This window comes from Tympanuchus pallidicinctus, unplaced genomic scaffold (genome assembly GCF_026119805.1).
Source record: "Tympanuchus pallidicinctus isolate F22 unplaced genomic scaffold, pur_lepc_1.0 scaffold1, whole genome shotgun sequence".
NCBI lineage: Eukaryota > Metazoa > Chordata > Aves > Galliformes > Phasianidae > Tympanuchus > Tympanuchus pallidicinctus.
In genome coordinates, this window is record NW_026294618.1 from 70,013,884 (window position 1) to 70,085,726 (window position 71,843).

The 71,843-nt window shown below is 41.9% G+C and overlaps 2 protein-coding genes across 5 annotated transcripts; one reads left to right on the forward strand and one right to left on the reverse strand.

Annotated features, from left to right (window-relative positions):
• Window positions 1-1,488: 1,488 nt before the first annotated feature.
• Window positions 1,489-12,563, forward strand: CCSAP (centriole, cilia and spindle associated protein). The gene is made up of 3 exons (XM_052684582.1): window positions 1,489-1,847; window positions 6,730-7,037; window positions 9,979-12,563. Exons 1-3 carry the CDS (start codon window positions 1,568-1,570, stop codon window positions 10,150-10,152), a joined length of 762 nt encoding a protein of 253 aa, XP_052540542.1. The 5' UTR covers window positions 1,489-1,567; the 3' UTR covers window positions 10,153-12,563.
• RAB4A (RAB4A, member RAS oncogene family) lies at window positions 7,031-35,290 on the reverse strand. 4 transcript variants are annotated; one of them, XR_008207175.1, is made up of 10 exons: window positions 35,146-35,290; window positions 29,479-29,502; window positions 26,917-26,997; window positions 26,287-26,401; window positions 25,270-25,332; window positions 23,046-23,200; window positions 22,015-22,110; window positions 19,494-19,654; window positions 17,954-18,151; window positions 7,031-8,230 (listed from the first exon to the last, which is right to left on the reverse strand). XR_008207175.1 is itself a non-coding variant. In XM_052684596.1 (9 exons), exons 1-8 carry the CDS (start codon window positions 35,174-35,176, stop codon window positions 19,539-19,541), a joined length of 681 nt encoding a protein of 226 aa, XP_052540556.1. In that variant the 5' UTR covers window positions 35,177-35,290; the 3' UTR covers window positions 13,574-18,151; window positions 19,494-19,538. The 4 variants fall into 4 exon arrangements, 2 of the variants coding, with proteins under 2 accessions (XP_052540556.1, XP_052540574.1); XR_008207174.1 differs by lacking the exon at window positions 7,031-8,230 and adding an exon at window positions 13,574-16,002; XM_052684596.1 differs by lacking the exon at window positions 7,031-8,230 and having other exon boundaries at window positions 13,574-18,151.
• Between the last annotated feature and the right edge of the window lie 36,553 nt (window positions 35,291-71,843).

The window sequence follows — 71,843 nt, forward strand, 5'->3', positions numbered from 1 at the left end:
ACGCTGAGCACATCCAGAGCTGCTGTGCTGAGGAGCTGGAGCAATCCCTGCGTGTGTGCATGGAGCTGTGCTAAGAGGCTCTCACAGGAGTTGCCTTTAATCTCTGTCATCTAGCTCAATGTCCTCCCCCAGAGCCGCAAACAACACCTCAGGGCTGGGTAGGGGTGATGGCTGGCCTGAGGCATGTTGGACCCCGCTGACTGGCCTTAGGGGCCCTGTCCCATAACTCCTTAGGGAAGGCTGTGGAGGCCCATGAGGAACGTGCGTGGGTAAGGTGTGGCTGTTGGCATAGGATAGGCACAGCTGGGTGTCTCCACAGGCTTCTGTGGCAGGCCTTTTACACAAACTGTCCCTAGTTAGTTCTCAAGCGTGCCTGCTGCCAATCTGCCCATCACTGGGGGATGTATTGCAAGAGATCCAGGACAAACTGGAGTGTATGGACAGCTGGGCGCTCGCTTTCATGGCAGCGAGGGAAAATGGCCCTCAAAAAGGCTGGCACAAAGAAGGTGAGGGCTCATAACAGCAATCAGGTGCTGTTTGCAAAGTCCTGACGTCCTGTGGCCTGCCCTGAGTGAAAATGCTGAAGGTGGAGCTGGCAGCGAGCCGGCCTGCTGTTGTGGTTCTGGTGTCCCTATGTGAAGGCTGAAGCATGAGTTAATGGCTGTGAGATCTGTGGGCACTCGGGTGCCTGTGCTCCCTGTGTATGGCCACGTCTGCCTCCGCAGAGGGTTGTTTCCCTGAGGAGAGGCAGCGCACAGGAGGAGAGGGAGAGGAGCCGGTGCTCCAGGAGCCAGCTCACAATCCCAGCTGCCCAGCCAGTGCTTTGCAGGGTGGTTCAGAATGCCATTGAGCACACAATTACCGCTTCTGGACAGAAGGCAGATGCTGCGAACCCAGACCTGTCATATGCCATAAATGTCATCTGCCCATACATCCCTGGTTTACTGGGGAGCAAGCTGTGCTCCTCCCTGGCCCAGGCGGCCGCGTCAGCCCCGCAACTGGGCGAGGGCACAGCTGGGCGGCGGCTGTGGGTGGCAGCGACACAGCGGGCGGCCACCAGAGCCCGGGGGGTGACGGACACGTGTTAAACGGGAAGCCGTGTGGTTTGCCTGCGCCACGGCGGCACGGATGGATCGGCGAGAGGATTGTTTATCTCGGTGTCTCTGCCGGCTCCAGCGATCTCATTTACGCTGGTTCGGGTGAGCCGGCCTTCATCGTAGCAAGGCGAGAGAAGAACGACGTTTGCCCGCTGCCTAAAAGTAGGAGAGCCTCCCGCCGCGCTCCTGAAAGCCATCAGTGCCCCCCTGTGTCGGAGCAGGGCGCCGTTCAATCTCACTGCCCGGCCCGGCGCACACCCCGCCACTGGGTGGCGCTGTCGCCAGGAGACGCGAGGAGGCTCCGGGGGGTGTCGGCGGCGTCGCGCCGCGATTGGCGCGGCCGGAGGGGCGGGGCCGGGCGCCGCTGTTTGGATTTAAACGTTGCAGCGGGAGGGGCGGGCTCGGCCTGCGGCGCAGCGCTACGCGCCGTTCCGTGTCTGTTCCGCTCCCGTTCCCCTCCCGGCCCCGCCATGGTGGTGCCGGCGCGGCGCGTGAAGACGGAGTACATGAAGCGCTTCAAGGAGCCCAAGTGGGAGTCGTGCGGCGCCTGCTACCTGGAACTGCTGCGCTACCGCCTCAGCCGCCGCCTCCTGGAGCAGGCGCACCGGCCCTGGCTGTGGGACGGCTGGGAGCAGGACAGCGTCGGCGGCAGCGGCAGCAGCACCGCCGGGTCTCCCTCGCCGCCGGGAGCGGGCAGCCCTCCGCCCGCGCAGGAGGAGGAAGCGGCGGAGGCGGGACGGGCCGGCCCCGGTAGGAGCGAGGGGATGGCGGGGATGGCTGTGGCTGTGTGCCTCCTTGGGAAGGCGCGGCCGGGTCAGGTGCGTGGCCGTGGCTGGCGGGGGAGGCCCGGCCCTGGTGGTGCCGCAGTGTGGGCGAGCTGCTTGGGGTTCCGCGTGCAGCGAATAGGGCGAGAGTATTGCGCGTCCTGCTCTGTGTGCTGTAGAGAAATCTGGGCCGGGAGCTTCTCAGGGAGAAGCCTATCTGTGAGCTGCGGCTGTGGAACCTCAGGGACCCGCAACGCTGAGAAGCTGGGCGTCCCTTTAAAGAAGAGCGTTGTGGTAACTCATCCTGACTCACAGCCGCTTATGTAAACGGTTGCCATGGGAGCAGAGCATCCCTGCAATTATATAAGCGGGTTCTCTGGCGAAAGCGGCAGCACCAAGCTAGGCTGTGTGCCAGTGACTGGCACATAATGTTACTGCTTCCCTGGACCTGCGTGTGACATTCTTTTGTCTTTGCTGAACACTGGGTTCCTGCTGATACTCGAGCTCTGTGGTCTTGGTTTTGCAGTGAGTCAGTAACCCTGAGTGAGTGTAGAGATGCAGTCCTCACAGCAGCGTGGGCCTGTGTGCCACCCGGCTGTCATATGCCTGCTAAAATGCTGTTGAGCTGACACACAGCTCCTCAGTGTTGGGAGAAAATGCCAAGATGACAGGAGTGGTTAGGGATGCTCTTAAGAACAAGGTCTATTTGAGTTGAAGGAGCTGAGGTACACACAGATGCTGGCTGCCAGGGTAAAACACTCCATCCCTCCAGAGCCATGCAGTGATGGCAGCAGCTCACTGGGATGAGACCAGGCCGGAGTTCCTTGGTAGCTTGATTCCATTGAGGTCTGCTTTAGCTGCACGTAAGAAGTTGTTAGTTGCAGATATGCTCATATAAGCATATTCTGTAGTCAGTAATGGTGTGTGTGGACTGGTTCTGGCACGTGTGGATGTCTCTTCACCTTTGCTTATCCTAGCCAGCAGTACTGACCTGAGCAACGCGGAGGCTTTAGGCAGCAGTAGTAAGGTTCGTGGCTGCTGTAAGAGACTACCTGAGTCTTTCTGAGGTTCTTCCCATTTACTATGGGAGGGAAAAACCTGTATCTGATCTTCATGTCTTTGCAGAGTGACTTTCTGCAGGCATTTTAAAAGCTTTAGCAGAAGATCTAAAAGCAATTCAGCTTTAGCAGCTGGATTAAGTAGAAATTTATTGTATACTCATGGACAGCTTACTGTACAATCAGAAAGCAAGCGACTCGGTATTAAGCAATTATGAAGGTGCTATTTCCTTTTGTTCAGTGACTTCATAATTAAAAAGCACAAAGGATATAACATACAAACCACCACCCCATGAATCTTTCATTATTAGACTGCTTTTTTTCCTGAAAGGACTTAATTACACTGAAATGCTGTGGGAGCAGTGAGTGTGTTAATGTCAGTGATGTTTTTTGTCTTCTGAATCTGACACCCACCCACATGCTGCAGCATCCTGGTTGGGTTGTTACCTGGCTACTGATGCTTCTCTCTCTCCTGGAGGGAACCAGATTTCTGCTAAGAGTTTGTGGTGGAGTGTGCTTGGCCAGCAGTAATATTACTGAAATCACACATGCAGTGTTTTTCTTCAAGAAACAATTACCTGTTTGTTTGGTGTTTTTTTTTTTTTGGTTTTTTTTTTTTTGTTTTTTTCTGACCTGTGAAAGAGCACTGACAGCAGTTCTTGAAAGCTTCTGTTATCCATATACAAAGCTGGTTTTATTATTTTGCAGCTTAACTTCAAGGCTTAGTGATGTTGCTCTAAATTATTACCAGGGGTTTTAACCATTATTATGAACTCCTTAGATGGCAAATAGGATGATTGCCTTTCCTTGCTGTATCTGAAAGATATTAAGGTGCACACTGAATGGCAACTTTGGCTCAATTCCTTCTTGCTCTTCACACCTGGGGGGGGGATGGGATGGGACTGCTCTGTAGAATACATTTGGGCCTGGACATGATCCAGTAAAATCCTGACCGAAATCAACTGGTCTAGTTGACACATACTCAAAGCTGTCAACCCCATGGTCTGGTAAGTGAATGACAGGAGCTCTTGGCAGCAGTACTGCAAGCAAACCTGCTCCTTGTGAAATGATACTGTTGCACACACAACCAGGATTAGGTGATCTTTCCAGCCTTATTATGACTTTTGCCTTCATAGCACTTTATACAGAAGTTTTAAATGACAGCAGTGACAACTTTGTGTCAAAACAGTTGCCACACAATAGACTGGATTAGTGCATCTGGGTAGAAGACCCAGTCTCAAACTTGTTCCCTGATCTGTCATGATGCTGTAGGAATGCTTGCTGACCCAGCTGCCCAGGGGGTGGTGGCTGATGGTGGAGAAAAAGACTAACAGTGTCAGTTCAGGAATTTACAGTGATTCAAGGATACTTCAGTGTCTTTTGGGTTGAAACAAGTTTTGCTGTCACGTCAAGCTATGTACAACTTTCTTCAGCTGGTGAATCTAATCAACTCAACTGCTGTGTTGCTGGTCACTCAGATATTGTGCCAGTGCCTCACATGAGACTGATCTTGAAGCAATGCTGCTGCAGCCTGTTTCAGCTGTAGTAAATAGTAACTATTTTCTGCCCAGCTGTAGTCAGTTAGTGCCCCTCTTCAGGCCTTGAAGACCTGCGCAGTTGGGACCTGCTTAAGCTGTCATGGTGTGTAGGAGACTGCTTGTTTGGTACCTGTTCTTGGAGCTGGTGTGTTTGAACAGGGTAGCTCTCGAGATGACTGGGAGCAGTCAAGGTGACCCAGTGTTTCCTGCTTTGTTACAAAATGCTTCCAAACCTGAGGTAGTAAGGGGCAAACACTTCTATGTAAGGATAGTAGCGCTGACCTCTCAGACTTGTGTATCTGACCAGAAGGTTGGTACCTCCAGCAAGTCAGCAGAGCCTTTGCCTTGGAGGTCTCATCAGCCTGGTAGAGCATGCACAGCTTTAGAAGGGGGAGAAAGCACCATCAGCTCCTCTTCAGGCCACTGGAGAGGAGCTGTTATGTAAGTTGGGTGATGCAGGAGGACTCAAGTGACCTCTTCTGGGCAGGAGCTTTCTACTGCTGTGTTGGGTGGGCCTGGCAGCCTGGTTCTGCTGCTAAGCACTTAATCCCCTCCTGTCCAGTGTGCTCTGTTTAGCATCCATGATGCGGTTTTTAAATGTTCCTAGCTTTTTCCCTATGCTGGCTAATCCCTGTAATGCCCCAGCAAGTCAGTTGAGTTTCCTGTTCTATTCGCAGCATGCATTTAGCAGTGCCTGCCTGAGCTGGCACACTATGGGGGAAGGAGATAGATTTTGCTGACAGTTGGGCTTCCTGAGTAGCTGGGTTTGGTTCCTCCCTTGCTATAACTGCTGCTTTTCTCCTTGCTGCAAGGAGTGCCTAGCAAAATAGCTTGGATATAAATTGTAATTTAAAGCATCCACCTTGTACCTTCTGAGTTTTATATATGTGAACTGTGGGAGTGAGCTCATTAAAATACCTGCTGTAATAGCAGGTGCACGTAAGATGCCAAAGTATACTCTGGTATACAGCATTTACTGCAAGACTGTGCAAGATTCTGCATGCCACTTAGTCATATGCTTTTATAGCTATTTTGGGACAAGTTGGCTTCATCATTTCTGCACCAGCTGGGACTGTATCTGAGCGAGCTGTATCCAGGCTTGTCTGTTGCCTTGAAGTAATAACTTAAAGCTATGCTCCCAATGCAATCATGGAGATTCCCCTCTTTTCTTTAATTTGAAGGCTTTAAATGCCATCTCTGTTCTGCTGTAGACATGGAAGGTTTTTCCTTGAAGGCAAGATTTGACATACTAAAACAAAAGCACTCTTATCAGATTCAACAACAATATGCCTTCCTTCAGTGTCTTTCTGAAATATCACTGCAGTGCTCAAACCAGTGGTGTGATATGCAGAAGGAGGACCAAACCAGTCCCCTCTTAGGAGTGGCAGCATAGAGAAACTTGTGGGTAATAAGCTTTTGCAAGGGAATACCTCTGTGCTGCAAGGATCAAAAGCAATACTGGATTGGTAATCAGTGTGCTAGGTAGGTTATGTCTGTTCTGGCAAAGCTGGCTGGATGCTGTAATGAAACTAAAGCAGTGTCAGATTGCTCATGCATGAAGGCGATTTGCTAAATCAAAGCAATTAGCATGAATGATCCTTGTTGTGTCATACAGATGGGCAAGTCCTTCTGCTTTTAATGACAGTACTTAAGTAAAATTTGTTATTGTCTGTGGTCAACACTGCAATATGCAAGCAAGCCTTAAACTAGATTATTTCATTCAACACCAGTGTAGGAATCTTTCCATAACCAGTGGCATCATACTCCTCTTTCCTCTGCACGCAAACAATCGATGCCTGTATGAATAATCAGGGAGTTTGAAAAGGAATCACTTCTTTCAGTCAAAGCTTATAGTATGAAAGATTATTCTCTGGCTGGCAGCATCTACCTGCTACTTAGCAGTCCATCTGCTTGCTGTCTGAAAGATAGAAGGATGAAACAGTGAAGACAGGAGAGCACTGGAAACAATCTTACTGCATGTACAGCACTACTTGGAGCTATTAGGCATCTGTAGCCTCACTAGTGAAAGGTGTGTTTAAATGTGGCAGCTGATGTATTGAGGGACAGGCTTGAAAATACTGGTTGCTAAAGAGTGAAAGCATTTAAGCAAGGCATGCCTCTAATGCTAAGGAATTAATGACTTCTTAAAAAAAAAAAAAAAGCAGTTTTCTTGAGAGATCTTGAGATCTGCACTGAGAGGGGCGGTGCAGATTAAACAATATCATGTTGTCATTGAAACTTAAAGCAGAACTTAATTTTTTTTCAGAAAAAGAAAAAGAAAGACAAGATCAAGAAAAGCATCAGAAAGAAGAGCAAGACAAAACTGTAGAACATACTTCCACAAAGGAAGCAGATAAAACTTCCACGAAGGATGCAGATAAAACCAGCCGTACAGGACGACGTCCAAGCCAAAGTGCCTTGTCCAGTCGTAATGATCGAAGATCAACCAGAAGTCCTCAAAAGACAGATGGACCAAAGGAGAATAAACATCCATTTGCTCTCTATGGGTGGGGAGAAAGACAGACAGATACTGGAAGCCAGAAAACTCACAATGTCTGTGCTTCTGCTTCAGTGAATGAAGTAAGTAAAAGCTGCTTTTTAAGTGAGAGAACTGACTTAGTGCCTGGAAAAGACATTGCTAATATCTAGATAAAAACTTTTCAGAGGTTCTTTTATTTGTGATCGTGTGGGGAACTGTAAAGACTTTCAGCAGCCTCTGTTTTGCTGTAGTGATAGTGTCTTACAAATACTAGCTTGCACTTGTGCCAGAATGAAGTTAGGGGCTTATTCCACTCAGTTCCTTTGAACTGGTGTCATTGTTACAGGTTTAGTTGTGATTGAGACTGTACATGAATTCCTTCAGATAGCCCTTCTAGGCTGTGGTGTTTTCATGTGTGAAAAGGCCTTCAAAGTATCAAAACCCATGTCTGCATGCCTAGTTCGGGGTGCTGCAGAATCTTCCGAAGGGTTTCCCAGGGATGGGCAGTTTTCCATCATATCCAGTTGGGTCTGTAACAGAGCGTTTTCTTGGAAAAAACAGCAAATAAGATGTTTTGAAGAAACAGAAATGGCTTTCCTTTCTCCTCATCAAAATGAAATAGTAGTTGCCACATTAAAGGCCTGTAGGTACAAGAATACAATGGAGGACTGAATGCACAGAACTTCTAGGATGCATAGAACCCTTCTACCTCTAGGAAATGGAGGTTTCATCAGGCAGGAACACATCTGCCCACAGCTGTGATAAACAGTGCCATGAGAAAAGGACAGGTATGGGATGAAAGGTGATTGATGCCACTTCTAGGTTGAGTACTGGTTATGTGCTGTATAATCAATGAATATTAAGATGTTATAATTATGAAATAAACTAGAGAGTTTGGCAAAGCAGATAATGATAAGAGGATAGATAGAAAGCTTACCTGTATCCTGGGCTCACTTACAAAACACCAGTATTGGTGGTCTCCAGATGAGATCCTTCCCCACTGGTAGCCAGCTCTTAAATAGGTCAAGGAGGGGTGAAGCCTGGCTGCACCCCTTCCTGCAGCACAGGTGAATTGCCTTCAGCTGTGCTCCTCTGGCTGACCCATGGCTCGCCTCAGGTGATCAATCAGAGGTTCAGGCCGTGACTCAGCAGTTCCCATACATGTGCATTCATACTGGTCACAGCAGGTATCAGCATTTTCTAGTAGAGTGTGCTTCAGGGTTAGAGCTGTGATCTGTAGTCCTTGCTAATGCAGCTGTCATTGAAGTTAACATCTTTGTATGGCAGTCAAGAACTTGGGTTAGGTATGGAGGGAGAAGCAGAGGAAAGCAGAGAAGTATACTTCAGCTGTTGACAGGTCTGACAGTACAGTACTGTCATTAGGTTTACTGCTGTAACTTCATTTAATACTAAAGATGCTTGGCATGTCCAACCTGAGTAACTTTTAACTGTTTATTTGTCTTGAACTCTCTGCGTTTTACTAATACTTTAAAAATCTGATTAATGCTTGGCTATCTTGTTTCTGAGTATTTCAGTGCTACCAGCAAAACTGGCAGTTCAAAACGTATTTCTGCATTCTGAACAAGAGAAAAGCAGCAGGCAATTAGCACCAAGCATCCCAAAACAGGCAGGTAGATAAACATGGGTATAGCGCTGGGCTGTGAATAAGCAACTCTTCCTGCAGCAGTCTTCAGGAATAGGAGCCCCAGTGTTTCACTGCTCAGTTGTCCAGCAGGCTGTTTCAGCATGTTGCCAGTGGGGAGCTTTGGTAGCAGAGCAGGCTGTCAGTGTCTGATGGACTGCAGGGCTGATGTAAATATTAGCACAACAGCACATGTAAAATTCACGTGGCCATGGGCAACAAAAGAATTAGGTTCTAAAATGTCATTTCCTTATTTAACAAGAAATGATAAGTTTGGAGTGCTAAAACTGATCTTTTCAGTTCTAGAACTCTCCTGGTAAGATACACTGATTCACTCTTTCCAGCATCTTGTCCTTGTCATACTAGTAATGCAGAACCTGAATCTATGACCCAAGACATCTGAAGCCTGACTTCCAATGGGCTGTTCTGGAAGGGATTTCAAGTGTAGTCTTTTTTTCCTTTCTGGATGGCTCTCCTCTTAAGGAAATGAGAATGGGTCCTGTAGCTTTTGAAACAAGCTGCTCATCCTGGTAATGGGTGCTGTTACTGGATCAATAAGCTTAGGTCAGTGGTGGTAATGGCTGACTGATGCTTTGCTGAAGCCTAACATATGTTGATGTCCAACTTGAGCATTAACTGATGCTTTGAAAGACTTTTACTATTACTTGTACTAGAAAGAAGGGTACAGAACTCTAAAGATCAGGTCTCTGGATTGTAGTGAATGGAACGACTCCTCTGAAACACTTCCAGTTATCTCAGCCATGCAGGCAGCACTGCCACTAGTGATGCTTCTGTAACGAAGGTCTGCTTACTGCCTGGTTAGGTTACTTTTCCTGAATATTTTCAAGTTGTTACTCTTATCTGACATGGGAGATCTTAAAATCTTGTGATAGAAATCAGCAAGCATAGAGGTTGGCTCTTGAGACCATAGTTAAGGAAATTTATATAATTTCTTAACACAAAAACATGTATTTCTGTGGCATGTTCTGAAGATTAAGAAGCTCTTAAGTGCCTTATAGGGAGTCTATAACAACTGATCATAGTACTGAGCTTAGATTGTTAAGGGTTGCTTGGGTGTACTGAAGGATAATTAAGAATTCTAAACAGTAGCAAGATGAGAAAGCAGGTTATTGAATGTCAGAGTAAGATTAAGACAAACATTTTGAATGTTTACATACTTAGCAGCACAGAATCAGAAAAATGCAGAATAGAATTTGAGGCATTTATTTAATGGAAATGCACATGACTTTTGGATAGTGATGCAAATTCCAGAGGTAGGGGTTTTGGTAGCAAACTGTTTCTTCACACTGGGGGTAGGGATGAAGCGGAGGTGACCCTTGACTTTGCTGTGAGGTTCCTAGTCCATTTTCCTGCTTGTAATGCTAACTCTGATCTTCTAGATTCACGAATCTGCTCTACGAGCAAAGAACAGGAGACAAGTGGAGAAAAGGAAGCTTTCACAGCGGCGGGTACGATCAGCAGAGGCAGAGAAAGCTTGGCGGATAAAGCCTTCCCCACCAGATAACCCCTGGATGACAGAGTACATGAGATGCTACTCGGCCAGAGCTCGGTGAATTTGGATTCAACTTGGGCATCTTCACAAGAAGTTATGCATATCAGGACACTGGTGCAAGGAACCAAACCATTTATGCAAGGTTTTTATAGGGAGTTTCCAGCTGTTAAAATATTTGTTAAAGTATTTTTATCTTGGCTACCTACCTCACAGTGGGGTGTCTAGTTGGAGCCATAACATTTGAAGAGGCTTTTAAATATAGCTACCCAAATTTTTAAACAATTCCCCTTTTGGGAATCTTTCTAATGAGTTTCAATTGACTTGTTTTGAGGGGGGAGGGGGGCTTTGCATACTGGCAATGAGAACAAACTCTTATTTTATTGATATTGGTTGTGAATAATCTGCCCCTTACTTTTAAAAGATCTAAAGTCCTCCAAACCACAAGGAGGTGGTGCTGGGGGGAGGGAATAGGAGGAGGAGAGGGAAGGGAGGGGGAACTTGAAAGGTGTGATGGAGGTGCCTTTGCATTTATTTTATTAAGTCAATACTTGTACCAAAATAAATATATTAAAATGGGCAACAGAAAGGCAAGTGGGTGTGGTAAGCAGCACTATTGGGTGTGGATGCTTCAGACAGACAAATGCCAAGTATTGTCTGCATACAGAAGCTTCAAAAAAAATTAGTACATCTGCTGATTCTTAATTTTCATTGCTGCTTTCAAGGTTATCTGTAATAAAATACTAACTTTCAGAGCAAGAAACAGCTACAGAATTATTGTGCTGTTGCTGTACCTGTTGCACTGAATAACTGATAACGACAATCATCATCTGACAGCTGCTGCTCAAAAAGCAGCTGCTTGTTCTATGAGTATCAACTTGGCACCACTGTACTGAGCTTGTGGTCACACTTATTCTGTGCTTAATCATGTAAATGCTGGTTTATCAGAGCAGGCTGGCTTCTGTTTAGTGAAGTCTATTTTTTATTATGAATATCTATCTATGCTCAGTGGGGTTAGACTGCAATATGTATTCCATTTGGTGGTACTGTATGAGTGTGCTAAATTAGAGGCTTTTAACTTAAACCATTTTTGATAAAATTTAGATGAAGTAGAGGAGCCTTAGCCTTCTGCCTCAAGGTTGGTGCATAACTCCTCAATAAGGGGGGGTGAGAGCGAGGGGAGGAAGGAGATGGTATCCTGCAGTAGAGTACATAATGGAGTTTGGATGCTTTCACTTTGTAGGTCTTTCTTTTACATACACTGTCTGTCAAACCCACAGTGATCTTTTTTAAACTCCATCTGCTATGAATGATTTGTCTGAAAATTGAGCTTTAGGCAGGTGACTATGGTTATGAACTTCAAGTTTAGTTCAGATGTGCTGTGTTTGTTATATATGTTGTTTACCTTGCTTTAACAGTTTTGAAGCTTGCTTTTTACAGACAAGACCCTTTCTCACAGGAAGCACACTTAACACTGCTGCAGCAGAAGCCTGTGCTTCACTACCCAATCTCATTGAGTCAGCAGGACTAGAACCCCTGCTGCAACAGGGACAGTTAAAATGCTTAGTGAAGTCTGATTGTTGATCTTCAAGTAACTGTGGGAAGACAAAGTATTGTTGCCTTCTAATCTTATATCAGTCAGATGGAAATTAAGATTAAATAAACCTTTAATAAGAAGTTTTAGAGTCTGTGAAATTATAACCTGATTTTTCAAGCATATAACTTACTTTAAAAATCCCAACAGCTCACGTTCAGGATGCCTACCAGAGATCTTGCACTTTTAAATCTCAGAAAGTATGGTTGTCTGATCCATGAAGAATGACTATTCCAACTTCTCAGCAAAGCACAGTTTAGAACTTCCTAAAATTTCAAAACAGCATTCCAAACTGAGGTGAAATTATCCAACAGGATGTTCTTATTCCACATGAGATTTTTATTTCTTTGTATACAATTTTTCCTATTTAAAACATATTTACAGCAGCTATTTAAGCTGCTTTGATGCTGTTTCAGTTCAGAAATCCACTCTAGTTTTGAACAGTATCAAAGCACTCAGTAGTACCTAACAGCCTTGTTGTGTGGAACACCACATACATACACACCTTTGTCTCTGTGGACTCTGTGTAACTGGCAGATGAACTATGTGCCCTCTGCATTTTGTTGCATTAAGCAGGTTCCTTGGTGGGACTCGTCTTGCCCTACTTTCCATGCCAGTTTCTAGAGTTCCCACTGAGAATGGGGTGAGCCAATAATCCTGCCTTAAGTACTCATTCTTGGATAAGCTGCATTTCCTATTAGATTTCAGTTGCAAGGTTTTAACAGTTTTCTGCCTTGGATACTGGGTACCAAGCCTGAGAAGTCTCCAACTTGGTCATGATCTGCAGAACATTAGAAATATGTTCAACACCATCTGGACAGCTGTGTACTGAGGAAATACTCGTTTTTATCCTTGTCTAGATAAGAGCTGTTCCCCAGCAATAAATAAATAAATAAATAAAAAATTGTTAGACAGTAGTGGCAGTAATTGGGTTATGTGAGCCACGCTTTTTCAAATGGTCTATAGCTGAAAATAATCTTGATTGCTATGTTGCTACTATCTTAATTAAGAAACATAATGCCTGAAGTGAGGGGCAAATTATTCTGCTGAGTAGGTAGCTTTCTTACATTTGGTATTTGCCTTTTTTGAAAGAAAAAAACTAGGAGGCTTGCTTAGACTGCGTGAAACAGTATAGTCCTGATCACTCCAAGTTGTGTATGCAGAGTATTTGATATGCCAGGCCAGAGTCTGGAAAGTCACTTTTGTGTTTTGACATGAAATTTGATGGAGTCTTTTTTTAAAACACAGAAGCTGTAGCTGCATTTCATAGATTGATAGAATAGCCTGTTTTGCATTAAATTTAACTTGCTCAAAAGTGGAAAACTTAGTGAATGTTTACAATATCAATTAAGAAAGTTCTGACTTGTCTTGCAACAGACTGTTGAATTCAGTCAAGTGATGAAAACTTGTCCCACCTGTTGTACAAGTAAAACTTTGTAAGAACATGGCTAATACACAGTTGTCCAGTCTTCATGAAAGTTTACTCCTTTCAGTTTCTGAAAGCACTTAGCTAAATGAAATGAGACCTGCACAATGTGTAATGCTGCAATTTAACTGTAGTGTTGTAGAGATTAGTGTTTACAATGTGAAATGTTGCAATGAAAACTGCATATGAGTGTCCCTGTGAAGTACGGTAGCATGCTTGTTCACTCAATGCTGTCACACTCTTTGCAGCTATGAACTCCAGATTTCTTTACTGGAAGTCTGAAATAGTCAGGGTGATATTTAATTTAGATCCAAACTTAACTGTTAGGAACAGACCTGAATTTCTGGTAAATAATTCTATCAAAGATTAATGCATATTAATCAAGTTTCACTATGTGGGGAAACATATCTGCCCTTCTAACTTTTTAACATGCAACTGAATTACAAAGGTCTCTGACTCTCTCTCTTTTTCTTTAACCATGAGGACCAAAAGCTAGCAATCTGAGGAGCTGTCCAGTAAACCTGCATGTGCCAACTTACCTTCACTTTCTGCACTCAGCAGCAAAGCCATATGTAGAGCCTGACTTAACACCTTGACAATAGCACCTATAAAATTAGGGGTAGAAGAGAATGGGAAGCTGCCTCAGCTCCTGTTAGCACTGGATTCACTTTAAAAAAAATATAGGGGAAACAGCATCTAAGCTTGAAGTAATATGTGGTGTGTTTTTTTTTAAGGTTTTTAATAGTACTTGTTTTTAATGCTTCTGTATTGTCTATATTTAATAGTGTGGTGTCAATTTGTATATGTGAATAAAATGAGTGACCGTCTCCTGGCTGCTTATACTGTTATTTTTTGGCTCTCAGCTGTTAGAGGGTTCCCACAGACTGTGCACAAACTATGGTTTCTGGTTCTATGCCCTCCCTATGAGAAAAGTGACTAATGCAACTCTTTACCCAACACCATTCTTCACAAGTATGTCAGTCTGAGAGCTGAATTTGTGTTCTGCCTGTAGTACTCTCTCAAATTCTTAATACCTTTTCCTTACAGAGAGGTCAGCTGTGCTCTCAACCTGAGTTGCCTGTTAGTCTGGAAAAGTTCTAAGAGCAAATACAGGATTCAAGTTGTATAAACATCTTCTCATAGCTTTTAAAAAAGCATTTCTCACTTCTGAAATAAGGCATTCCAGGAGCTCTAGGGACATCACTGTTTAGTGATCTGAAGCAAGAAGACAGACAAGCGAAGTACAAGGCAACTGGATGCAGCTTCATAGCCCTGACCTCCTTCAGGATGTGCTACTGAAAACACACCTTGCAGTTGCTTCCTCTCTAACCCAGGGGGGAAGCAGCAGGGTGCCAGGGCAGGGGCCTGCCTGGGCAGTGGGAGGCCTGGGGGAATCTAGTGCCAGCAGGGACAGTGACTTCCTCGCTCTGTTGCTGTGAAATACACTCCAGCAGTACTCCAGTCTCATACCTGCTGGTACTTTCCCAAACACCAACTCCACTATAAATTCAGCCGAAATATTCTTTTCCTGACTATCTAACAGTTTGTCTTGGGGACTTCATTCATGTAGCTGTAGTACAAATAAATAGAATATGCTGTAGCACCCCTAGAAAAATTAAGAAAGACTCTTTATTTCTTGTTAGATACAAGCTTGAAATGGAATATAAGCCAGTAGCCTCACTGAAAGGCAAAACAGATTTTAATAGGACATTTAGATCTTCTGAGGGACTGGAAAAGTTGAAACTCTGTATTCAGTAAATCCTAGGATATGGCTGCCTGGAATTAGTTCACATAAAATTAAGCCATTTTGCTTTGGTAAATTAATTTTACACTAAAAGTCATATGCAGTTGAACATATATATCACTTAATATTTTCATGAGCTAGGTTTATTAAAGCTTGAAATTGATTCCACAGCTGTTATGGGCATAATGTTTATTTTTAGAAATAAATTCTCAGAGGAGAACTAGTGAACAACTAGTAAACTGTTGCTTATAGTATTGCTTCCCAAGTATTGCCCTCTGGAATTGCCATTTTAGAAGGTTTCTTTTCAAAATGTCAATGAGATGCAGCATGGGGTGCAAGACTACAAAACATTAACCTGGTTAAGTTGCACTAAGGTAGCAGGAACAGGTATTGAAAGAAATAGTAAAAACATGTCAACTGATTATAATGCAAGTATTTTTTCCTTCATCCTGGGAAGGAGACAGCATAAGACAAGTTGTTACCAAACAATGAAACTGCTTCCTGCTGCTTAACCATATGAACCAGTATAAAACAGAGAGCCAATTTGTACATAAAGGAAAAAGGAATAGAAAATGTATTTTTTTAAAAGTCAGGAAAAACCAACCACACTTTAAAGTCCACGTTTCTTTCGTTAGGGGACTATTCAGAAGCAACAGAACCACTTCCCTTATTCTTCAAACTGCTAGCATAATAATAAAAGTAAGTTTTAATCAAGTGCCAACTCCTGCCTTCAACCACTTTAAGTGACAGAGGGGGAGACCTTTAGCTCTGTGCTATGTCAGAACTGGTAAGTGCTCAGCCTTCACTTTATCAGTGTACCAAGAAATCTGATTAGATGAAGGGGAAATGGATTCCTCTATTATTTTTTCCAGCATTTCAGTAATGATTTGGTGTTTCAGAACTGACACATTCCCCTTCACTCTGCATTTTTGCTAGAGTTCAGGAGGATGGCAAAACATCACAGTTGAACAACAGGACGTTTGGACTGGTAGAGAAGCTAACTGCATCTAACCTCTACTTCAAGGGACTGCTTTTGGTACCTCCGTCTGGTTTTGGAGTAGTGGAAGCCAAATTAAGTTATTATGACTGACAGGTAAGGTCTATTCAGAGTTCTTTCTTTTATGTCCCTGTAAATGCAGAATTAAGACGCCTCACAAAGAAAAAAAACAACAAAACACTGAATTTTATCAAGAAGAGAATATGCCTTAGGAAGAATTATTATTAGTTATGCAACAAATCTAAATCCTAAATAACACAGGACACAGCAGAAAGCTCTAACAAGACTTCAGACTCTACAGTCTTTTAAAAACTTACTGTGTACTGGAAAAGTCTAGGGTTAATTATTTCATATTTTTATTTCAGAGATGGCCAAGGTATATCATTTTAAGACAAACATCCATTTGAAACAAAAATGTCAGGACAATTATTTTTTCCACACAATTCTAACTCCATGAAAGATGGAATACCGTCTTCTCTGTATCATCCTTGGTTCGCTTGTGTGCTTTAACTGCCCTCTAAGTCACAGCAGCAGTTCAGTTTTCTGATTTAGTTTTTAAATATGCACCTGACAAGTGTCCCTTAAAAATACTCAGATATAGAAAATAAAGCATGTTTTTCCTTGGAATTTTCATACTGTTTTCTGATGAGATAAACTATTTTCTGTGTTTGCTTGCATTCGCTTGCATTTCCAAAAAGACTTCCAATTTCTAATTACATAAGGAACTAAGTAAAATCATCACTAGCAATTTATATCCATACAACTGAACTATCATTTCCCTTGTGACAACAGTTTGAGCTCAGATAGCTCCAGAAACACTTTCCACAGCTCCTTATCTGACAACGTGAAAGCCGTATCTCTTACCTGATCATACATACTACTCATGGTTCTGTCCTCACGCTTAAGCCCTCTGCCAGTCTATTCTGTCTCCAGCTGAGCAATGACAACAGAACTCCTAGCCCTCACCCCGTATCTCCTTCTTGCCATATAAGAAGGCAGAAGGGAAGTATGAATTGCTTGAATGAGAAATGAAGTCAGCACTAAGGCTGATGTTTCCCCGATGAGTTTCACAGGAAAAATGAACTACATCACCAGCATCTTTTTCTTTCTTCCCTCATGTGAGTCTTCTGGAAGCAATGTTGACAGCGTTACGTACCATATTTTCCCCAGAAGTTCAAAAGGTTGGACTCCAGCAAGACAGACTCTTCAGTTCCTGATTTTGAAGTCTACCTTTACCATCCAAGTTCCTAATTATATTTTATAAATGTTTAAGATACCAGTATTCTAAATCATACATTCGGGATACTTTAGAAGAACCAACCTGGGTTCAGTTTGTACCTCACAAGGCATATTTCAGCAGAAATCAATTTTCCTACAGGTGATTGCTTAGTTAGCAATCACAGGTTAATAGAACTCCTACTGTGACAGGTTTCCGGAAGCCCGTGCCCAACACCAGATGTACAAAACACACAGAAGATGCTCAATTCTGTTCACACATACATACTATCTTCATGACACCAGTGCTATACAAAACGTCAGAACCAAGAAAAAAGTTTCAAAATCCACATCAGTTAACAGCCATTTGAGAGACTTACGTTCTCAACATAAGTATGTTTTCCTGAACTTTTACAGTTTGATAAAAGTGCTTCAAAAGATGATATACAAGAATTTTGTTAAAACAGGTGAACTTCAATAAAAACGACTTTTCCAACTTGATGCACTGCCCAAAGCAAGCAACCAAAACTAACCCCATATTGAGAACCAGTCACAGAAACAAATTGTCAGAACGTGGCAAAAGAAATGGGGGGGAAGTGTAGGGGGAGAAAAACAGCCATCCCTCACTGACACTGCCAGTGGTTTTATAATTCATGGCATAAATATAAACTATTATGCAACAAACATGACAAAGTCTACTTCAGTTAACTTTTAGTTTCTACAATAAAAAAATAAAATATTAAACTGTTGTAGTGCAATGTTCTATCATCATATATATATATATATATATATCATGCTTTGTAAATTTACTGTTACATTATTTACAGTATATAGTAACGCTTTCAACTAAAGGTGAAATAAAAATAGGTAATGGAAAACGTTTACATACAGGTATTACTTTAACACTTCCCACTGAGTCAGCAGGTTCCCTTTGCAGGCTTGTGCCACATGAACATTCCTGCTCCACACCACATGATGCACCTCTCTGTCAGCAGTGGTCTGCTCTGGCTGTACACAGCAGAAAGATGGTTTTCAAAACTGCACAGCTTTCAAGCTTTATTTCTTCAAACACCATTTGTATGGACAGCTGAAAAATACACAAGAACTCCACTGTTTATTTACATCTGATCAATCTTGGAAACTCAATTGCTGAAATAAAGATCAATAGACAGCTGTAGAGCCATATATAATTGGACTAAATGAATGCCCTTTTATAGCAGTTTTTCAGTTGAAGAAAGCTGCTGTATGAGGAGAAAAAAAGGCAGGAAAGCAGTTCAAGGATTCTTATGCATTATTTAAAATTCTGAGATCTAATTGGGAGCTAAGCTCTCAGAACAGAGAACAAAATATGAGAACATATAATTTAACGCTGCTTTATTTAACATTCTGCAAAGCTTCTGCTGGCAGTCTGAATAATGCTGGTGGACACTGTCCAAACTGATAAAAATGAAACAGGCAAAAAATATGTAGTAACTATACTTCCAGTAATAGTTTCATTTGATATTGCAGCCCTCAAGTTAGGAAACTAAGACTGAAAGTTGTTAAAATAACTTAATTACACAGCAATTTCTTAATTACCTTCTTTAGTGACTGAGGGGGGCAGGGCTGCCCTAACAGCCCTTAATAATATCCCTGAATATTGAAACATATCTAAGAACAACTCTTTATAAGAAAGGCTAACCATCAAACTCTTCTTGGGATCAGGCTTTACATCTTTCAGCCCTCTTCCTCTATTATGCTGAAGTGAGGAACAGATTATTCCTTTGCTCTGTTCAGCATCTCTAGGGCACTACACCTACACCACAGGCTGCAGTAGCCCAAGAGGAGATGCTGTTGATAACAACACTGCCTAAGCAGCAAATATTGCTGTTCCACAGTTGATATTTCCACTTGAGGTAGACAGGAATCAGAATCACTCTGGGCCAGTTTTAGGCCCAGATGTCAGTGGAAGTCTGAAATCCAGTATTATCTTTCATTTTCCAGTCTCAATATTTAGTGAGATTGCATTTAAAAAAAAAAAAAAAAAAAAGCTATATAAGAGTTTTGGATAAGATAATGCCCCATACATTTTATAAATTCTTGTTTCTAATAACATTTGTTCATTATACTATGGAAATTATCAATTTTTTCCTACAGTGCATTAGATAACTACTTGAACTTTAATGCATTTCAGAGATACTGAATTCCAAAGTGTTATCCACAGTATTACTCAGTAAAAATTCATCAATATTTCAGAAGGAGCACTGCTTGTGCTTTGGTGGACAGACAATAGAAGTACAGAAACAAACAACAAAGAAATTAATTCTACTGTGCATTATTTCACTAGATTCCACAGTGCTTTGCAGGCTGTGAAAAAGCCAAGCACTTGATACGGCATATTTCTCAAATATGGTAACTTATGAAACGCTCCAAGATTTCTGTCATCTTACCTTCTGTATCTGAAGTAAGTATTTTGGATTTTGTGTTTTGCTTCTTTAACACCCACATTCCTGAGCACTTTGTGCTTGTGCTCTTCGTGGTGACCTCAGCTGTCTCAAGGCAGCATCTCCATACTGTATACCTGAGCCCATTCTTTCTGGATCTAATTCTCCTGAAAAGAAACAACATGGTCACAGGAGATAGATTACTTGCAAATAATACATACCAATTTAAATGACAGTATCAGAAACAAATATGTAATGGCACTCTGCTCTGGTTATGGAGAGATCTAATGCAATTCTGTTTATTTTTAGGCAACTTCAAAACTATACCATTTTATCCTGTAATTTCAGCTGTGGGTCCTTAATGATAATGACAAAGCAGCTCATTGCTGAGCTAGGCTGCAACAGTAAGTGTTTTTCCACTAACTACTTCTTAAAAAGGAAATACCCAAAATGTGCTCTGCAAATACTGTTTCATGTTGAGACACATGCTTTCAGATTCTACTTTGTAAGGAAAGAAGCACTGCAAATGCACCAAGCCAAACAAAAATGGATCAATCTCAGAGTCCACAAAGCACTGCCCAAGAAGAAATGGCTTCAGCCTTCCCTGCTTCTGTTGTCCACTGTTGTAACTGGTTTGCTCCACACCCTATGCCTTCAGAAATTTCCCTACAGATCCAAGGAGAAGTGGCCAAAATTAGAAACAACTAGTTAAAATAAAAAGTACCCCTGAATAATTCAGATGAGTTCTTCAGGTTCACTGCATATATCTAGTCCCTCTGTGAGTTAGGAGATGACAACATGCTGCGCGTGACACCAGCTGAGGGTAGGGCTACTATTCAGAAAATACCATGGGTAAGCTAGAGGACAGCAGGAATCTTGTGAAATTCAACAACTACACACACAGAGCCTTTTATCTGTGACAGAACAAGGCCAAGCACAGGTACAGGCCTGGGACCTGTACTACTTCCAACCACTTAGGTAGCAACTCTGCAAAAAAAGAACCAGGGATCTTAACAGACAAAGTGACCACGAGATACAGCATGCACTTGTGACAAAGGGTAAATAATGCACAGGGCTGTTACAGCATGACTGTGGCCAGCAGGCTGATGGAAGTGATTATTTTGCTCTACCTGGCACGCTCAAATCCACACAGAATCATCCAGAACATCTAGAACCCTGTGTTCATTTTTGTATTCCCCAGTAACAAAGAACCAGAACTGGAGAGAGTCCAGGAAAAGACTGCTGTGGCAGCTGCAGGCTCAAGCTCAGTATGTTCAGAAAGAAGCTAAGGGAGCTGTGTTTGCTTAGCCTGGAAGAGAGAAGGCTAAGAGGGAATCTATATCTATGATTGCATGGTCTTATGGATGTGAAGACTAGAACCAGACTGCACACAGAAATAATAAAAGAAGGGGTAAGAAACACAGCCTGCACAAGGAGAATTTCTGAACACAAAGGAAATGAAAATGTCACTGTATACTTCAGTCAGCATTGAAACACATTGTCCAAAGGGGCCGTGGAACCTCCAGTCTCTGAGCATCTCACAGTGTGCTTCAATATGCTGTGGGCAACTTGCTTTCACTTTGAAGCTGAATCTAGAACAGGAGGCTGGACCAGAGAGCTCCAGTAGTTCTCTCCAGACTCAATTTTTTCATGATTCAGTGCATGACTGCTGATAGAAGAGACAGGACAAGCAGCTTACAGAAAGCTGAACTTATTTCTGTTATGGTAATGCCTCTTTATATCAGTTATGGGAATACTAACTAGCCAAATGCTGCTTTTTGTTGTTTTTGCTTTTCTTTTTTTATTTTGTTGGGGTTTTCCTATTGTTTGTTTAAAATGAAGGAGGCTGTTTGACATTGATTTTGATGCAGTAATGAGGAAATTTCTATGAAAATATTGTACTACTTTTTTTTTTGTTTGGCATTCAAAATGAGTAAGAAAAAATGAGAAAAAAATCAGAATAACAGATTAGCTCTAGTGACACAAACACATCAGAGCCCATTTCTGACAAAAGCTTGCCCACTTGCACTGAGAAATTTCTGGCATATTTCTAGATCTGCAGAAAGAAAAATGACTTCAGCTAAGGCCAGGAAGGTCACATCAGAGAAACACAGTTGCTAGGAAACATCCCTGGTATTTTGTGTTAAGTGTTCAAATTCTCTTGATCATGTTGCCTGCAGTAAATGAGAAGCAGAATTAAAAGTTATGCCCTTACATCATGTTCTTCTTCTGCTTTGTTAAAGCTGTCTAATGTCAGCCTTCACTGTTGTATGCACATAATCCACAGAACATGCAACCTACATGCTGAGCTCACTACTAAGGTAAATATTGTACATCCACAATCACCTCTTCCCCCTTTTAGGTACACAGATCTTACCTGAATGTTCATTCCTGTTAAAACATACAGCTATAAAACAAATGGGTTATATTACCACAACTAAATAACTTTAGATGTTGATACTTACACACATGCTTTAAGTTTCTAGGAAAAAAAAAAAAGGTTAAAGTAATTTTAATTTCTGTTTACCTGATTCAATTTTATTGAGTATTTTTCTTGCACACTGTACAAAGGCCTCCTCAACATTTTCCCCCGTCAGTGCGCTTGTTTCCAAAAACATCAGCTCTGCATTGGACACCAGAAAAACAATCTCAAAGCAAGCCTGGAACATCTGATACAGCAAATCAAGCATGAAAATTAATAGAAACGTTTTTTTCTTAGACTTGTTGAGAGCTATCCTCCAATAGCATGGTCCTGAAACAGTTACTTCATGAAAGCAAAACTTCTAGACACACAAAAACTTCCTCTAAAACTTCAGAAATATAAAAATTAAGACTCTAAACACAATTACCTGGGCTGCACATGCAAAAACAGCACATGAAAACAAAGTACTTCATATAGGCTCCTGTTAACAGAAAGCTATTTGCAAGAGAAAAGCCAGCAACAACAGTAAAATACATGGTAGAAAAGACCCGATAATCAATTTATAAAACTAAAGAGAGACTTTACTGATAGTAGGACTGCAGCACAAAGGTCAGACTGGCGTCAGCTGCTACAGAAACATGCCTCCACAGACTGAAAATTTTGGACACTACAGATCAGTTTTCTGGATCCACACCATGTACTGAACTTTGTTTACCACGAGTTGGTTACTTTCAACTGCAGCCAACCCCACTCCATCTTGACTATGATCTGGAAAGCCTGCAAGATGCTAAAAACCAGGAAACCTTACTCTGTATTTTCTCTCCAGCTCCTTGGTTGCAAGGTAACAAGAAAAATCATCTTACATACTCTAAGGAATATGACACCACATGAAGATATTCTTTAAGTAGCAGCTCTGAATGGAAGAATCATCAATAGCAGGACAAATAGTACATGCGGTTCTTATTACAGGCACTGTCCTCATGTCTCCCTCAGAAAAGAGAACAGATACAGCAGACCAAAGTATTCAATAGTAGCAAAAAAAAAAAAAAAAACCCCACACCCAAAAACAACAAAAAAACCCTGTTTTAAGTACTAACCATCTTTCAGCATTACATGAAGATTTTTTTACTACTTACCATTTTCTTGTGCAAACCGGGATGCTTCTAGAAAGGTTACTTCACGATCTGCATCAAGATCTTTTTTGTTTCCACACAGTATTATCACAATATTTTGACTTGCTAACATTCTTGCATCTGTCAGCCAATTAGTGAGAGCATTGTAGGTTTCACGGCTGTGATGAAAAAACCCCATGTTAGAAAATGCTCATTTCTAGCAAGCAGATCACTGAACTAAAACTTTTGAAGGCAAACCTACATTATTGCCAAGCCACAAGACTGTACTAGTCAGACACGTTACCTACACACCTCAATTACACCAACAACAAACTGGGGAGAGTACCAAGTTCCTTCAAGAAACAAGAAGGGTAAAGTTCTTAAAAAGCAAAATCAAATCAATCACAACCAAACCCAGACAATTTCTTCCCAGCAGCTTCTCCCTCTGAAGTCGAGAAACACTGTGTAGTCTGCTGCTAGAGCCTATAGAAGGCAGTACTGCTCAGCTCACTTCTCACAGTGCTTATGAATGTTCTGCTCCGCCACTGCCTTAATGCCTTTCATTAGATAGTCATTCTGATTAATAAATTATCATCTAGACACCAGGACCCATGAGCTGAAACACATGAAATCCCAGCTGCAGCTCCTAAGAACTTTGAAAGCGAGATCTCTTCTGAAGCATCACTAAGATGTTTTGGAGTGGCAACCCACTGTTCCCCAAAAGGGGAACAGATGATTAAACACACATATAGCTCATGGTGCATTTGGCTACACGTAGCCTTTGAAAAGTAGTAGCTTACTTCTTATTGATGCAAAATGCCCACAGATTGGAATAAAAATAAATAACAAGATACTTTGTTAATGTGAAAGGCTAAAATTTGAAGTGCTAATCTAGTTTCAGCTTTCTGTGCACGAAATTTAGGAATAGTGATGAGTTATTAATATGGAACTCAATAATTAAGTTCCAGATGGTATTATAAGAATTAGCTATGCTAATGGAGAAATGCAGGCCTGAAGTATCACATTTGTTTTAAGACCAAAAACATCACAGGCATTTATCCTGCTCACATTATAGTGGTGGGCAAAGCTAAAACCATCAAGAAGACCAACTGACAAATGAGCTCAGCTGACCTTAAGCACAAAACACTGATTTTGAAGAGTGCTCAAGGGAAAACAGTACAACAGTACACTCACAGGAAAAAAAGCAATACATACAGCGAGTCATCATTAACCAACACAAAGCTTATCTGATAAGCATTAGTCTATCAGGACCAGAAAAAGAAAAAAAAAAGCAGAAGTGTGCAATGGTAAGGTATTCTACTGGCTGCCTACAACATTAAAGCAAACAAAAAACCCACAGCAAACAAACAAGATTAAAATATTTTTGGGCCATAGTTACAGAACACATGGGTAAAGCTAGCTTCTCCAGATGATGACCTGTTACACCAGCACACTAATAAGCAGCTTCCACAGACGCGTGCTACCTTACAAGTGGCTATATTACATGTGGCTTAAGACTGCTCTAAATTTCTGTTGCATACCACCAGTGTCAGGTTATTTGTTTTCAAGGACATGAGAAACACAGACCAGTTCAGAGGTTTGGTTATCTCTTTGGAAAACTATGAATGCAAAATACAGATCAAAAACACAGTAACAAGACCCACAGTGATCTTTTCTCAGTTTATTCAGTTCCTAACAGCTGTTGTTAACAGACTTCCTGAGCCACTGGCTGCACACAGTCTAGCATGATTACATCTACTGGTGGGCCAATTCCTACATATTTGTCTAACCCCCTGAGCCTTTGTACATTTATGGCTTTCATAATCATAGAATCACAGAATGGCCTGGGTTGAAAAGGACCACAATGGTCATCCAGCTTCAACCCCTTACCTGTGCAAGGTCACCAACCACCAGACCAGGCTGCCCAGAGCCACATCCAGCCTGGCCTTGAATGCCTCCAGAGATGGGGCATCCACAGCCTCCTTGGGCAACCTGTTCCAGTGCGTCACCACCCTCTGGGTGAAAAACTTCCTCCTAATATCTAACCCAAACCTCCCGTCTCAGTTTAAAATAATATGTCATGTAAGCAAGTTCCAAGGCTTAGATATGCACTAAAATAGCAATACATTTTGTATTTCTTTTTTTTTTGTCTATTCTCTGTCAGAGGATTAGATACATGGGAGGGATTCTAGTTATTCATTAATTGTTTCTGACAGCCAATAAACCAAAGAGGAGCTAGTTTTCTTACCTGGTTATATCATAGACAAGTAAAGCACCTGCAGCACCTCTATAGTAACTTCTTGTTACAGACCTGAAATATAATTGACAAATAGATATACATTTTTGTTGTATATTTTGTTTAAAGCCTAGGTTTCATGTATCTACTGTATTATAAAAACAATTACCTTTTTTTTTTTTAATAAAAATAAAAAAGTGATTTTAATCATAATGAAGCAGCAAAAACTTATAACTAGGCTTTCGATGACAAGATGACAAGTTTTCAAGGAATGCAGTCATACAGTGATTTCTGAAAGTCTATTCTGATCCATGTCCTGCTGAAGATACATTTGAAATACGGCCTGACACAGAACTGGGAGCTGCTGGTGGTAATTGCTCAGCTTTCATGCCACAGTTAAGTTATGCTTCATCTTTCAGCAGTAAAGGGAGAGTGAAGTAAATGCCATTGAACAACTTAAGACTCCTTAAAAAGGAAGCAAAGAACACAAAGCATTCTTCAAAAGGTAGAGTATGAATTAAAAACAGACTGCTAAGTATGCTAAGTTAATCTTAAAAACAAAAGGCTCACATAGATTATAAAAAGTACCCAAAGAAAATAACCTGCACATCTGTAAATGCATTCAACTTAAAGGAACATCATTTTTATGAGCCTCTAGAACAAGCCCCTCACAATCTCATGGTATCTAGCCAACAGACTGGAGACATCTTACTGCATATCACTGCCTGGCTTTGCCTGTTAGAGGACAAGTATTTGGACTGCAGTCCATTCCCCAGACTTTTACCACTGCGCTCACCCTTGTTAACCATTGGTAGCTCTCTATACTCCGTAGACAAGCAAAACAGACCCACCCCCAGCCAATAAAAAAAGCCTCTGAGAGATAATATTTGATTGTAAATATACTCAAACACATACCTTCTTTGCCAAATTTGATATATGCCTGCTTTTAAGCAGGAATAGATAATACCCAACATCCAAAGTAATGATTTAACAAGAAACAACATTTAATAAAACGGCTGAAAAGGGTACCTGAATCTCTCTTGTCCTGCTGTATCCCATATCTGCAATTTCACGTATTTACCACCAACATTTATGATCTTTGAACCAAATTCCACTCCTATGGTATGATTTGAATCGTCTTTAACTAAAAAGATGAAAAAAGATTTATTATTTGGAGAACATTTGGAGTGAATAAGTAGTTTTCATTAAATCCAACGTAGGTGCAATTAAAATTTTCCAGTGTTCAAATGACAAACTACTACCTGAACAAACAAAATCAGTGCAGCTATTGCCATCATGCAGAAAAAAGATTTCTTACAAGCTTTGAACATCCCACTGAATTAAAAATTATTACTAGAATGGCCTGCCTTAATCATATTATTACGGCTGATGGAAAAACAACATTTTCTTCAATTTTGTTTTCTAATACTGCACGGCAATTTAAAAAGAAGAAGGAAAAGCAGAGCACAGAATGCCAGTCTTTTCTATGAATATGCAAAATATGTTTGTTTTTTCATGTTAAGACACTACTGCACATATTCTCAGCAGTAAGTTTCTTGATTATACATCATAATCTCAGAGCTGTTTCTCAAGAGAATTACAGTTTGGCTGAGGAAGATAACCCTTTAGGGAACCCTTGCTGCGCTCACGTATACTTACATTTCTTTTCAATAAATTGGTGTAGTAAACAGGATTTTCCAGTCCCAGCATTTCCTATGACCAAGAACTTAAACAGGAAATCTGAAGATTAAAAAAAAAAAAGATTGCTAACTTTTAGTGATATTAGAAAGTGAGAGCAAAGAGTTACTTGTTTATGGAGATACAAGAATGACAACCGGAGATGAAAATGATGGAATCAGAAGGCATCTGGCTGACTTTTCTACCAGAAACCTACTTTATGGGTAAATAAACTATTAGCTACAGTCAGTACAATTGCCCTCTATAACAACATCAGCTCCAACAAAACCCAACAGACCTTTTAACACTTGTATAATCTGAAAAAAACTGGAATGTGTTCTCTACAAATTTACTGGCAAGGCTTTTTTATTCTGGAATCTCTGCTTTTGTGTTTCTTCCATATGGCAAATTAAGGAAGTTATTTCTGGCACTTCATCTACTTATGTGCCATTGACATCAGCGTTCATTTAGTAATGGCAATACTCAAAATCTCTTTTGTCTTGTTACAGACACTGCTTTGATACTACCTTTCCAGTTTTGCTAACCATCGAAGAAAGCTTCCTCGTCTTATCATTCTCAAAGATTTGCACTGATAAACTATGATAACAATGCTTACAATTACTTTCCCAACTATTTATTTTTCTACCAACAGCATCCTTTTTACAGTCATCTTTACAACTTCATTGCATCATTTCTATTATAAACACAGTAGGTCTCCAGAAGACAACAGATAAGCATGCAATGAAAAGGATTAAGCTTGCAATACAAACAAAAATAAAAACCTAGCATTAATTTCATTAACAATGTTCAAAGCTGTCAAATGCATTACAGTAAATACCAGTTCATAGGATGGCAGAATAAAAACAGGAATACACTCAGTCAAAGCACTGATTCATTACTTCATGAGAATTTTGTTTGAACCTCTGGCTTCGTAAGTGGAATTTAACATGCACAAAGAAGTCTGCCCAATCATTTTCCTTTATGAAGGAATTAGAGCATCACAGAATCTCAGAATGTCAAGGATAGGAAGGGACTTCAAAAGATCATCTAGTCCAATCACCCTGCTGTAGCAGGAACACCAAATAGAATGGTTTGGGTTGGAAGAGACATTTAAGATCACATAGTCCACAACCCCCTGCTGCAGGCAGGGACACCTCCCTCTAGACCAGGTTGCTCAAGATTCTATGATGCTATGAAAACTTAACTAAATAAAAATAAGAGTATCTTATATTCTTAATATGGTAAGCAGCTTCCCACTGTTGAAAATTCAACAGCAAAAGTGAGGGGTATGAATCCAGGAATGTCCAACATCCTTTGTTTTCAGCTGTCCTTCAGATGTTATCTTTAAAATGAAGTATTATTTTTACATATCATCTTTACATGATTTTTTGTTTCAAACACTGTAACAGACTTTGGAATGGACTCTATTCTGAAAGAAGAGATTGCCTTTTCTCACTCACAAACAGAGTCATTTACAGTCTCTAGACATTCTGTTCCAAACTCCTATCGTTCTTCCTGCCCCCACTCAGACATTTGTGCTTTCTAGACCAAGAAAAGAGATTTTGGTTCAGGTTTTAAAATACTGCCTATTATCTCCTGTACAGAAGGACCCCTTACATCATTTCAATTGCAAAACACACTGAGGCTCAGAATATATCATCCTTCAGACTACCAAATCTCCACTGTTAGCATGAAATGCATGTAAGTCATAAATAATCCTTAAGCATTTGGTTAAGAAAAAAAATCCTCTGTGAAAGTTTCTCTTTTATGGACCAAACAGTGAGCTACTTTGTGCACCTTCCCATATATTTAACCAATGTGGGTGTGTGTAATCTCACTGGTTTTATCACTTCCAAAGAGTTCCTCAAAAAGCAAAATGTTCTGAGACATCTGCAAGTAGAATACTGTTGTCTTGTCTCTGCAGCTTTTCCAAAAATAAATTTGAAACCCAGTTAAAACTGGTTCTCCTACATGTTTGGTAAATGATGCTTGCCAGAATTTCTTGTCAAGAACAAGTGAAAAAAAGTAAACCAAATATACCTTTTTTTTTTCCCCCTCCCATGGACTAATACAATTTATCAGCTACCATCAAACTACAACAGGAGACACATCACATCAGCACTCTATTCCTACTCTAATTTCTCTGTCATTTTAGGCCCTGGTTGTTAAATGTGGTTGAATAAAGGCATATTTTACAATCCACGTCCAGCAGCACATTTAACAAGATGCTCCATTCTGTGGGGCCAGGCTGCCAGCCAGCAAGAAATTCTGAGACAACGGTGTCACTGTCAGGGACTGATAGGGAACAGACTGAGAACTGCAGTGTATTTTTCCTGAGGTGCTTTGATTTGAGGCGCTTCATATTTTGCTCTGAGGGCAAGAGTAATATTGGAGACTTCATATTAATTCCTTTACATTGATATCACAACAGCACTTTACAGGTAGACTCCTAACTCATTAAGATTCTATTGCACCAGGCAACTTTAAGTGGGAATCTCTTCTATGATAAATATTTGGATAGATGATTATTCATTATCTGCTTACCTGGTAGACAAAAAATGCTTCCATCTGCCAAAAAAAACAAACAAGTGTTCTAAGGTGAAACTTGAAACTGCAGTTTCATACAGTAACCACGTGAATTGTAAGGAAGTCTGTTTTAATCACTCATAGAATGGAAACAGCCAAAGCTTCTATAAAAATGAAAATCTTTTTGCACTGGGGAAAGCAGCAACCTTTCAGAGCATGCAAACTTGTGGAGCAAGGAAATTAACACTCTGCAGTCACGTTCACAGTGTACTTCTATCACTTGAAATGACTTTACATAAATCGCTTGAAAGAGCACAAGGCTCTCAGTTCAGCTTACGTTAATAGTTGATCCAGAAGCATCAGACAACGTGTTTCAGGAAACATGGAATACAGTGTACATTTAATCACCACGAAACAAGGACAGGAAAAGGCATGTGCCAATACCGAAAGTCACAAGTACCCATATTGATTGAGTTGACGTGCTGGGCTATGAATCTAGAAACGCTCTCAATGAAGAAATATAGCAGATAAGAAGAGAGAGAATAGTTTTTCAGTTTACTATTCCAGAATGTATTTCTTATGGTGTCATTTTGCAAGGTAACGACAAGCATTATTGGTAGTGTTTTTTATGTCTTCATTGTTTGATTCAGAAGAAATATCTTCTCTTTCAACTGTAAGGGCACCTAAAAAAATTTAGCACGGCTCTGAAACTGGATGAGACAGACTGAAAGAACTCCTCTCCCAGAGGAGTTAACTCATTTCATAGTTTTGTTTTGTTTTTTTTTCTCCCTCTCCAATTGACAAAGAAGCTCTGAGCTCTAACATTCCAGTTAGTCACTAAGGCTGTCACCCTAGAGAAGTTTTTCTTATGAACTCCGTTGTTCCTCCTTCGTTGAGAAGCTGAAAAGGAACATCATTGCAATGTTAAAAATGCTTGCTATCATTCTGGCTACTATGAAGATCTGGATAAGTTAAAGTACTTTGCCTGTAAATAATGTCTTTATACAGAGAAAGGATTTAAAAAGAAAATTAAACATCATGCCAAAAAGAAAAAGGGCTGCAAGATATGCACTAGAAAAAGCATAAAGAGATTAAAGATAGCATATCTGGGCTGTTTAGGAAAATAGGATTTCATAAAGAATCAACTTACTGCCTTCGGTAAGCTACATGCATCACCTGGTCCCACACTGGGTAGGGGTGACATGGAGCAAGGCAATGGGACAGATCCCTGTTCCCCAGCACAGGTGAAAAGCAATCAGAAACGCTGTGGCTCCACCCCAAAGAAGCACCAGCAGCTGAACTGCTGTGTGCAGGGGGAGGAAAGGGCTGAGGGGGGAGGAGAAGGGAGACAATCGTGGGCTTTGACTCAACTACCATGGCAGATCAAAACCAGATGGTGTGGAAACCACCCCAGGATGTCCAACCTCCTCCTTTGACTGAAATCGATTCCAGCAGAGGGAAGAAAATTGAACAAACCACTGCAGCTCAGTCTTCAAAATGTAGCATGAATTGTTTCCTGTATTCTACTTAATACAGAAGGGGGGGGGAGTGAGGGTGGGGTGGGGGAAATCGACCAAATTACATCCTCTTTCATAGATCAGTCTTCTACCAAATCCTTGATAAAGAGTAGAACATACATTCATTAGTTTCCAAAGGATCAGCAGTATTTCATTCATGTCATTAAAAACAAAAACAACTTTCCTTTTATGTTGTAGAAGCCTGCATAAGGGAGGAGTGCTCTGAAGCAATCCTACTGACAATATGCTGCCTCTAAATGAGAGAAAAGAAGGGCTATCTCTCTTTACTCCTTTCTCTAGCAATAGCAATTAAGATCAACAGGTAGCACAGATAAACTTGGCTCAACTTGGCTCTTTATCTGAATAAAGACTGCTTAAAAGGAGGAAGCTCTGCTTCCTGATGAACAAAAAAGCCATGCCCTCTAGGCAATAAAAGAAACTATGAAATAAACTGAAGACCAAGGTGATAAATGAAAATACATTTGCTAAGTATATATGGGGAGCAGGAAAGGCAGGACTGGGAGAAAAGCATGAATCAAATTATCTAGACAAAAAAGAAACACATTTCAGTGGACAGGCAGCTTACGCATTCCAACAACAAATTCCAACAAGACTCATGATCAGACTGGCAGTAGCAGATATTCAAGGAAAAAAGAGAGGAAGTAGGAACTGAAGAGATTGAGTGAAATGTACTATTTTTCCAAAGATAATGCAGTCTTCTAGCCTTACACCATTTGAAACTAAAAGGTGGTTTTGCATTTATCAGTTAAGGACAAGCCATTTTAAAAATCAATGTATATTTATCATAATGGGAAAATGGATGCATTTTACACTGGGAAGCAGGACAAACTCTGCACATGTCCTGTAGTAACTATCCATATATGCTACAGACACTGTATCACAGGAAACATGAGTTACTCACTGGAAAATTAAGAGATTTGTTTCCGCTGTTACAAGCTGCATGCTTTAGATTATTATTATTATTATTTTTTAAGATTGTATTGGATCATTCTATTGTAGTTGTACTACAGTAGAAATCCCAGCTTGTTCCAGTCTATATCTCAACTGAGTACTGTCAGACTTATGTTACCACTCCAAACCGAGCTGAAAACACAGAGAGAATGGAAAACTACACACTGAAGGACAACATCCCAAACACCATTTCTATTAATTATTCAGTCTATCATAATATTGCTTCCCAGAGCAAACTGAGTCATCTCTCCCATGCTAACAACACAACAGAGAAGAGAGAGTACTATTTTGGTGAAACATTTGCAGTGAATAATCGGATGTTTGTATGGTGAAACTTGGACTTAGAAGACTTTTTTTTTTTCCAGTGAAATCAAGTAAATTTATAATAGTTGTGTGATGCAGCCATTACAATTTGAATAAACACTGTGTTTCGTATCAGTCCATTTCACTATCTGCTGTAGAAACTGGCACTCAAGTTCCACACGTCTCCAGCCCTTGATGCTCCACCAGTAGCAAAAAGTTGCAGATGAAATTAAATTCACACTCATATCTCATCCAGTTACAACTTCTCATTCCCTATTTCTACAAGTATTACAATCGGTGGGCAGCGGGTTCAAGGCTTGAAAACGTGGCAGTGTTTCATCCACCTCCCACCTTGCTCAAGAACAAGATCAATGCTCAGAGATCATTCATACACTTGAAGATACTCCAAGGAGCCTGGAAAACATCAAGCCCAAAGCCTCAGAAAAATATTAATCAAATACACAATGAAATTCAACTCATTAAGAAAACTCTTTTTTTTTTTTTTTTTTTTTTTTTTTTTCTTAAATGCAACTGGCAATGGAAAGAGAAAGGAGAAGCACCCTTAATTGTGGGATTATAACTTCTACTGCAGATAACTTACAATACTGCTATTAAACAGAAAGCCCTGTAAGGATTTTCCAGAAAGAATGGAATTGAGCAAAGTACAGTTTTCAAATCCTGAGAGTAAAGCAAAATGATTGGTCATGGTAAAGCAGTTTCATTAAGCAGAAAAATATTTCTTAGGAAAAAAAAAAGAAAGAACCTCCATCCCTAGCATTAGGAATTCCCAAGTAATTCTAAGAAAGCTCAAAGGCTTGCCAAATATTTCTAATACCCAAATGTATCCTGAAAAGGAAGAGTTCGCCTAAGTAAGTTTATTCTAAATAGCTGTTGGAAAAATACAGTCTATAGTCTGAAAAATACAGAGCCAAAATATTATCATAATTAGAAGAATCTAAGTAAAAGTGCTATGTGTAGTTATTCTGCTGTTAACAAGAAAAAAAAAAAGAAATACAGCATTTACATGTAGCTAGCACTGACAGCTAGCAAACAGACTGCAATGTCTCATAATTTCAAATAAACCCCTAGCTGAACTGTGGAATATAACATTCAAAAGACTAAAAACTTTTAATGGCAATAATGGAGTCAATTTAACTTGTGTTGTTTTATGCAAATGCATTTCATCTTTCCATCAATAAGGTTTATGCAACCATGAGTGAAATCACAAAGAGGGGAGATGGAGATAAATACCACACTGTTCCAGCAGAAGAGCTAAGGTCATCAAGTAAAACTGGCCATCAAGTAGAACTCAAAAAATGAGGAGAAGGCCTTTCACAGAACAGATCATTTACATAGGGAGCTCCCTGTCAAAGGGTGCCACGAACACAAATTTGCATTCGAGAAAAGATTGGGTGAGTTCACTGAAGAAAATGCTGCTGAGGGTTTATCAAGAGAAACTATAGTTGGCTCTGGGAACTATTAATATTAAAATAGTTGGAGGTCGAGGAATCTTACATCCTATATGCTTGCCCTGCTCTCATCCTCTTTCCAGGGCACCAACAGGACACTGCAAAGTTAAGATACTGGTTACTCCTGCGATCAGAGATAACATAACCATTGTTAACATCTACGTCATGCCATAAGGTGATTTATATTTTTCCATCTACTTTAAATCTTGATTTCTTAATAGCTTAATTGTGTACAAAAAGAATAAACATTGGAACTAGGAAGAAAAATACACCAAACAGAAAATGAATAAAAGGAATAACTCACAACAACTGCAGAACTTCAGCGTTAAGGCCATAGTTTCTAGAACACTGAACCAATTAGAAAGCATCAACAGTTAGAGTGGGCTTACAATTACTATTCTGCATCACTGAACCAATGCAAAAAATGTCTGAAGTGTACTTGTTTTAAAATGCAATCATCTATACGATGCTGCTGCAATAGCAAGCAGGCTAAAGGGTACAGCTAGAACACTTTCCACCTTCTCTGGTTGCAGATCCATCTGATTGCTTGGAAAACCACCAATTCCAATGCAAGCATAGCAGAAACGATGCCAGTTCTTGATCACGTGAAGTCAGACTACAAGAAGTTGGTCCAAACTCTTATCTAGATCTACAAGGCACGCCTCTAGTCCAGCTTCTGCCTACACGTTTCAAGCATGTAAAACAGAAGCAGGATCTCAATGCTTACACTTCAAGGGCTGCCTCATGTTCTTGCCTCATTTTGCCCAACAGTTCCTTATGCTTACTGTACACCAAAGCATTGACCACTGTGAAAAAACAGCCACTGGTGGAAACTGAAAGCAAACAGGCTTGCGCAGCAGAAGCCAACAGTTTTCATACCGATAAGAACTCCTGCTGGCAACGCAGGCTGTCTCACAGACAACAGCGGTATTGCACCTCACTGTACTGCACCTATGGAAGCTATTTATTTCCAGGACCGCGCTCTCCCAACACGAGACACACGTCGAAGTCAGAACTGCTGCTGAGGACGGAGGAGACGAAGGCACACACCCAGCACACCGCGTTCGAGGCTGTTCTCACCCACCCTAGTGCCCCGGCACAGAGGCTCTGCAGCCTCTACGCGTGAGAGCACTGCCGTTCTGCAAGATGTCACCGGCCGCGCTACGCCAAGAGGAGGAAAGCCGAGGCGATCCAAGCGCGCTCAGCCGGCTGGAGCAAAGTTAGGGCAAAGAGGCACGCAGGCTACCGCTGCGGGCCAACGCCAGCCCTGCCCACCTACAGAGCCCTCGCTTTACCCCCAACCTCCTCCTCGGGGCCGCCGTTCCCCCGACAAGGGGCCGTGCTCCCTCCCTGCGCGGGGCCGCACCCGCTGCCCCCCGCTTCCCGTCACGGTCCGTTCGCACGGCCCCACCCCCAGCTCCTACCGTAGGTCTCGGACATGGCAGCCTGCGACATTTCGCGAGTAGCAAACCTCGCTCGCTCCGCTCCCGCAACCGTGCCCGAGAAGCGAGCCGCCGGGCAGAGACTCGCAACCCCGCAGCACCGAACGCACACCCCTCACCGCCGCCCCACCTCACCTCGCCCCGCCCCGCCCCTGGCCCCGGCCGCTACGGCCGCCGCTGCGCATGCGCGCCCCGCTCCCACACCCTCGGCGCGGCGCATGCGCGCGCAGCTCGTTGTGTTCCGCCGAGAGGAGGCGCGCCTCTGCGGTGCGTCCTGTACAGCTGCTGCCCGGGGAGCGTGTTCTCGTCGGGGCAGTGCGGGCTGGTGGAGAGGGCAATTCCCTTCCTCTCAAGTGTCTCGCAGCTCTCCTTGATCAAGGCGATCAGACCCCAAGCCGCGTTCCCTTGTGCCCCTCCATCCGCAGCCTTCCCTCCCATCCCCTTAAATCTTGTCCTTGGTATTCTAACTTCCCAATCCTGCTGCCTCTCTGTTGCCTCCTGGGCTGTAGAGAAACAGTACTGAGCCTTGAAGCTTGACCTAGCAGTATAGAATTCCTGACACACATGTTGTGTGTGTTGATTACACACACAGCATGTATTCAAAGATAAGTGGCAACAGCAACAGAAAAAAAAGACAAAACCAAACCGAGGCTTGGTTAACACAGATAGATTTTGCCTGATTCCTGAAACGTATTGTGCTGTATCAGTAAGAGGACACGCTCATCTAGCCATCTTGCACTGTACATACAGTACTCTAGGCTAAATGACAAATTAGTCTCGTGATATCAAAACAAGCTTACCTATATGGAAGTTATATTTGATAGACATCACTCTCCTCTGCCTCCAGTCACTCCCAATTAGCTAACATGCACATACTGATAAAATACATCAGAAGTATGTAGCCTTCTGTAAGTATCCTGTTAGTAATATTGAAGAAAAAGATGGGTGTTGGAAGAATGGAAAAGGAAAGATAGAGCTGCTAATGGAGTCACCGTTGCTGGAGTTGTCCAAGAAATGTGTAGATGTGGCACTGAGGGACATGGTTAGTGGGCATGGTGGGGATGGGTTGGTGGTTTGACTAAATAATCTTAGTGGCCTCTTCCAACCTTAACAATTCTATGACTGTGAAAAGTATTGGGTCTAACAGCATTTCTACTTTGAAGATGAAATTGAGAACAAAGTAAAATTCACAAATAATGAATGCTTGCAGTAGGTTGGAGAATATATTGCTGGTATTTGAGGGATTTGATAATACAGGCTGCTGTATTTTAATAAAAATATTACTTCTGACTAACCGAAAAATAAATAGCTACAACTGACCTCACCGGTGTCCATCTGTAGTCTGAGAACAAAGAAAGCTGAAAGCCAAACATTTCATTTGTCTTCTGGCTCATGTAAAGACAGAGACATCATGTCTAATTGTGTCTGAAGATCAGACATTTAAACACTATCATTTGTTCCCCAAATTAGTTTCACCACAGTTATTGTTCCTGTAATTGGCTGTGGTAGTAAAATTGCTGCCCAAAAGGCCATGTTGATGTTTCTTTAAAAATGATAATCTGATTTTTTAGAGTTTTTTACTAACCAGAGTACCAGAACATTAGTGTTTGATACCCTAGAAATAGAAGAGGACTGCAAGATCTCCTCAGATGTGGACTTAGGATGAGGGATTCTTCAAAAGCTTTTTCCTCCAAAGGAAACAACTTGACCTCTGGGACTCGGGAGATATGGAATTGGCTTTTAATGCCTTTCCCTATTGCAGGGAAACAAAATTCAGCCTGAAACGGATCCATATTTTGGATTCACCTTCACAGAGTGCTCAGTCATCCACCGTTCATCCTGTGAAGTGGGCCTGCAGGACCCTTTTGCCATGACTCCAAAGATATGCTTATATGTGGCACTTAAGGACATGGTTTAGTGAGCATGGTGGAGACAGATTAACAGCAGGACCTGATAATCTCAGATGTCTTTTCTTAATGGTTACAGGATTCTGTTAGATGTGGGAGCGATAGGACATGTCTTGGTTTAGTCTGAAGGTGGCACTACAAGGCCATTTGTGAAAGGCACTGCGGTAACGCTATACTTCATGTATGTTCGCTTGATCAGTTACGGTTGCATGGCATGTAGTCCCACCTGAGAGGTTAGTTAAAATCAGGAATCAAGTGTTGGAAAGCAACCCAATGTATGTAGAAGCTTCAGGCTTCAAATAGATTTGAAGTGGTCATGAATTTGGCTCCGACAAGCCAAGTGAAATATTTACATGTACTCGGTGTTACTGGCCAGCTGACTTCATCTGAAAACAACTGACATCATCTGAATACTGTCATCTTCAACTTCCACTGAAGCTGCCCTCGACCTATGAATGTGGTTGTCAATTAATGTAATTACAGTCATTCATGGAAATTTATGGGCTAAATGTTTCTAAAGTCTTGGGCTAGTTCCTCAGATGTTAGCCTGGAGTAGATGGAGGTGGTGAAGAAGGTGATGCTCCTTTTTTGCAATAAACTTTCCCAAATATGATTCCTGCAAGCTATACTGCTGAATTGACAACTGGTAAAGGCCAGAGTCCAGCATGCTGTCTGCTAGTCACCTTCTATTCCTCTTCAACATGCTGTCTTCACCAGTGGTAGGGAGAAGGCAGCCACACTGCAGTTCAGGGAAACTCAGGATTCCTGAACAATTGCCAGGAGCTGGGATAAGCTCATTTTCAGATAAATCCATAGTATAGTGCAGAAGTACAAATTTGCTCTAATGTGGGATAGGGTACTGTTCCTTTTTATCTTGCAGAAGCTTATATAAAATGTTTAAAGCTTTTGTTAAGAGAAACATGTTAATGGATTTTAAAGTAGATCAATATACAGGCCACGGATTTTGAAAACACTGATTTAATTTTTCAAGATCTATGTAAACAGAGTGATGAGGCCTAAATATTTATTTCAGGAGAAAATGAAGAGAACAGTAGTCTGGGTCTTTATAGAATTATATTGTAGAATTATTACACGTTTATGTTGTCTGAAACACGGTTTGTATGAAACTCGCTGTATTTTATGAAGTTAGCCTCATGGTGTCACTGATTAACTGCTCTGCTGGTGAAATACAGTGGCAATGGGATGTAGTAGGCTGCATTTGTTCACTTTTACTGTCATTATACTTGAAATAGATGGTTTATTAACACGTTATTGTGAAAGACATGAGGCCACACAGGTATTCCTCATCGTGAGCCCAAAGTGGTTCTCTGCTGTGGAGAACTCACATGCAGTAGAAACATTGCTCCTTTGGGTCCCGCTTCTCGAGCGAATATCCTCAAACATGCAAAATACCAGTCTTGATTCAGTTCTACCACTCCAGATGCTTGAATGCATCATGCCACTGAGGCACGATTTGCACATGGATATCATCTGTCATCTGCATGGTTCACTTGGATGGCTCATCAGGTCTAGATCAGTGTGAGCTGCACATTTGAGAAAGAATTTGCCATCATGCCCCATGTTTCAGACAACCAAGCAGTGGAGGCATGACCTCATGCTCCCAAGGCCCTGGTTCCCATACTGCTGAATCAAGGACCTGTCCAAAATGTACCACGATCCCTATGCCTGCTGCAGCTGTGCCGCTGATCCACAGCCCATGGAGGTGCTCCTATGTCCCCCCTTCATATGTAGTGTAAGCACACACCAGTTATCTGGGCACCATCCATATCAGTGCAGAATTAGAGGCACTAAAGAGAATGCCTCAGCAAAGGTATCTTGACAAGCCATCTGTGGGCTTAGATCTCCTCTCCATTGGTTCTGCCACAGGGGGAGCACGAGTCATGCTTGGAAAAACTAAATTTTGAGTACCTAAAGGCACATTTTATTGTGCTAAACTTCCTCTCTGAGCTGTTACATACCTTTAAACATGCAGTCTGCAGTGACCACCTTGTCTCTGAAAATAGCTTTCTTTCAATAATCCAAAAAATCTGTGAAGCTCCTGATTTATGTTAGTTCTGTTGTGTACACAGATGTGGCTGAGGGGACACAAACTGGTAGCACTGAGCTGTGCTCAATGAAAAATTTCCCTGACTGCCAAGAGTCTTCTGGTCATCAGGTGCTGTAGTTTTCATCTGCATTGTTGCTGCAATCAGTTGTAATTGCATTCAACTTTTTCCTAATATTGCTGTCCCTCTGAATGTGGTGGTATCATGTAGTCACAAGGCTGGGTAAGTGAAGGGGCCAAAGAAAGATACTCTGCATATCTGCTGTAGCAGTAAAAACATCACAGCAGTTAGAGGAGAAGAGAGCTGTGCATGAGGGAATGTCTTTACAGCTAACATCTTGCTATGATTTTGCATGAGCCTGTAGATGTGATCTGTGCCAAGATGTTTTAAGAAGTCTGCAGTGCAGTGTTAAGTCTTCAGCCACTAATGATGTGCTACATTTTCCTGAAGCCACAGAATATTTATGTATTAAAAGCCTTAAGACTAGCATTTTTCAACTTGCGAAACGTTTCGTGACAGAAAATCTCTTGTAACTTATTACCTCTTATGAATAGTTGTTTTTTTTTTCAAACCCTCAAAAAATCCAGAACATCTAAGGTCTAAGATAGGTTTTTGTAGATGATTTTTTTTATTTTTTTTATTTTTTAATTTTTTTTACTTTAACATGCATTCATCTTGCAGTTTTCTGAGACAGAGGTGTCTGAGCTGCCTTACATGGATGCTCTACAAAGAAGGCTGGATGTCCTCTGTACTTCATGGGCAGATCCAGCCAGCTGGTAAGCTGCTTGCAAGGACCTATCCTGATGATACATGGATTTAAGGTCATATGCCTTTTGCTAAGCAATGAAACTGTGTGTGCAGATTTTTGAAAACAAATATAAAGAAAAAAATATCTACAGTAATAAACGTAAGAATCAAGTCAATCATGTCTTTTTATTTTTACCTACAAACACAAATACAAACGTAGTCTTTTCACCTGACAGGCAATTGTTGAAGAGTGTCTGAAGGAAAAATCTGAGTCTAAATGTAACAATATTTATGCAGCAAGTGAATGAATCTCAGTTCCCAAAATGCAATTCTATCTCTGGCCATGCACATCATTTTTCATGGCTGTCTTCTTGTCTGTTTCACCTTCACTTGTAAATAACCTTGGAGCTAATTTCACCTTGGAGCTATTCTCTTCCACAACATTTTTTTTTTTTAAATAAAAAGTATGAAAATACTTGTGGTCTATGAAGAAGCTTCATTCCTTTTTTATTTTTTAAATTACAGCCAAATAAGAAAGTTCTACACCATCAAACTGACATGCTGATTGAAATGAACAGGCATGGCTTTTGAGTCTAGCTTTGGTTATTAGTGACAGCACATTGTTACTGATGGCTTATATAAAATACACTTGATGATCTTATCTAGTTTTGTGGCCATTGCTGTCATACAAAACTCACACCAGTTGGAAGAGACGTTGAAGGCAAATAAGGCAGACATGCTTTACAGCAGACATTACTGGCTTCTTAAACTGGATCCCATAGGTAAAGCAGGGCCCTCACCCAGCCACCTCCAATTTCCCCTGCCTCACAACCAGATTTTCTCACAGATCTGCAGGCTCTTCTCCCATGCAGGGACCCAAGGAATTCATGGTGAAGACCACAAACCTATCCATACTCTGTTGTCCTTTTGTCCTGCCTATGGGACACAGGGCAGTGACGGACTGGTGTAGAGCACAGTGGTGAGGAGGCATCAGCACCATGATCTTTATGCACAGGAAACCTTTTTGGAGCACTCTGGTATTTTAAGTGTCTCCAAAGTAGGCATAAATGAGGGAGTGGAGAATTAAATTCATAAATTTTCTGCAGTTACATGCCAAACCAGGTACTCTGCCTTCATCTGCTTGGATGCATGCACATGTGCCCATCTGTTAGGGTGGCACCATGCCCAGGCTGGCCTGGTCCCCCTCATGGATGCTGTTGCTGTGCCAGGTGTGATGTTTGGTGCCTGACCTCCATGACCTGGCAAGTGACCTCCTAACAGCATGGTGGCCTCCTCACACAGCTGGCACATATGTATATGAACATCATCTCTCTACTGACCACGCTTCAGCTGAAGCAAGAAGGAACAAGGGCTCAGGGGCATTTGCCAGATGCACAAGTCACCCTACACAGACAGCTCTCACACCTCTTCTCCTTTTAAGGAGCTTGGAGTGTATGCCAGCAGAGCCCTTTGTCTGTTATGTCTAAGGTCATGCCAATGTCAGTCCTTTGCAATAAGAAAATGAGTTTTTTAACAAGAGAAGAAAAGCCTGCTGAGCTCAAAGCACAAATGGAGCACTTATGCTGCTGAGTGGATGATGTGTTGCCTCAGAATGTCGAATGTTCTTTTATACAAACAAAAGAGCAGACAAGGTTTTCTATGCTGGAAAGTAAAGAAAAAAAAAAGAAAAAAAAAAAAAAAAAAGAAAACAAGAACACAAAACAACAACAACAACAAAAACAAACAAAATCACAAGAAAAGTGAAAAAAGAACTGGAACTGATTCTCTGGAGGAGCAACATGTAATTGTAGGTACTTGCAGGCTTTTGCTAATTAAGCCACGAAAGCCTTGTGTTTCCTCCCACATGGTCTAGATGGGCACAATCAATTAAAGCATCAGTGCAGTAGAAGCAGCTTAGGCTGGCTTCTTTCCGGAGAAGGGGTGAGAGCAATTCTCTGACACCACTTAGCTAATGGGGTGAAGCCCATACTCTGCTGAATCCAACAGTGCTCAAAGTTTTGGCTCAGGATTAAATTTTACACAACTGAGACATACAATCCCTCTCTAAATTCCAGAAATCAGATTTAGATCTACATAAGGTCCTTAAGCAAGAAGCCAATGAAAACAACACAGGACTTAATGGGAATCCTATAAAAGTATAAATACAGTGGATTTACTTTCTGAAGCAGTAGCAAGAGTTAGTTGTGCAGAAACTACCATTAATACAGCTTGCCTAACTCTCTGTTAGAAGTGTAACACACCTTTTGCAACTGTTTAAGTGCCTTATACATTAATAGAATTCAAACTGAGATAAAAGAAATCAACACAACTGTTTTCACTCCCTCCTTCAGGGGTTCATGCAAGGTTGCTTTGGAAGATCTAGGTGGTTTCTGCTTCAAGTGTTCAAAGCCATAATATGCATCAGGCTCTGAAGGTACACAGAACAAGACCACTCTTGTTTCCCATGGGAGAAATCTCCACAGGATCCTGTATTCCCTATTCTTCTTTCAGCTTCTGCACTGTGTGCTTGTTTGCATACGCTTCCTCTGCACAATGGCTCTGAACATTTTTGCTAGTAGTAACAAAAATGTCACTAAGGTGCAGGCATATGATACCATGTACCTCCTTCTGAGATTGCAAAAGGAGATTTCTGGAGATATTCCTGCAGCCTGTTAGTACTACACACTAAAATGATGTTAGAAGTCTTTTAACAAGATTGAAGCTCTTGGGCCAGGGCTTCCAGTTGAAATCTTCTAGTGGGACAACTCCTCACTGCATGCTCATGCTCCATACTGATGGGAGAAAACCCTGGTCTCTATAAACAAAATAAGAGTATAGTATCACATTTGGGAGAAACTCTTCTTGCTGTGCTGGCAGCAATATTACACACTGATAAACAGCCTTTCTTTAGAAGGAAATTTTAATATAGCATCAGTGATCAGTTCTGCTGGTCCTGTAATGGTAATCAGATTTTCCTAACGTCAGAACACTGTTAAGTTCTGTTATTATCATCTCTATTCAACCAGCTGTTAATGTTGCAGATCAAATCATAGCCCATACACCTAAAACATAATTAAATCTTACTGAATGAAAGTTTAAAGTAGTTGCCTTGTCTTTGTTGTATTTTAAACATCAAATAACCACAAATAACCTCTACTTATGTGTGAGTATAATTATTTTAGAATTATTTTAACAAGTTCTGAAATTAGGAATTGATCTTTTATTTTTAAGTTGTAAAAATTTAGCTTACTATCTTAGCTGCTATCAACTAGGTAAATGATTTATTTCCCTCTTCATTTATATTTGGCTGAATCAGTACTTTAATACTCTTTCATTCATCAGCATTTTACACAGAACCCATTACAAGTCTGTCTTTTGTGACTGATGCATTTCACATATGCAGCTTTGCCTAACAGTTTTCCTCTGCATATTCAAGAAAGGTTCTTCTTGATCATAAATGTATACAACAGGCTCTGTTATGTAGAAATATTTAGAAATAAGAAGATCTTATAGCTCAAAGCTGTAACTGTGAATAAAGATCTCATTGTTGAACAGAACACCCCCTAAATAGCTGGTGACATACTCTCAAATGAAAAAGGCATTGGGTTAGAAAGAAATCTATCCCTCATCCCTCCATCCTACAATGAGCATCCTTTGCTCATCCAGGCTTTTTCATGTATTTCCCACTTTGTGGAATCTTAATGCCTGTTCTTGGTATTTGGCAAAGCACAGGACCCCCCACTTCATGCTGAAAAAAATTGCACATTTGCTAGTTACTTTTTTTTTCTTTCTCCCAGTAACAATGGAAATTAGAAAGCTGAGAGAGGCTACCCACTGCTTGCTTTGAGTAACCATCACAGACATCCTCTGGGCTTTGACTTGAAAATCCTTGCATCAGTCTAAAATAACATCGTTATTTAAATAGAGATATTTTTGTTACTTCATTCCTAACAAATTGCATAGAATTCTAGCCTAATTTCATTGCTAAAGAATAAGCTTGCAGCAGCAGTTCAGACTTCAAAATTTCCGTAGCAGCAGGCCAGGCTGCTATAAATCATAGGTAGTAGGGATTGGTCCAGACAGTTTCTGGGGAGACATTCTCCAACTGATACTATGTCAATTAATTAACATTGGAAATAGTATCTGCAACATTCTTGTTTTTAATAGCCCTAATTGGATACATGTAAGTCTCATATATTAACAGTTCAGTGAAATTTAATCCATTTGTGGACAATTCAGACTTAAAACTGCATCAACTAGTAATGTTAAAATATCCTCTGTTTTCCAAGCATTCTCCCACAAAAATGTGTCAAAGCAAATATTGCTTTGGCTTCCCCACTTCAGCAGGTGTGCCCAAGTCATTTTATAGCCGTTGCCATTAATTATCTAATTCTCCCTGGACCAATGCCCTATGCTTGCAGTCATCAATTCCCTCACTATTGTTTTAATAATATGATTAATTTGATCAATTCTTCTGAAAACGTGAGGCATATAGAGACAGGTAATTTAAATTGAGCTTCCAGCAGTTTCAGACATCTGGCCACCATGGTTGGAGTTGAGAATCACTATCAATGCCACTAAAGGAAGGTTCCTGAAATGCCACTAGAAATGTTCCCAAAGTTTGGTTCTAGCTGTGTCCTGGCAAGGGCCAGATGCTCTTTTAAAGGGGAGACTGGCATCATCTGTGTGTAACACATAAAGGTCTTCCTGCACATAGCTGTACATCTTTTCTGACCATTCAAAACTGATTGTCGAATGTATAAATTGTAAATCTATAATCATAGAAATAAACCCTTGCTATTATCCTAGTAAACTGAAAGACTTCTAATAACATTAGCTATTAAAAACAAAAGGGCTGCTGCATGTCTCTCTTATTAAACACAAATGCCTTACACAGGCTGTCCTTCACAGATCTTTCTCTTGTTTTGTGAAAGTTTTATAAAAACACACTGGCTTTAAAATACTTTTGGTTATTCCTAGTAAACTATGCCTTCATGCTCAAATAGAGAACAAGCCTGAAATGAAACTTCACTCTTATTTTATTAACTAATTAAGAGAAAAAATAATAGGAGACAATTCTGTGAAAGCCCATACCCAACCTGCCTGTCAAATTCATGGTGCATTTGTAGGGAATCACTGTTGGTATTTCCCCAAAAATTAAGCTGTGGGAAAGTGCCAGTAACATGTTCTTCTGCTCTCACTAGTTGGGTGCTGAACAGTGGCCAGAAAACAAGCATGGAAAAAGCAAAGAAGTAAAGGCTACCATAGTGAAGGAAGAAGAAAGACTCCACAAATAACTCAGGAATTGTAATGGGGCAGCTAAATCTGAAAATATTCATTGGTAAAAGCAAAAGCTGTAATTTTCTAGAAGATGGTTTCTTCCTCTCCTGCATGAAGGACCTGGTTCTGGTAGAGCCTAAGGAAAGAAAGCGTCCTGCTTTGGGACTGAGTGATACCATGCTCTCATGAAGACCTACAAGATGTGCTACCAGGGGACTACGAGGCCAGCTTTGGGATGCTGGTCACCACTGGACACAGTGGTTTGAAAATCCAAGCAGATACCTGGGGCAAAGGGTGGCTCAGTCACTCTCAGGCTGAGGAAGAAACACTGTGGCTTTGACAGATCGCTGTTTCAAGATGAGGTGGAAAGCAGGAGCTTCCTGTTTTGCAAAGCTGTTCTCTGGTGGGAATATTCTTCACTACCACATTCTCAGAGCATCCTACCTACTAGAAGGATACATCAACTTTGTACATCCATTGAACAAGCATCACCCTGACACCTGCAGGTCTTGCTGGCATCAGCCCATGAGTACCCCTTTGAAATGTAGGTACTGCAGTAGTGGGACCTTTTAGAAAAGAATTAGCTAGTGATGTCTCAGGGAATATGTTTTAGTAAAAGTTCTGGCAAATTTTTGTTCTTTGAACAATAGCATTTGTTCAGGGCTTCCAAATTTTTTGTTTGTCTCACCTTCTAGTTTGTCTCACCTAGTTTGTCTCACCTTCTCCTCTGACAGCCTTCTGTCAGCTCTGGGAGGGAATGGGATAGAGCCACATAGGCAGGGTGAGACAGTGGCACTAAAGAGCTGCTGAGACAGAGGGAAGCTGAGAAGGTTGAATGATGGGAACACTACTAATTCCATAAAAAGCATGCAGAGAGATATGGAAAAAATAATCTTCAACTGCTGTGCTTAGCTTTTGTGCTCAAATTACCTGAGAGCAGATTGCTCTGTTTTTCACCCTAGCTGAAGTTTGTGGTAACTTCCTGCTGTGGATAATTAGTTTTAATCAAGCTTTTTTTAGTTTCCACTCCATCCCATATGACTCTTCTGTTTCAGTGAGTATTCTTATTTCTTACACAAAGAAATAAAAATCATCAGAATAGATTGCAGAAAGTCTAAATCTGAATACAACCCATCTGCTCAATAAATGCCAGATGCACACTGAAGGAGGAAATGGACATAGACCGTCTATTTCTTTTGTCTTGAGCTCACATGTCCTGGAAGATTTCAATTAGGTCAGAGCACACATTCTTGAGGGGCTTGAGCCACATATTCCAGCTTCCTCTCATTCTTAGTTACCAGAGTCAAGGTCCTTTCTTGCACTGTTTTCACTGCTCCAGTCTGGTCCTTGAATTACATGCCTATTCATCTGGCTTTCTGAGGCTTGCATTTTCCACCACCTGAAGATGAGCAAAGGAGTCTTGGAAAACATTACTGTCCCAAATGTCTTGATAATGTGAGGAGATAGACCCAACTTTATGTTATCCCACATGCTAGTGGTGGGACATAGCATAAGGCACAGAAACAGCTGCAGGAGGAATTTCACTTTGCGAAGTCATAGATGCATACAGCAGCTACATTTCTTTTCTGTTGAGAATCTGAGAAGTCACAGATTGTAAGCCATGCACTGCAGAAGCCCAGGAGGGCTCTCAGAGAGGTATGAGGGATGCCCTAGTGCTGGTACTCAGTCGCGTCCATCTCAGTCATCCTAGAGCCCCCAGGCCACATCTGCACTCGAGTTCACAAGTGCACACCCTGTGTTTGGATCCGTGTCCAAGGAAACAGAGCCTGACCTCCTGCTGCTCCAGAGGGATTTCCTCACATTCTCCCATGGCTCTTACTCATGTTTCTCATACTCAGTATGGCCTCACACTGGAAAAAGCTCTTCCAGTCACATAAAACTCCTCTCTTGTCCTGGGCCATGTTTGGATAAACTGTATGGAGGGGTTTTCTGTATTTGCTTTCTGACATTCCCTGATGACGAAGCCATAGTTTCACACCACATACTTTCTGGATGTTTGCACGCCCTGTTGGCACAGCTGCTGGTTGGCAGGCAGCCCTTGTCCTGTGACAGCTCCTGGAAGCAACCTCTGGATGCCCTGGTGCTCCTGAACTCTGCTTCACGCCCTTCCACATGTCAAAGAAAGGAATGCTTGCTTCTGGGGTGCAGGAATGAGCACTTCTAAAGCACAGAGCAGGATGGCTGTATCAAGTCCTAGGATAGGACAAAAACTGCATCAGAGTCCTTTGCTCTGATACCTGCTTATTTATCTGCACTGAAAGAACAGCCGGTGGGTATATCCCAGTCTCAGGAAGTTCTGTCAGCACTGCAATAGCATTTACTGGTATTTGTTGGGAAGGGAGGAAGATTAGCTTTTTATTATTGCTCTCAGGGATGCAAGGCCTGCCTTTTTTGCCCTGGCTGTCTGGAGCTTTTATACCCTTGGCCAAATTTTGGCCTCTTGCCACGTACTGTTTCTTTTCTCCACTGAGTTCTGCACACTCTTTTTCCTGATAACACCTTGTGTGCATTTTGTGTCTGAGACAAAGACCACGAAAACTTACAAATGTTTTGTAATAGGAAAGGGGAAAATCTTCTCCAGAACATAGAGGACATACTGTATGAAATGAACTGTTACATGCAAAGGTGGAGATGCTGTCTGAAGTAGTAAACACACAGCAAGGCTGATTTATTCATAGAGAAAAGAAATTGGCTGCTCACCTTTGGGAATGGAGATCTGAAGAAACTTAAGGTTTTAAAACAAAATAAGCTGTATGGATTCAGCCCTCTCCCTGGTCTATGATAATTTCAGCATCATGCTTCTATCTCATTTGGAAATGCCCTTCTCTCCTTTGCCTACTCCCATAGTATATTGCTGCAGTATTGTTACCATCAGCTTGTCATTCTGGTGGTGTTTGCTGCTTCTTCTCAGCTCAAGGTGAGAAGAATTGCAAATGGAACTGGCAGATAGAGTGTTCTTCTTGGTATTCAGCAGCCAGGGCAGGTGGCTAGCAAGCAGCTGTGGGTATAGATTTTTGATACCAGTGCAGTCTGTGCAGATTTATTTTCATGGTCCATTGTGCAAGTCATAGTTTTTCTGAGAATGTAAATGCAATTCTGAACATTTTCCTGTTACTCTGTGCACGTGTGCATGTGTACACACATTGTTTGCTTGTACATGCATGTGTGCATGTGTCTGTGCTTGTGCTGGGAAGCCTCTGGGGTGCCAGGACTAAGTATGCCTTGAAGTGGGACCATCGCTCTTCTTCTGTCTTCAGAAGAGAGGACGGCTCTGTGATGAGTTGATAGAGAAGTCCTGGTCAGATACAAGCATTTTCAGTTTCAAATCTGATATTTCAATTCAAAGAGTACTTGAGCCAATCTAAATTTATTGTCCTTCCCCCTTTTCTATGATTTCTATTTTCTGTTCTTCTTGACAACCCAAACAAATGCTTCTCCATGCACACCCCTCCCACTTCAGCTTCCACAGAAGCAGCTCTCTGCACCTAATTGTTAGCCTTGCTTCCTTCCTATCCTTTTCTTCTTTCTTTCCTCCCAGTTCAATCTCTGGTTTATTTAATCCACCTACTGGCAGATGTTTCCACTGTCCAAAGTCACTTTTATATATCTGCAAGGGGTGCTCATTTTGTTGAGGAGGAGGGCCTCCTCATTTAGTTTTTAACCACACATATGTATGCAGTACACAATTTCAGATGGATATGTGATTAATGAAGTTAGGCTTTTTTGTTGTTTTGTTCTGCTTTTTCCATGACTACTCCACCCTACTGTCAAAAAGAAAGCAGAGAATGACCACATCATATTTGTTTGTTTCTAGAAGAAATCCCAGCAGGCTGTACAGAGGGCAAAAGCAAGGATAGTGTGAAGTAATGGGAAGGGCAGTTGCATCTACACCACCTGGAAATTCCACATCTTCCAGGATAATTCTGATTTCTGTTTGCTGAAGATGAATGGAATGGCCCAAAGCAGCTGGAATATACCAGGATCTGTCCCACAGTAGGGCCTAGATGTCAAGAAGGATTAACTGTTCTGACAGATAATGAAACTTGTTACATTCGATAGGGTCATGGGACATATATTATTGTGCTATGTGGCAGGTAGTTATAGATTAGAGTTTGGAAAAGACTTTCCCATGGGGAAATGGGCAGACCATTCTTCAGTTTTCCATGGAAGAATTTCTTGTTCTCAGAACTGAAACATTTGCTGCAGGAAGATGTATCTCCCTGACAGATTATGCTGGTCTGGGAATGGGCAGCAATGTACTCCCACTTTCATACTTCCCTACTTTTCAAAGCAGGATTCTTTGTCAAATGGAGGATGAAGGAATTTTGACTGCTGGAACCCTTGGAAAGGTGACTGGTGTCTTGACAACAGTCTAGCCCCAGTCCTGTTCTTTTTTCTGTAATGTAAAGACTGCAGGACAAGTAAATAACCAAAGTGTTGCATGCAGAAGCATTAACTACAAAAACACTTTAGGTACATCTAACTCATCGTAGATATCAATGTGAAATAGCAAATATCAGTATCTCACTTTACAGCTCACTTTTTCTGGATGTTTAACCTGCAAAGCAAGAATACTCCCTGACTCTGTGCTTGCAAAGCAGTATGAATATGATTAACGATTTCCAATTAAAAAATAACAACTATAATGTGGACAACAACACTTCTGGGAGCAAGACTGCTGAGCCATATGCTGCAAGGCAAATACCAGAGGAATTGCCACAGAATGCTCTGAGGAGGATGGGTTGGATTGAACCCTTTTGCTAAGTTGACCTGTGTTGGTGGTGTTTTAAACATCAGCTGCAGGTCTTAACTGCTGAAGGGTGTGACATCAGTAACCCTGCCCTGCAAAATGTCACCTGCTGCCTGTTTGGTCTTAGGGCTTCTTTAATAAAACCTCACACAAGAACAGTCTCTACAGTTTGGAGCTCTAAGTGCTGCAAAACTGTCCTCCAACTGCAGTGCCAGCTTGGACCAGGCTCTGAGCAACCTGATCTAGCTGTGCATGTCCCTGTTCTTTGCAGGGGAGTTGGACTAGATGACCTCTAATAGTCCCTTCCAACTCTACGGATTCTATCATTCACATGATTCCTCATTTTAAATATCCCACAGGTTTTTTCTCAAATAACTTTCATAAAATTAAAGTTGTCAGGTGGGAGGGCCAGAAGATGAGCTGTGTGCAGAGAAATTATTTGCCTGGTAACTCTAAAGGGCAATTTACAATAGGGTCAGGATACTTCAGGATCCTTTCTACAGAGGTCTGAGATCACAAGTTTGAGCAAGTCTTGCTGGCTGAGAAGGGTGTGCAGCTTGTAAATCAGTCTGTGCTTAGAATGGCCAGTGACAGGTCCCACACTACTAAATGCGATGCCTATTCCTAGTGAAATGTCTGTTTTTTCCTGTGGCATAGGTGGATCTGCCATCCCAAATCAGACTCTTGGTTCATCACCTCTCATTTTCTGCCTCCAGGGATAGGCAGTGGATGGTGCTGTACAAAACCAGCAGTTCTTTTTACTCATTTACACTCCCTTATTTGTGTATGCAGTGAAACAATGCAACCTGTTTGTCTCATCACCTCCACATGACCAATTAATGTCCTAATGCATTAGATTCGAGTCCATTTTAAGTATCTGGCATCCTGTCAGACCTTACTGACAATAAAACCATGCTGGATTTGCATTTATTCTCCCAGAACTATGTTGCTGACAATTTAAAGGCTCGGTTCCCTACTGTAGTTCAATGCAAATGCAGGGTCTCCCAGGACACTGCAGTTAGATGCTGGTATTATCGCCTTTATAAAATTAAATTCCAGCTTGATCAGCAAGCATATCCTTGTAGCCACTGTAAGGTCTCTTTCCACTGCTGGATTGGTATAAAGAGGTTTCTGTGTAAACGAGAACTTGGCCCTTGGGAGTTCTGCTTGCAAAAAGCATTTGTATTTGGCTGTGTGTTAATACAAATCTACACTTACTATTGTCCCCCTGTATTGAAAACTGATGTACTAGCTAGTTGCTACCCAGGTTGCAAAGGGATCTGCACCTAGTGCTGTGCATTAGAGACATATGCTATAACTAAGGTATCTTTGAAAGGAATCCCTTTGCCAAAGGAGCTTGGGGTTGTAATTTATGGCAGAAAAAACAAACAAACAAACAAACAAACAAAAAAAACCCCAAAAAAACAGACCACAGCAAATTGGAAGACAGTATGTAAATGAAAGAATAAACAGATTGTAAAGAAATGGAAGTGGCAATCTAAGGCAAAATTCTTTCAGTGGGTTCTTGAAATGAGTGCCTGGTGCCTTGTGTAAGTAGGAAGCTGATAAAAATATTCACTGCTGAGAAATGTCATCGTTCTGGAAAAGAAATGAAGATTAATACTCAGAAATGAGGAAAAGGCAGGAAGCCCCTGGTGACTGAGGGATGAAGAACAGCATCATTTAGGCTTTGCTCATTGTTGCTGCTGACTCTCCAGGGAGATCAGGGCTATACACTTTGCAAGCTTTATTGGAACTCTGTTGGTATTAATCACACGCCTGAAGGCAACTTGGCTTGCTGCTTGGCAAACGATGGTGTGTGATATAATAGGAAGGAAGCACTTGGTTTTTTCCTTTAATAATGGTCACTACATGTAGACTTGGTTCTGATCTTGCACAGATTTTGTATAGTGATTTCACTTATGTACACTAACATGTGAAAAAGCAAGGCCGAGATATTAGGGTGTACACGTGTCCCACCAGTGATTCATCTGACAGTGTTTTGTGAATTGTGTCTGCATAATACTAACAATTTTACCAACTGAAGCACTGTAAAAAGGAAAAGAAAACAAAATGAATAAAACCTTTTTCCTAGACATCTAGAAAAGAAAATCTTCCTTGTGCTACATTCAAACAGGGCTTTATTCACCATTTCTCATTGTCATGCTTTCTGATATTGGTTTATACCAGGCACGTCCAACGTGTGACCTGGCACAGCTCACACTGCATCCCAGTCTGTGCCCTGTGCCGTCATGGCAGCAGCTCTTCCCACTGAGCAGCCCTTCCTGGCCCTGAGTGCACAACTGTCACTCACTACCAAGCAAACATCAATCTGCTATTAATGCTGTCTGGGCTGAAACCAGAACACCGACCCAGTGCACTGCTAACTTAACTTTTGGCAAAATATTTCATGCATTTGGATATGTTGGCTAAACACAGCCCTGTGAACAGCAAAAGGGTCACATATCCCACTAGATTTTGTGGTTTTGTATATATATTATATATATTACTGTACTATATATTTTACTATATATTTTATCCTATTTTATGATATTGACCCTCATGTCAGATGCAAGATGTTGATGGTACAACTGTAGGGGCTAGACCCTAACACCAGTATTCCATTACATGTTGTTGCTGTGTGACAGATGGCAGCAGAGGGGCAGTCTGACAAAATGGCGTCTGACATGGAAATGCTTATGAAGCACAGGTGTGTCATTGAGCTCCTCCATGTGGAAATAATGGCATGCATAGACATTCATCGAGGCATTTATGAAGACCAAACATTTGATGTGAGCACAGTCAGGCAATGGGCGGTATGCTTCTGCAGTGGCAGCAGCAACAGTGGGTCACCTCCACTGGTGCAGATTGTTATGAGTGTGGCATGTAGGATCTTGTTTATTGGGACACTTGCCCTCAGTTCCAGAGAATAGTCCCCGATCTGTTTATTTTCCAACCTGGACATATCTTCTGTGACTATAACTATGGAAAATATGGCTATAGGAATGGGAGTCACTGAGCTTCTTCTGGTGCTGCACTGTTACACTTTTGAAGAATAAGATGAGCAGATCTGACACAAGACAAGATTGTATTTCAGTGCTGGAAAAGCAGAATGCTGTGCTACAAGACCAAAGATGAGCACAGCTACACTGAGAAGGGTGCTTATGTCATGTTCTAGGGAACCTGAGGAGAGTTGATACGGTACATGATGGTGACATCTCTCATACCCCTCCATCATATGCCTTGGTGGACATGGTTTCCATATACAGGACTTTACGAAAAATGGGACTCGGAGTGCTAGTGTTGGATGCCTGGGATACGTGGACTGGGAGGAACATGGACTGCCTGGCTGTGGGCAGCAACGAGGGTAAAAGCAGGGCCAGTGAGGGGTCATCCAGGCTCAGCCAGGCTACTACAGCTCAGGACCACACAAACCTCAGCAACAGTGCTGCTGAGGTGCTTTCTGGGACACTGTGCAACCACTTGCAGTAATCTTTTCAATAAATACTTTTGCTACTTTGAGTCAGAGTGACTGTAACCTGTAAGCAGATTGGAGCTTTGTCAGCTGTTTCGTGAGGCCAAAAGTGCGTGTGTACATAGTGTCAGACTTGCCAGATGAAATAATGAAGCCAATAAATAAAAACAGTGATGTTGGGTTTTACTTGATCAGTTGTGTTCCTCTTTTCTCTTTTCTTTTTTTTCTTTAAAAAAACAAAAAGGTTTGGGCTATGTTTTAAACATTTCCTCTGTAACACATGAGAACTGTGAAACTCCTCCTAGCAAAAAATGAAAGCCCTAATTCTGGTAGGTTTACAGATCTGCAAATGAATGTGCTTTAAGTGGAAAAATAATAGAATAAGATTCAGAATTACATTACAAGCAGTGAAAGCATTGGGATTGACATCTTCCATGTGCTCAGTAAGTGAGAAACCTTTGCTTGTCTCATCCAAGTGGTATCAGCAAATGGGAGTGATGCATGCTACAGCTCTCTCCTGTGACTCAAAGCATCTATCTGCTAGGTACTCCTCGGAGATGTTTACCGTGTACACTCTTTTCCAAGAAAGCTGTTAGCACTGATTCCAGCGTACCTTCTAGTACACAACAGTGAACTTTTCTTTAACAGAACTTTATTGTATGCCTCTTTGCTTGCACAGCTTTTCTGGTTATGCACATTTGTCTTAACAGCAAGCTGCAGAGCCAGCAGGTGAGAGCAGCCAGAAATTACAATGCAAATACATTGCTTTTCTTTTTTTCAGCACTAACCTGAATGAAGCTTAATATTCTTAATAAATAAATCATACAGTGCAAGACACGTGGGGAGCACAAATAGAGGGAGAAGAAGCCTTGTCTGAATTTTCCTGGCAAACTTCACAGAATAATGGGCTGGTGCCTTTCATCACTGAAAAATCGTGCAGCACCTTCTCAGCTATTCATGCACGTGCAGTCTTGTATTTGTGGTTGCAAGGAAAATCATGTTTTGCTTTTCTCCTGGTAAGTGAAAATGTTGCTGAAGCTGCATGTGAAGGAGTTGTTATTTTCTACCAGATCCTCTTGGACTTAAAGGGAAAAAAATAAGGCACTGCACAAAATTTGTAAATATTTATGTCCCTTGATTTGCATGCATAAAATGCATTTTAGTTATAGCCTCAGCAAATATGAAAGTGTGAAATACTCTCACTTCCTTTCTTTTGCAAGAAGTAGTGTTTCAGAACAAAACCAAATATATTCACTTGTGTTTCAGTGTATATTTTCTAGTGAAAGGAGGAAGGTAGCATAAGGAGAGCTGGAATTCAAGCTGTGTTTGGACATCACACTCAGACATAGGGTTTGGATTTCGGGTGGTGGTGTGTGGAGCCAGGAGCTGGGCTCTGTGATCCTTGTGGATCTCTTCCAGCTCAGGACATTCTGTAATTCTATGAAGTTAAAAATCTGTAGGAACCATCAGAAGTGACTCTATGTTAATAGGTAGTACAGAGTGGGATTCATTTAATGTCTTGTAAATCATGTTGTCTTCTATTCTGTTATAGAAAGGCACATCTGCATCAAGCATCTAACCTCCACCGAAGCTCACAGAGATTTCTGAGGTCCAGTGGTAGGTCAGTGATTGATGCTCAGGAGTCTGTTCTCCACCTGTACTTCCAGAGCTCTTTTCTTGAGAATTTTACCAATTCCCCATTGCCAAGCTTAAATTTGACTCAAGGGGACTATTGACAGATGTGTAACACAGAAGACAGACTCTTTAGCAGTGTCTGTTGTGATAGGACAAGGGGAAAATGATTTCAAACTAAAACGGGAAATTTAGATTGGATGTAAGAGAAAAGATTTTACAATAAGGATAGTGAAGCCCTGCAAAAGGTTTCCCAGAGAGGCAATGGATGCTGCCCTGCCCCATCCCGGGGACAGAAGGATGAAATTCTTATTTTTGTCCTCTGGTGATCAAAGGAAAAACCACAGTGTACTTCGGCAGGAATAGCAAAGCATGCCTATGTTTCTTCCCCAGAGAAAACAGTAATATTTAACAATTTGCACTGCAGCAGCAAAGTCCCTCACTCACTGTGCAGCCTGGTGGTATTCTGAAGATAGGTCAGGTACAGGTCACAGATTTCTCTTTTAAACAGATCCAGGAGCCCTTGTACCCTGCAAAAGTGGTGGTGAAAAGCATTCGAAGTATCACAGCTGTCATTCCACATCACAGGTTCCGGCAGGTATGGACATGTATTATCTTGCTTCCCAATCAGCTCTGCCCTCTGTTCACCCCACAGCCCAATTTTGTGGATTCTTCCTACATTCGAGCTGCAGCCCAAACTCAGCAGTTTCAGCAGGATGTCAGGGTTCAATTCATGTTTGAAACAGCGAGCTTTCTATCACGCCTTGCTTTTGGCTCTCCTCCTCCCCTCTTTTTAGAACACTGGAAATGAATAACAAAAGCAAGGTTAAAAAAAGATTAAAATCTAACTTTCATGCTGGATTTGCAGACCTTCTGAGAGGGCTCATGGCATTTCTGCTACATTTCCACTGCATAATAACACATCTCATAGCTGCATAAGCAATAGGGACTTGTTCTATCTCACTGTGGAACCATATAATGGACTGCAGCTTCTCAAGCTTAACACATTTATTCATAGAAGTAGATAAAATGTGTGCAGAATTGCCCCTTTCTGTAATAAAACTCCATGAAAAGCAGATTATGCATTTTTCTAAAGCATTCTTTTTAGAATGATGCTTCCTATTCTTTTTTTTTTTGTTTTGCTGTTGAGCAATGTAAATTTCACAAGTTTAGTTTCTGATGATAAATCGGATGTAGCAGGTCTCTACATCTTTAAAAGCAGCAGCTTCCCCGTTAGCCTAGCTGTATTTTCTTCTGTGATTGAGCCCTTTTTCATGTAATTCAGTCACAGAGCTTTTTTAAATTCCACAGCCTGGTGTGCCCTTTCTTTGTCTTGAATCCTGTGGGATAAGGTGTGCTGCCTCAATGTTCTTGTACTTTTTAGAGTCATCTTTTAATGCCATGTAGAGGTTGCAGCTATATTTTTCTATCTCCAGATTTGTAATGTGCATCTTACGTTATAAAAATATGAAAATGTTTGAGGAATTATCTCCATTTATCTCTTTAATAAACAAGCAAACAAAAAAACGAGTTTGCATTTGAACAAAATCCTCTAAGATTTGCAAAACAGTGACCTTTAACTTAAAAGTTTATTCTCAAGCAGTTTTTCAGTCCTGGTGATCTAAAATGCTGTGACATAAAACATTGAAGCCACCGACATGGTGACAAGGGCTATGCCTGTGCTGGCCACTTTTGAGGGATAGTTCTGAAGGATGCACAAGCACTTCTGTGATGTTCTGGTCGCTGACTGTCAAGAGATGAAGTCTATTCATGAGCACAGCACCCAATACCTGGCATTTTTAGCCCTGAAGCCAGCCATCACTGAGCAGGACTACCTGAGACGTTCAGAGCAGTAGAGCTCCTGAGACTCAAAAACCATGTGGATGTGGCACTGAAGGACATGGTTAGTTGGCATGGTGGGAATGGGTTGATGGTTGAACTACATGATCCTAGCGTTTTTTTCTAACCGTAATGGTTCTATAATTTGACCAAGTCAACAAACAGTGCCTGATAACTTTGTGTCTGGTGATAACTAAACATCTTCAACTGCAAGTCTCTGATTACAGAAAAAGCAGCAGGGAAGAACATAGCATGGTTTTCACACTTCAGTGATTAGCACAAAAATCAGAAATTTAAGAACTGGTAAAACCAATGTGCATATGTCTGGTATGCTCTTCTTTTCACTGACAGTCTACAAGAACAGACATTTCAGGCCCTAAACTATCTTTGGGCCCAATTAGGCAGTGGTAATTTACTTGCTGTCACTGCTGTCACTTTCATTTTGATGCTCTTGTAAATAAAAACCTTTAAAAAAGAGCAGTAATTATTTATCCAAGCCTGAAATTTGCAAAGCTCTTACTTTATGGAAAAATAATCTGATCATGCTCTGATCTAACTCAGCGCTGCACATCCTCGCACACTAAAATACTCCGGCACACATGTAGTGTTAAAAATAATGATTAGTGTCCAGGAACTATGCTACACTGTGGCAGTGTCACCCCTGGAGCTGACACATAACCATCTCTGCTCAGTGCTGCGAGGGGACGCTGGACAGAAGATGCAGTAAATACTGGAGAAAAGGTCCTTCTCTCCCTGGCATGTGCTGATCGTGTTTGACATGGCCAGTCCTTGTAGGTACCAAAGGTGACAGCAGCTTGTGACTTTGGTATTTACTTTCCAGGTGGGGAATTTAAAATCAATCCCATTCCTTTTACTTCACTGATACCAGTTCTTAGGAGTGAGGGCCTTCACAGAACAGTCAGGGCAGTTCTGAAGACAGCCTGTGCCAACTATTTACTTCCTTGAGTTACTTCCATTTACTGATGCATTCCTGCTGCTGGGGGCCTGGGCACTTTATAGTTGTCCCTGTTCTTCTTGAAAGCATCCAGAGAAATGAAATCCAAGGGGGCACTGGGACATGGTTCTGGACAAACAGCTGTTTACAGCAATGCATCTGGTACACTCCTGCTGTGTTTGTGTGCCTGCATGGCCACTGCTGTGCTGAGGAACCTGTGGCTGGAGCTGAAGCCTCATACACTGATGCCCAGCAAGATGCTCAGCCACAGCGTTGTCCTCCCACTTGTAAGTGCTGCCTCCTAATGCTGACTTCCTTTGACACTTGGGTCCCTGAATCCTATGTATGAAACAATGTACTGTCCGTGCTCTGCCAACAGAAAGGGTGATTAACGAGGGGATGAACTCCACTCACTGTAACACATCATGTACAAAGGGCAAGAAGGGAAACCTGTCAGACATCAAAGAAAATGCTTCCCGAGTGCTATTTTTTTTTTTTAATGGAAGTTCCACAAAGCTTTTAAAAAGAGAGAGCTCACTCTGCTCCCCTTGCAGCAGCCCTCCATGCTGGCTGACATTGTCCTGGAGACATCCTTTAGGTGTCTAGTCATGCCGTAGGGACACTGGAATTAGGTTATTCAGGATGTTCCCAATTACCTCCATTACTCTTTTTTTCTTCCATTAGGGCAGCTCTGGGACCTTTAACAAAAGCAGAACAAGAAGAAAAAAAAATAATTGGAAGCAAATTAACCATAGAAGATGCAGCTTTGTCCTTCAAGATGACCAATTTGAGGTTTCTGTTTTATTTTCTTTGTTGCAACTTGAGTTGCTCTGCATATCTGCCCCATTCATCTTGCCCAGCTATCTAAATAAAAGATGCAGACACAGCGGAGGAAGACTTTTTCCTTTGAGGCACACAATGACATCAAGCCTAATTTGGATGTTTTCTCATTAGATGCACATATGATGTTATTGGAGATGACCTTCCACTCCTTGTGGAAGCTCCCAGAGGGCTTAAAGTTTGGACCTGAATGTGAGATCCTTCTCTACTATGAAATCTCCTGGTTATGGCACTATGTAAGTTTTGCAGTTTGCAAGTTTTTGGAAAGTTTGTCTTTGCCTTTCTGGGATTGAGCAGTACTGCGTATGGTTTATGTCAGCATTTGTAAGGTTATCACAAAGGTTATCTTGGCTAAATTATAGGCCTTTGTTTTTCCATGTGGTTCACTACGGTGCAAACAGCTGCACTGTCCGGAAAATCTTTCTGCTGCCCTCAGCCCTGACCTGGAGGTACCAGACACTGCGAGGCTACATGGCTCCATATGAGGGCAGCTTTGAAGGGGTTATGAATTAAAGCTGACACTTCACCTGAAATACCTGCCCCTAAATTAGCTGTGAAAAATCAGGTAACTGGTATGTCATTGTCTGGCAGTTCACTGTGGTCAATGAAGCTTCCTCTTGCCCAAGGAGCTCATGTGTAGCTTGTCCCAAAGATGAGAGGATTTGCAGCTGGAATGGGATGGCTGGAAACATGCCAGGAGGGCTGGGGAAAAGCCGTCCTGCAGTGTGCAGACATGTCCTTGTCCTCTGACAGCAAGGGACAATGATGCGGCATGAGGCCACACATATGAATGCTCAAGCACATGCATGTATGTGTGTAATGTAGCTGAAAAGAGGTTCTAATTAGAGATAACCAAATACAGGGAGCAATTTTTCTTTGAATAAATTATTCAGTGCATTTTGTCTTTGCTGATCTCATAAATTATTCAACTAATAATACATGAATGGTGCTAGGGCTGGTAGGCTACTGCAGAGACAATTAGTCAGAGAGTTCTTCTGTAAAGAAGATCAACATATGCTAAATAATATATTTGCAAATAATATTTGCCCAGCCCTAGCTCTAAGTTGTCCAAGGAGAAATTGCAGACAGCACATGGTGCTTGTGGACAGCTTGGTGCATGCTGAGGGAGCCAATCCCTCCTTCTCTTCTTCCTTCCCCAGTGCAAATACACAGACAGCTCCCTGCCAAGGGGCTGTGCATGACCAGACCTCATGCACTGGGATTGGATGCTGGCAGGTAGCACCTGTCCTGCTTCATCCTCACACTATGTGGGGTAATGGGACCCTTGTCTGGAAATAGGACAAAAGGAAGAAAAAAGAGAAGAAAAAATCAATATTGTTAGACTGGAAAATTTGCAGGCATAAAATAATTAAATATTTTATTGGAAAATGAAGATAATCTGATTTGCTGAAGGAGCTGGTTTAAGGGTCATGAATTAATACTTTCTGTATGGTAATTTTATGCTAGACATCATGGAGACATGCTACATCTTTGTTAAATTTTAAGTTGTTTAGTTGTGGTTTTTTTTCTTTCACCGTCTTCATTTCTTCCTTTTTATGAAAAAGAAACAAAACCCAACAACCTAACAAATCCAAGCTCCTCCTTTCCACATGACATTTCTTTCCAGGTAGTCTTTCATCAAGAAAGAACTGCTCTTGGAAATGTCGAGCTAAGCCTTTGAACAAATGAGATGTCATTAGCTGTGTGAAATGTCTTCTTTCTTTTTCAAAGCCAAAGCTCAAGGATATCTTGTTTAGAAACTTCACATCTGCACTACTTAGAAATATCCAGGGCCATATAATTCAAATTAGATTCGTATTGTATTTAGATGGCACAATTATTAAAAATATCACTTGAAAGATCAACACTGAGTGCCAGACACTTTGTGTAGTAGCTTATTTCTGAAATAGGTTGATAAGCTGGGAACCTCTGTAGGCATAAGTAGTCCACGTCAAATACCAAGATCCATCCCATTCTTTCTAACCATTCCACATCTTTCTACATGCATTTTGTATACGCTATCTATTGGTGGCAACCCAGCAGTCCACCGATATTTAGAATTCTTTTGGCTTCACTATTATTTATAAGGAAAATCAAGAGTAGGAATTACCACAGCAAGGACCTTCATGCCTCCTTTTTTTTTTTTTTGGAAAAAGGAACACAAGCAGTGGCCACTTGCTTACGATAAAAATTAGCTAAATTGACTACACTCAGTCAGAGGAGAGAATTTGGAGATAAGAAAAAAGTTTATTTTACAATAAAGCACTGGTTGCCTAGAGATGCTGTGAATGTCCCATCCTTCAAGGTCAGGCTGGACAAGGCTCTCAGCAGCTTGATCAAGCTGTAGGTGTACATGTGCATTGCAGGGGAGTTGGACTAGATGACCTTTTAGGGTCCCTTCCATCTCAAACCAGTCTATGATTCTGTGATTTACAGGCATTTTCTATTTCCAGCTGCAGGCATGGGACTGACCCAGTATAGCAGCAGAAGTGGAAACGACCCCACTGTGATTTGCTCCATTGTTCCGTAGTCTCATCTTTGAATTTAGTTCTACTAACACAACTCTTGGCCTTACTTATAGTCCTTTTTAAATGAGGGGACTGCAGCCCATCACTATGGTCAGGGTACTCCTGGCCATCAGTCTATATATATATGTCACTATACTCAACTTTAAGTCACTGCTACTCAACTGCGGGATTAGGCTCAGCTGATTTTCCTCTGAAGTTACTGCAGTTCTTCATGGTGAAAGCAAACAGCAACATGGTTTTGCAGCTAAAATTAGGTTGTAATCAATTTTATGCAGCATTAATTACTCTTGTAAATAAACCCCTCCAGCCACATATAAATCAAGCTGTAAGACCTGAACCAGCAGAACAAAAGACTCCCTAAAATCAGTCCAAGTTATCCTTCCCCCCCTCATAGTGACTAATTATGTTAATTAATTCAAAGCCTGATTAAACAAAACTAAGCTGCAGCAGAATCATCCCTGTGAGTCTTCTGAAATGCTACTTTTATAAATAATGAATTAAGCTTTTACTGCCTTGGAAATTTGGATTTTATATATGTTGTTTTTTATTATTATTATTTAATCTAAGATTTGACTAATTCAGTTCTGATTTTCTAACAATGCCCTTGGCTCAGGGTTTGCCCATTGCATGTTATGATAATTTGCTTATTACTGAAATAGCACAGAATAGACAGAAATCTTTTAAAACTACAGACATCAGAAATGATTCTGAACAAAATCCTCAGGCCTGCAAGTCCCTGAGGTTTTTGAAAGCCTGGTCAAGGAACCTTGATAAATAAGCACACTCATCTATGGGAGACCTATGAAATCATTTTATCTAGCTGAAATGGAAATTAGATTTTTTTTTTTCTTTTTTTTTTTTTTCTTTTTTTTTCAGAGGCATGTACCATGCCCAGCTTTATTTGGCTTTTTCTAGAAGTTTTAAGTTGCTTGCCATCAGGCAACCTGCACCACCCTTGGCTGGGTCTGGTTTCCACAGTGGAGAAGTGAAGCAGCAGGAATCACAGCATCACAGTGTTGTGTAGGTTGGAAGGGACCTCTGAGGATCATCAAGTCCAACTCCCTGCTAAAGCAGATACCCTACAATAGGTTGCACAGGTAGGCATCCAGACAGGTCTTGAATGCCTCCACAGAAAAGAATCCTCTCTGGGCAACCTGTTCTAGTTCTGTCGTCCTCATAGTAAAGAAGTCCTTCATCATGTTTGCATGGAAGTGCTCGCCTCAGGCCAGGTGCTGATAATGGCCACCTTGGAGAGCCTCAGAAAGCCTCATGGAGGCTCCATGGGGAACCCTTCCAATGTGAGAGGGAAAATAGGGAAAATATCCCATGTCACACTAGTGTGCCATTAACTGGCTTATTTTGGTAAGCAAGCAGATTTTCCTCCCTTTATCAGAGATGGAAGGTTTGTTCCTGCCCTTGAGTAATAGAGAATTAGCAGGGAGTGTGACCAAAACTTAGGGATTTGCCCTTTGAGCTCAGCTATTTTGGAAAGCTGAGGTTCCGCTGAGAAAAGATGAAAATGCAGAGTTGCAGTGTAAAATTTTTCAGTGTTATATATTACAAAACAGTTAACAATGTTGTAAATAAATAGCAAACATAACTGAATATTAATAGTTGGTCTGGACCACTGGAGTGGTTTACAGTTGTCTAAACAGAATAGGTATGGTCTTCAGTCTAGACCTTCTGGATCTTATGATGCTCACATTTTGAAATTCAGAAAATGCTGATCTCAAATGCTGGATCAGAGGCATGATGAAAGCAGTATGGAAAATTATAATCTTCTTTCTGGTGTGGAACAAATGGAAAAAAAAGGGGGGAAAGACTACAAGAAATAGTAACCAAGAGGCATGAAATTCAGGCAACCGCCAAGCAAATCTTACGATATCAGGAAAGAGGCAAATTCAGAACAAAAATGTTTTCTTTTAAAGAAAGAAAAGAGCTTCTGGTGATGTGAAGTGTGATTACAGGATGGTGATGAAATTGTCAGTGATAGAGAAAGGTTTCTGTTTTGCAACTGGAAACAGATAATTTACATCCTTATTTTCAGTGAGAACAGTGCGTACTTTCCATTAGTAAGCAGAGTGACTGTTGAATAACTTTTGAGAAACAGAAAAATATTTATAACCATGTGCTCAGAGATTGGAGGGGTCAGGGTTCTGCAAGACCTGGCTGCAGTGACTGTTAGCTCATCTGCAAGAGAGAGGAGTGCTTCTCAGCCACTGGGAGCCCTCCAAGAGCAAAGGCTGATTTTCTGCCAGTATTCCAAACAGGAAAGCAGATGACTTAGGTTCCCCCATGTCAGCAAGCCTGACATCAGTCTTGAGTGAAATACTGGAAACTCTGCCACACGATTCAGTTGATGGGAATAGAGGAAGGAGAGGAGTGTAATTCATACCGCTCAAAAATATGGGAAACCCAGACTGGAAAAGCATATCATTCTAGTGTCCATGCTTTAAAATTCATGGAGAAAAATAGGAGCATGCAGAAAGCAGTCCCAAAATGATTAATGGGCCAAAGGCGATACGTTCCAGGTACTAAGAAGTTAGCTTGGCAGGAAGGCACTGGAATGGGGCTTGAATTAAAATGGTTATGCAACTTCACAGGGATTAAATGGACCCCAAATGGCTACTTAACCTGGCACCCAAATGATAAACAGTGGAGGTGAATCAAAGCCAAATCAATTCACATGATGGAAATCTCACATTTTTAACAGATTTGACTAATTCATGTGATGGGCTTTCCATGTTTTGAGGGTTCCAAATCAAGACAAGCCTTTTGAATGCACGAGCTCTTGGGTTTACTGTAGGGAAAAGCAGTTAAAATGAAATCATCATCTGTTACTTACACTTGAGATGGCAGACTGAAGGGTGCTGGATGGTCCCTTCTGGCCTGAAATTATAAGCACTACAAAACTGGAGGATGAATCTGGTCCTGTATTGATTTTATAGATAAGTACTTTAATTCTTTCTTCCTTCTTCTTCTTTTATTGTTATTATTATTATTTAATTTCCCTTAAAAAAAAAGAAGACTGCTTGTGTGCCTGATGTCCCAGCTAGCTGGGCCATTTGGCAGGGGCAGTAAGGTGTGTGCTGTGGCACCTCCCTTGCAAAATGACCCAATGCCTGCAATAGAGTCCATCCCTACAGGCAACATGGGACCAACTCTACAAATTTTGCAGTGTTTCTGAACACAGAGAAACCTGTTCCCTAAGCTGCCTCCAGGGAGCAATTCATTGACAAAATCCCAAATCCACACAATGATCCCTATGGGTCTACAGGGGAAGCAGGGCAGCTGTGGACAGGTTCCTCTGTGATTAAGCTGTCAGAGTAGACCTCTCAGACCCCAAATAAATCCTTACTCAATACAACATTTTGTTTGTATCAGAAATGTTTTAAAGACAATCTAGATATTGCATGGCAGTCTTCATGGCAGGAATCTTCCCCTGTATCCAGCCCAAACCATCTCAGAGATCTTGAAGGCCTGGAGATCGAGGAAAGACAATGTGCAATTATTTGAGCAGAGGTGAGTAATCGCTTTAACTGACAGTTGATAGAGGAGGTTAAATGCAAACTGTTTTGATGAATGTAAAAGAAAATGCTCTGCACTTTGCAGCTTGCTGTTGCTACTGCAGCTAAGGCACAGCTCTTGATATTGTGCTCTGCAGTTTGCTCACGTGTAGGACTTTTTCCTCAGCCTGAGTTCTCCGCCTTCGTGGAAAATGACTTCACAAATCAAGTTCATGGTTTCTTTTGGGTATAATGTAATAAATATTATTTACTGCTATTCTACTGAGCTAAGTGCTATACAAACACTTGTTATTGAACCAGTAGGAATATTCTTCTGACATGTTGCAGTCAGTTATGCTAGAGGCAAGAAGCAGATTTTGTGAGGAGAAGCAACCTTCTCACAGGCTGTTTTTCTCATCCTTCACCTCAGCCCCAATCTATTTCACACCTCTTACAGCCATCTACACCCAGCTGAGGAGAAATGAAGCAAGTATAAAATACCACCCACTCTGCAGAGATGTAAAAGACATCAAGGAAGGGACTGTAGGGCTCAGGTTGTACTCATAGCATTATGGCTCTCCCTGTCTCTTTTCAGTATCTAAAGAGGGGCTATAAGAAAGAAGAAGAGAGAATCTTTAGTAGGGCCTGCTGTGATAGGACAAGGGGAAATGGTTCCAAATTAAAAAAGGGAGACTTCGACTGGATATAAGGAAGATGCTTTTTACAGTGAGGGTGGTGAGGCACTGGGACAGGTTGGCCAGAGAGTTGGTGGATGTCCCGTCCCTGGAGACATTCAAGGTCAGGCTGGATGGGGCTCTGAGCGACGTGATCTAATTGTAGGTGTCCCTATTCATTACAGAGGTTTTGGACTAGCTGTCCTTTAAGGGTCCCTTCCAAGTCAAAAGATTCTATGATTCTATGATTTCACATCTATGCTACCTGCTATTAGTAAGTTTCATCAATTCTCAGCCTGGAAGGAACTACTGTGATTTTATTCTAGTTAGTTGTGATATCAATTATTTTTTCCCAGCAATTTTGATTTTGAATGTGGAAATCACATTTGAGATACACTCCAATGTTCTGTCTTGAAAGTTTCCAAAGATACAAAGTGACCCATGCTGCTTGCTGGTGAGACATTCTGTGATTGCATGGCTATATTCTTCAATGCAAAATCTCCTTTTAGTTCACACTGTTTGTTTCCCAGCTTCCAGCACTCATATTTTGTTAACTTTTTGCTGACTCTACTTAGTCATCATCCCCACTGCACTCAGCAGTGTTACCGCAGCCTAAAACTAGTGTAATTTGGCAGTAAATCATCCTGGTGGAGAGGAAAGGAAGTGTCTAATGCACCAATATTGTTTTTCTCTGTCATTCACATAATTAACTTCAAAGTTCTTTTCACATATTGTTTAGAGTTAGCTATGTGTTTAAAACATCACACCATAACTGCTATAGGGAAGCACAAGACAGCACTCCTGCTTTATAACTTGTTTAATTCCTCATTGAAGAGCTTGACGTAATCAGGAACGACGGCAGATCTGTTGTTATAATTAGAATTTGGTCTTTAGCCCCAGGCTTTTCCTCTTCAGGGGGGCTGATTGGAGGCCTGGGAGGCCTCGAATCTCAGCATGCTGCTTCCTGAAGCTTCTTTCATCCCTGCAGCTTGGTGTGTGCTGAGTGCCTGGCAGGGGATGAAGAGAAGGCTGAGGCAGAGAAGGCTGCAGGGCCAGGACAGGGGCACAATGCAGAGAGACTTAAGGCCTGTCTTTTTATAGAGTGGTATTTATAAGGTGCATTCTCAGCTGCTGCACATCAGCACCGCTGCATGGCCCTTCCTGGTAGCAGCTGGGGCTGGGCCACATCCTGGCTTATCTACAGAGATGGGCATGATCTCTGCTGGCAGCCGTGCTGCTGCGATGAGCCACTGCTGGGCCTTTCTCTCTCCTCTCCCTCTTGCACTGGCATGTGCTTAACTTTTGGGCAACTTTTCAATAAAAACCCCACTTGCCCTTCCCAGCTCAGCAAAGCTGGAAGGTGCTATACGGATCTGTCAAGTCATGATATCTGGCCATAAGATTCATGCATACTCAGCTGAGATTAGCCAAATTGCTCTGCAATGGGCAATTTCACAGATCCATCTACCCAAAGATAACAGGAAAATTTCAGAAAACAAAGCTGTGATAACTAATCTGTGTGAGTCTGTAAAGCTTCGAAAGCAAGCTGTGAAGGAAGGCAATGGGAGAGGGGCAGGGGCCAGCCAGGCCTATCAGACTCCTTACACCTATCCTGCTGTCTGCGTTTCACTCACAGCAATAATATGATATTATTTGTTTGACCTTTGTCCTTTGGCCAAAGGCAGGGTAAGCGGGGCAGGAAGATCCCATCCTGCTGTGTGAATTGCTGGGCAAAGGTGCGTGAGGGGCTGTGGGGCTAAGCAAAGCCACTTCCTCCGCAAAGCCCCAAGGCTGGATTTTGAGGAGTGACTGACACTTCCAGCAGCACCCTGGGGACCCTGGAAGTAAGAGTGCGAGGAGCCTTGTGCTCTGCCAGGAAACAGACCATGTCACGGCCTGTTAAAGTGGAAGCGTTGTTCATTGTTGTGATCTGCACCCAGCCACGCTTTGGGAACCGTCAGGCCCAAGCACTGCTGGGGAAACAGTTGCCTCCCCCATTAAATCTGAGTTCATGGCTCCTTTGGGAGATTCATCTCTGAGCAACACACGCTTCCAGAGTCAGCCTTGGACAAGCTCTGAGCAGGACCTGCTGAAGGTGGCAAGGAAGCATCATGCTGTGAGCTCCACCAGGAGGAGCATGGGGCCATGTGTGGAGTCAGCACAAAGGTGTGACTGCAGATGGGTGGAGGATACACATGGATTACCCACTAATCCCAGCAATATAGACTTCAGTGATACCAAGGAGTTTCTGCACGGGTTGAGCAACTGACTTGGAGATCATGCTGCTGGGGATGGGAATGCCTGAGCCACCTCATTTTAGTCCAGCTGGGAATGTGCGTATGAAATACAGGGAATGTGTGTGTGAAATACAGTGATGCCTTTGGGCTGTGGTGCAAGCATGCCTTGCTGCATGCCTGGATGCTGCGGTGCTTGTGCTGCTAATTTCTCCTCTGGGTTCAAGCGGGTAGCAGGCAGCCTCATTTATGACACAGCCTCATAGATCCCAAGAATTTGCCAAGCCTGGGCTGAGGGCAGGGTCACATAGCTCCATGGCCCCTTTTATCTCTAGGGAATCCTGTTTGCCTCTGCCTGTCATTGCCTCTGGAGAATGGCCAAAACATATTTCTTGGCAAGGCTTGGATCTTCCCACCAAAGTTCGTTATCTTTTCATAAGAATAAAGGGATGTGCAAAGCCCCCAGTTCCTTGGCAAACAAACAGACCTCCCTCAGAGACTTATTCATTCAAAGGGCAGAATAGAAGTCAAAGGAAAAACAGGAAATACTTTTTTTCTGCCAACTGTAGCACTGTTTGGCTTCCCAGTCTCTTCTCCCCATAAACAGGAGGTCAAGAGTGGCTGAAGTTAGGGAGAAGAGGCAGGACAGCCTCTGCCTTGTCCTGTCCTGTTTATCTTATTCATGCTCCTGGGGTCATGATGGCCTTTGCAATTGCCCCTTTATGTCAAATGGGAAGGTACCTTGATGCTGATTCCCTTTGTAATGCGAGACCTGGACAATTTCCAAAGATCATTTGGGAGTTTTACAGCAGGGACTGAGGACTCTGGGGATGCCTGTGATTGCTACTCTTTTCCTGTACCACACAAAACTGTGAGTTTTGTTCTTTCTTGTTGGTCTCAAGCTTCTTACCAAGCCCTGGGGAGAAATCCGTGGACAAGGATGGGACACTTTGGAGACCTATATGAGCTGCTGCCTCCAGTTGTGGAATGAGCCTAGCCCAGGCTCTTTCTAAATCAGCTCCAGCTCCTGATGTAATGCAAAACCAGTAATTCTCAGCAGAAGGAACTACTTTTTGCTTTAGCAGTGATCATTCAGAACCCCAGTATAAGTGCTGCAAGTGCATGCTTCCTTGCCCTACATATTTTTCTCCTTCCCTTAATCATTAAGAAGCTAAGAAGCACAGGGTGATGGACATTTGCCTCCCTCCATCTGCCCAAAGAACGGACCAGGAAACCGCAGCCCTCCTGGGTAAGGGAAGCAGTCTGGGCTGTACCAGGAGGCACTGCTGGGGCTCTTGATTTCAGCCCATCCTAAATGTGGCACTGGGAATTCTGAGCAGGTTATTTGCTCCATGACTGCATGCATGTCTTTTGGGAATTCAGCAGCCCAGATTCTGCCCTAGCTCTGCTAGGAGCTCTGCATAGCCACTGATTTGTATGTGTGACTCAGAAGCCGGAGGTAGGTGGTGTAAATTCTGCTCCCACCAGTTAAGCTGTGCTTCCTCCAGCCCCCTCATTTCCACCCTTCTCCAGGAACCGAGAGCTTAGAAGCAGGGGTAGATTAATCCCCATCATGTAGAGATTCAACTAGTGCTATTTGACGCCTTGTTATTCCTTCACAGCCTTCCTTCCCTCTTTTGCCCTTTGGTTCCTGCTGCTTGCGAGGCAGAGGATGTGCAGACTGCCCATCCCATGTAGCTCCCCTCATCCCTCTCATCTTTGCTGCCAGCATCTGTCATCCATACCTCCACAGCAACAGAAGGGCAGTGGAGCAGTGTGCAGCAGGAACTGGAAATGACAAAACCCATGAGAATTTAGAGCTGTAGGACAGCTCTGATCTTAACTCTGCCTAGAAGGTGTTAGCTGGAACCCCCTATTTTTGGAGTTGCTTGCTCATTTCCTGTGTTGTTTGAGTTTTTGCCTAGCACTGTCACTGACAGGTAAGACTGTTGCTGAAAATTAGCCTTTGGTCATAACTTCCACTGGTGCCAGCCTTTGGAGATGAGAGCCTGTTCCTCTTGTTTCTCTCATAGGGATGCAGATGCACTGTGGTCCCTACAGAGGTGTAGGGTGATCTCCTAGGAGTGGAGGTACTCCTACTTCAGCAGAAAGGGAAGCTCCCTCTGGTTCCACTTGGTCTTCACATGTGTGGTTACTGCTGAGCAAGAGAACATGCTGCTCACGCCCTCTGCAGATACCTCCATTGTGTCATAGGACTACTGTCTGGCAAAAGCCCTCCAGAAAGCAGAGATACCAAAACAGAACCATGTACCCTTGTTCTGCCAAGGTGCAAATGGCAGCCTTGGTGCCAAACAGTACTTCTGCTGATTATCTTTCTGGAGTGGTTGTGGATGCTGGAAAACATCTGTGCTTGGGGAGCTTCCTACAGACATTTTATAAAGAAACTACTGGGAAGCAGAGTGGGAGGAGGGATGCTGTATAATCAGTCCTCAGTATCACCCACAGTGCACCTAGCCACAAGCACTGGATATGTCCTCAGGTTAATTTAAGAAAGCCCCATAATAGGCTCATGTGTGCCACATCAAATCCAGAAAAGCTGGTGGGAGACAGATCTGGAATTAATAATTGTGAATCCCCCACTCTGAAAAGCTGTATAATAGTGGTAATGGGAAAACTGTTAGCACACAATCATGTAATGGCTGCCTTCTCAGTAAATGGATTATCTATACTTAAATTACACTAGCTTTATTAATTAAATAGTCCTGTTTGTGTGAACCCTTTCACTGCTTTGGGGCAGGGTTTTCAGAAGTGCTCAGCCTTGCCCTAACTGTAGTTAGAAGTCACACCAGCATCTCTGAGGGGAGCTCGGGGACAGAGCATGGTGAGGACATGTTGCATGGGAAGCATGCCAGGGTGTGTATGGTATTAAAGATATTGCTACGTTTACATCCTGCCCCTCTTCCAGCTTGCTTCATCCTGCCCTGCCTTTTCAAAATGTCATCTGCCATCTCAGTCCTTCCCCACTTCCTCTCCCAAACTGTTCCATTGCTCTGCTGTCCCCCGGTAAAGTGATACTGCAGTTTGTCCCAGTGATGTGGGGGAACTTTCTTTGTCATTTTTTCCGTGAGCTAAAGGTCAAAGCTATATGTGTTGGCGTGGAAGGGACAACTGTGGGCCGTCACCCCTTTGGTGGGCTGGTGTGGGTTGTCCCACAGACCTGCCATGGTCTCAGCTGCCCTGAACTGGGAACAGTCTTTCAAAATTATGGCTGAATTATTCTCTGCCTTGCCTGAATTCTCTTGTTTTCAGAGTCAGATCTGGCTTGACAGCCTTCCCATGGAGCCTATGAAGAAAACAGATCTGCCGCTGTTTTTTCAGACTCCCTCACAATGCAGGATCTTGATGAAATTAACAGCTGGCAAATGCGAAATGTGGAAAAGGAAACAGTGCTTGGGGTGGTGCGCTGTCATTGTAACCCTTGGAATTCAGGGCTGTGGGAGGCTCTTGTGGCTGGATGCTGTTTCAAGGACAGCGGCACAACAAATGGAGCACTTGGAAACAAAAGCTCAGAGAAGAAAGCAAAGGCTGGCAGGGAATGGGGAGGAATCCCCATCCCAGCATGGTACCGGGTGGCTGGCTGTGTGGTTTGGGAGGCTGCTTTTTGCTGAAGTATTTGGGAATCTTCTGGGAATGGGAAGCAATGCAAAACTCTAAATTTATAGCTTTGTGTTTACATATCCCAAACTTGGAGAGCTTGTCTCTCTGGAACCCAAAAGAGAACATGGGCCAATTCCTAATCCTTTTTATGTTCTGACAGAGATTTCTGTCATGCACAAAACCAATCCTATGAGGTCACACCCTCTGGTAATATGTCCTCATGCTTCGGGCTTTATCAGCTAAATGTGCAGCTCTACGTTTTTTTCCTGCTTCCCTAACAAAGCACAGCTTATATGATTGCATTTCTCTCAGTATGTTCATTTCTCAAGTTTACCCCCTTCCCACAATAAACTTTGAACCCGTTAACTAATGTAGCCACAATTAGGCATGGGGGTAGAGATCACCAGGATGTTACATTCCTGCAAGTTCTGTGGAAACTGATGGGATATGGCATGCTTCCAATCAGCACCTCTTTTGGAGGTAAAGCTGTGTCATGATTTCGGCATTATCTGCTCAGCTCTCTCCTCTGAGTGGTGCAGAGATTACTGCAGGAATAGTATGGCCACAAGGCCATGGGACAATGGCTTTTGTCAGGGCTGCTGCTCACG

Excerpts from the sequence above, each read along its gene's own strand:
- CCSAP (XM_052684582.1), top strand. The coding sequence starts at position 1,568 with ATGGTGGTGCCGGCGCGGCGCGTGAAGACGGAGTACATGAAGCGCTTC. Across the intron at positions 1,848-6,729 it reads GGCGGGACGGGCCGGCCCCG|AAAAAGAAAGACAAGATCAA; the intron begins GTAGGAGCGAGG and ends TTTCAGAAAAAG. Across the intron at positions 7,038-9,978 it reads CTTCTGCTTCAGTGAATGAA|ATTCACGAATCTGCTCTACG; the intron begins GTAAGTAAAAGC and ends CTGATCTTCTAG.
- RAB4A (XM_052684596.1), bottom strand. The coding sequence starts at position 35,176 with ATGTCGCAGGCTGCCATGTCCGAGACCTACG. Across the intron at positions 26,402-26,916 it reads CCAATTTATTGAAAAGAAAT|TTAAAGACGATTCAAATCAT; the intron begins GTAAGTATACGT and ends TCATCTTTTTAG. Across the intron at positions 19,655-22,014 it reads ACTCAATAAAATTGAATCAG|GAGAATTAGATCCAGAAAGA; the intron begins GTAAACAGAAAT and ends GTTTCTTTTCAG.